Below are 72,089 nucleotides of genomic sequence, written 5' to 3' on the forward strand. Positions count from 1 at the left end.
GCAAATGCTTACAGATGCCATTAATTTTTATGTGGTAAACACCATTAGATGAGGAGTGGGGTGACACGGCGTATACGAATGCGCCGTCTCCATCGGAGCCTGGAGGTGCGGAGCCTCCGCCGAGCGTGTCCAGGCACATGGAGACCCCAGGCTGGGATGACACCAGGTAGGAACTAATGACATGAGGACGTGAAGAAGACGCCATCTTCTGCTTCATAATCAAATCCTTATTCCCGCCTGGATGAGCCTCCTGCTTTAGGGCGTATTCACACAAAAGCAACAACATTCGGCTTTACTGTGTTCTTTGTCTGTTGTCTTCATTTGATGCTTTCTTTCCCCATTTTAATCATTCAAAGCATCGTGTTGGCAATTTTTTCAATTTACTGAGATCTATGGAGAGTTATTTAGTGGTCGTTATACAGGGAGGGGGAGGAGATAAGCATCTTGTCAGTAGTGATGTAATGATGGGTCAGTGTTATCTCTATAGAGGTCATTGTACAGGGGGGGGGGGATAAGCTATGACATCATCTATTGTCAGTAGTGATGTAATGATGGGTCAGTGTTATCTATATAGAGGTCATTATACAGGGAGGGGGAGGAGATAAGCTGTGACATCATCTATTGTCAGTAGTGATGTAATGATGGGTCAGTGTTATCTATATAGAGGTCATTGTACAGGGAGGGGGAGGAGATAAGCTGTGACATCATCTATTGTCAGTAGTGATGTAATGATGGGTCAGTGTTATCTATATAGAGGTCATTGTACACGGAGGAGGGGGAGATAAGCTGTGACATCATCTATTGTCAGTAGTGATGTAATGATGGGTCAGTGTTATCTATATAGAGGTCATTGTACAGGGAGGGGAGGAGATAAGCTGTGACATCATCTATTGTCAGTAGTTATGTAATGATGGGTCAGTGTTATCTATATAGAGGTCATTGTACAGGAGGGGAAGGAGATAAGCTGTGACATCATCTATTGTCAGTAGTGATGTAATGATGGGTCAGTGTTATCTGTATAGAGGTCATTGTACAGAGAGGGGGAGGAGATAAGCTGTGACATCATCTATTGTCAGTAGTGATGTAATGATGGGTCAGTGTTATCTATATAGAGGTCATTGTACAGGGAGGGGGAGGAGATAAGCTGTGACATCATCTATTGTCAGTAGTGATGTAATGATGGGTCAGTGTTATCTGTATAGAGGTCATTGTACAGAGAGGGGGAGGAGATAAGCTGAGACATCATCTATTGTCAGTAGTGATGTAATGATGGATCAGTATTATCTATATACAGGACATTGTACAGGGAGGGGGAGGAGATAAGCTGTGACATCTATTGTCAGTAGTGATGTAATGATGGGTCAGTGTTATCTATATAGAGGACATTGTACAGGGAGGGGGAGGAGATAAGCTGTGACATCATCTATTGTCAGTAGTGATGTAATGATGGGTCAGTGTTATCTATATAGAGGTCATTGTACAGGGAGGAGGAGGATATAAGCTGTGACATCATCTATTGTCAGTAGTGATGCAATGATGGGTCAGTGTTATCTCTATAGAGGTCATTGTACAGGGGGGGGGGGATAAGCTATGACATCATCTATTGTCAGTAGTGATGTAATGATGGGTCAGTGTTATCTATATAGAGGTCATTGTACAGGGGGGGGGGAGGAGATAAGCTGTGACATCATCTATTGTCAGTAGTGATGTAATGATGGGTCAGTGTTATCTATATAGAGGTCAGTGTACACGGAGGAGGGGGAGATAAGCTGTGACATCATCTATTGTCAGTAGTGATGTAATGATGGGTCAGTGTTATCTATATAGAGGTCATTGTACAGGGAGGGGAGGAGATAAGCTGTGACATCATCTATTGTCAGTAGTTATGTAATGATGGGTCAGTGTTATCTATATAGAGGTCATTGTACAGGAGGGGAAGGAGATAAGCTGTGACATCATCTATTGTCAGTAGTGATGTAATGATGGGTCAGTGTTATCTGTATAGAGGTCATTGTACAGAGAGGGGGAGGAGATAAGCTGTGACATCATCTATTGTCAGTAGTGATGTAATGATGGGTCAGTGTTATCTATATAGAGGTCATTGTACAGGGAGGGGGAGGAGATAAGCTGTGACATCATCTATTGTCAGTAGTGATGTAATGATGGGTCAGTGTTATCTGTATAGAGGTCATTGTACAGAGAGGGGGAGGAGATAAGCTGAGACATCATCTATTGTTAGTAGTGATGTAATGATGGATCAGTATTATCTATATACAGGACATTGTACAGGGAGGGGGAGGAGATAAGCTGTGACATCATCTATTGTCAGTAGTGATGTAATGATGGGTCAGTGTTATCTATATAGAGGTCATTGTACAGAGAGGGGGAGGAGATAAGCTGTGATATCATCTATTGTCAGTAGTGATGCAATGATGGGTCAGTGTTATCTATATAGAGGTCATTGTACAGGGAGGAGGAGGATATAAGCTGTGACATCATCTATTGTCAGTAGTGATGCAATGATGGGTCAGTGTTATCTATATAGAGGACATTGTACAGGGAGGGGGAGGAGATAAGCTGTGACATCATCTATTGTCAGTAGTGATGTAATGATGGGTCAGTGTTATCTATATATAGAGGTCTTTGTACAGGGAGGGGGAGGAGATAAGCTGTGACATCATCTATTATCAGTAGTGATGTAATGATGGGTCAGTGTTATCTATATATAGAGGTCATTGTACAGGGAGGGGGAGGAGATAAGCTGTGACATCATCTCTTGTCAGTAGTGATGTAATGATGGGTCAGTGTTATCTATATAGAGGTCATTGTACAGGGAGGGGGAGGAGATAAGCTGTGACATCATCTATTGTCAGTAGTGATGTAATGATGGGTCAGTATTATCTATATAGAGGATATTGTACAGGGAGGAGGAGGAGATAAGCTGTGACATCATCTATTGTCATTAGTGATGTAATGATGGGTCAGTGTTATCTATGTAGAGGTCATTGTACAAGGAGGGGGAGGAGATAAGCTGTGACATCTATTGTCAGTAGTGATGTAATGATGGGTCAGTGTTATGTATATAGAGGTCATTGTACAGGGAGGGGGAGGAGATAAGCTATGACATCATCTATTGTCAGTAGTGATGTAATGATGGGTCACTGCTATCTGTAAAGAGGTCTTTGTACAGGGAGGGGGAGGAGATAAGCTGTGACATCATCTATTGTCAGTGGTGATGTAATGATGGATCAGTGTTATCTATATACAGGTCATTGTACAGGGAGGGGAGGAGATAAGCTGTGACATCATCTATTGTCAGTAGTGATGTAATGATGGGTCAGTGTTATCTTTATAGAGGTCATTGTACAGGGAGGGGGAGGAGAAAAGCTGTGACATCATCTATTGTCAGTAGTGATGTAATGATGGGTCAGTGTTATCTATATAGAGATCATTGTACAGGGAGGGGGAGGAGATAAGCTGTGACATCATCTATTGTCAGTAGTGATGTAATGATGGGTCACTGCTATCTGTATAGAGGTCTTTGTACAGGGAGGGGGTGGAGATGAGCTGTGACATCATCTATTGTCAGTAGTGATGTAATGATGGGTCAGTACTATCTATATAGAGGTCATTGTACAGGGAGGGGGAGGAGATAAGCTGTGACATCATCTATTGTCAGTAGTGATGTAATGATGGGTCAGTGTTATCTATATAGAGATCATTGTACAGGGAGGGGGAGGAGATAAGCTGTGACATCATCTATTGTCAGTAGTGATGTAATGATGGGTCAGTACTATCTATATAGAGGTCATTGTACAGGGAGGGGGAGGAGATAAGCTGTGACATCATCTATTGTCAGTAGTGATGTAATGATGGGTCAGTGTTATCTATATAGAGGACATTGTACGGGGAGGGGGAGGAGATAAGCTGTGACATCATCTATTGTCAGTAGTGATGTAATGATGGGTCAGTGTTATCTGTATAGAGGTCATTGTACAGGGAGGGGGAGGAGATAAGCTGTGATATCATCTATTGTCAGTAGTGATGTAATGATGGGTCAGTGTTATCCATATAGAGGTCATTGTACAGGGAGGGGGAGGAGATAAGCTGTGACATCATCTATTGTCAGTAGTGATGTAATGATGGGTCAGTGTTATCTATATAGAGGTCATTATACAGGGAGGGGGAGGAGATAAGCTGTGACCTCATCTATTGTCAGTAGTGATGTAATGATGGGTCAGTGTTATCTATATAGAGGTCATTGTACAGGGAGGAGGAGGGGATAAGCTGTGACTTCATCTATTGTCAGTAGTGATGTAATGATGGGTCAGTGTTATCTATATAGAGGTCATTGTACAGGGAGGGGAGGGGATAAGCTGTGACATCATCTATTGTCAGCAGTGATGTAATGATGGGTCAGTGTTATCTATATAGAGGTCATTGTACAGGGAGGGGGAGGAGATTAGCTGTGACATCATCTATTGTCAGTAGTGATGTAATGATGGGTCAGTGTTATTTATATACAGGTCATTGTACAGGGAGGGGAGGAGATAAGCTGTGACATCATCTATTGTCAGCAGTGATGTAATGATGGGTCAGTGTTATCTATATAGAGGTCATTGTACAGGGAGGGGAGGAGATAAGCTGTGACATCATCTATTGTCAGTAGTGATGTAATGATGGGTCAGTGTTATCTATATAGTGCTCATTGTACAGGGAGGGGGAGGAGATAAGCTGTGACATCATCTATTGTCAGTAGTGATGTAATGATGGGTCAGTGTTATCTATATAGAGGTCATTGTACAGGGAGGGGGAGGAGATAAGCTGTGACATCATCTATTGTCAGTAGTGATGTAATGATGGGTCAGTGGTATCTCTATAGAGGTCTTTGTAATTTAAATTCCGTATTGCGGATTTGATTTACTTAGAGACCCTTCAGCGACTTCAGATTTATTTTTGACATTGAAGTAAAAGGAAGAACCGTAAAACCGTATTTAAAGGTAATGAAGACTTGTGTGATGTAGAGGCCGAGAGGCGACAAGGATTTCTGACACTCAGAAGTTTCTAGAAAAACACCACAAGGAATATTGATTTATTAATGATAGAAAAATAACAGTGTGATGTCTCCCTGGTAACAATAATTACAATAAAATATTACATTAATGAGCGATTACTGGCAGGGATATAAGTGACAACTCCAGGAATGATAAGAAAGGTCACTGCGGGTCACGGGCTGTCAGCACAGGGCAAGCCCCAGGAATGTTCTTAAAGGGAAATTTCAGCTAAAAACTTAGAATCATGAGCTGATTATATATGTATTGGCTTCTGTGTTGTAGTTTGTACATTCTATCATCTCCTTGACAAATATTTTCCCATTTTGGTAGAACTGATATTCTCCTAATTAGACTATAATTGGCTTAAACCCATTAAACACCAGGATCTTTAACACTTGTTGCATTGGCTTGTATACATTTTCTAAATATAGAGCCCTAATATATGCACATGTACATTAGCCGAACACTGCACGGCTACTCCACGTCCCAGTAGCCTCTTTGATCCTCCTACCCAGACATCTTCAGCGGACAGCTGCAAGGAGCTGCGCGCACTCGTCCGCGAAGCCTTAGGTCTGCGCATGCACAGAACACAGGCCAGTGGCTGCACGATCTCGGCATGCGCAGAACTCCGGCTTCATGGATGAGTGCGCACAGGTCCTTGTAGTTGCAAAAAGGCTACTGGGGTGTGGTTTAGCAGCACCGTGTAGCCTCCAGCTCCTCCACGCCCAAGTAGCCTCTTTAGAAAATTTGCATATTTCCCTGATTAAAGATTAGAAAGGATAGAGAGGAGTAATGGATTAGCCCTAAAAAGGAGATTCACCTAACACCGGATCTACCTTCATAGGCAGATGCGTAGTGGTAGGTTTCCTTTAAGACCGATATTATATATGTCTTCCACAGTTAGGGAAATGGGAATGAGACTTCAGTCCGAGTGTTTCTCTAATTTCCTCTTAAGATTTTGATAGAAAGGGAACCTGTCATCAGAAATTGATCTAATAAACAACTACCAATATGATGTCAATCAGCTGCACACATTCCAGATCATGGTTCTTTCATGTCCTAGTCTGGTGGTATCATTTAGAAAATCAACTTTGGAGTGAGATGTAAGTTGGTTGTATATAGTCAAGGAGGTGGAGATTTTCAGAGCTCCTCACCTTGACATTAGTGTTAACTCTCCGCCTCCTTGACCAATTTACATCTCACTTCAAAGCTAATTTACTGGATACTGCCATCACACTGGACCATGAAAGAAGCAAAAACTAGAACATCTTACGCTGCTTGAAAATATAATAGTAGGGGTTTATTAGGGCAATTGCTGATGACAGGTTCCCTTTAAACTAATGCAACAGTGTTTTCATCACCAAATGCATATGGGTCACATATTTCTGATATTCGTGATGATATAATATATATGTGTCCTATTTACAATGATATATTGTATTCAAAGAATATGTGACTGCTTTTGCCAAAGGAGTGTGCTGAAGCTGACTACGACTACATTTTTTCTCTCTACCAAGTGCCCCAGAAAGAAAGCTTAAAGGAAACCTACCACCACGATTCTACCTATAAAGGTGGATGTATAGGACATGAGGATAGCCCTTTTTAGAGCTAATCCTTAGGTCCCCACTATCATTTTAAAATCTTTATTGTCCTAATATGTAAATTTTGGAAAGAGGCTACTGGGGTGTGGAGTAGCCGGACATGAGGCTACACATTTCGGCTACTCCACGCCCCAGTAGCCTCTGCTCATCCTACCCCGACTTCTCCGGTGCGCAGCTCCTCGTAGCTGCACGCCCTCGTCCGAGAAGCCAGCTTTCTGCACATGCGCAGAACGCAGGCCCTCTTCCACTCGGCCACTGCTCCAAAGCAGGAGCTCCTGCGCATGCGCAGAACTCCAGCTTCTTGGACGAGGGGGCGCACAGCTACGAGTAGCTGCTCGCCGAAGATGTCATGGTAGGAGGAGCGAAGAGGCTACTCCACGCCCCAGTAACCGCTTTACAAAATTTACATATTAGGGCAATAAAGGTTTAAAAAAGATAGCGGGGATGTGAGGATCAGCTCCAAAAAGAGCTATTCTCATGTCCCATACATGCACCTACCACCCAATCTACCTTTATAGGTAGATTCGTGGTGGTAGGTTCCCTTTAAATCCTCCAGGGTACAGTGTATACATGTGGTTTATACACTTAATTTCAGCATTGTATCTGAGTGTGTTTGTTACTACCATGACGCTACGTTCCCACCATTATACTGCATATAATCAGATAGGCGTCAAGAGTTAGAAACATTTGATTATTTTACAGAGTCTTTCTTATTTTTACCCCAGAATTATAATCAAGGATAATATACACAGTGGACGGATGATGGGAGTTGTAGCTCTGAGACAACACAAAACCCCAGATGACTACTCAATAGATACAGAATATACTGCAGAGCACTAATGCCTATACCCTGCCCAGCATCCGGGCCACCCACCAGTTACAGGGCATAATTATCCTGCAGATCACACGCCCTGAGCCGTAACAGTAGGGATAGGGGTAGTATCCCAGCAGGGGCTCACACACTCGCCGGCAATATCTCTGTCCACGGCGGCAGTGAGTGCAGCAGTAACCTCTGTGATCCCACATGGGATGGAAGTCCAGACCAACTTCTCTCTGCAAGACAAAAGAAAACCAGAAGGATGTAGTGACATATTCTTGTACATAGGGGGCAGTGTTATAGTAATTATATTCTTGTACATAGGGAGCAGTATTATAGTAGTTATATTCTTGTACATAGGAGGCAGTATTATAGTAATTATATTCTTGTACATAGGGAGCAGTATTATAGTAGTTATATTCCTGTACATAGGGGCAGTATTATAGTAGTTATATTCCTGTACATAGGGGGCAGTATTATAGTAGTTATATTCTTGTAAATAGGGGGCAGTATTATAGTAGTTATATTCTTGTACATAGGGGGTAGTATTATAGTAGTTATATTCCTGTACATAGGGGGCAGTATTATAGTAGTTATATTCTTGTACATAGGGGGCAGTATTATAGTAGTTATATTCTTGTACATAGGGGGCAGTATTATAGTAGTTATATTCTTGTACATAGGGAGCAGTATTATAGTGGTTATATTCTTGTACATAGGGGACAGTATTATAGTAGTTATATTCTTGTACATAGGGAGCAGTATTATAGTAGTTATATTCCTGTACATAGGGGCAGTATTATAGTAGTTATATTCCTGTACATAGGGGCAGTATTATAGTAGTTATATTCCTGTACATAGGGGGCAGTATTATAGTAGTTATATTCTTGTACATAGGGGGCAGTATTATAGTAGTTATATTCTTGTACATAGGGGGTAGTATTATAGTAGATATATTCCTGTACATAGGGGGCAGTATTTTAGTAGTTATATTCTTGTACATAGGGGGCAGTATTATAGTAGTTATATTCTTGTACATAGGGGGCAGTATTATAGTGGTTATATTCTTGTACATAGGGGGCAGTATTATAGTAGTTATATTCTTGTACATAGGGGGCAGTATTATAGTAGTTATATTCCTGTACATTGGGGGACAGTATTATAGTAGTTATATTCTTGTACATAGGGGGCAGTATTATAGTAGTTATATTCTTGTACATAGGGGGCAGTATTATAGTAGTTATATTCTTGTACATAGGGGCAGTATTATAATAGTTATATTCTTGAACATAGGGGACAGTATTATAGTAGTTATATTCTTGTACATAGGAGGCAGTATTATAGTAGTTATATTCCTGTACATTGGGGGACAGTATTATAGTATTTTTTTTTGTACATAGGGGGCAGTATTATAGTAGTTATATTCTTGTACATAGGGGGGCAGCTTTATAGTAGTTATATTCTTGTACCTAGGGGGCAGTATTATAGTAGTTATATTCCTGTACATAGGGAGCAGTATTATAGTAGTTATATTTCTGTACATAGGGGGCAGTATTATAGTAGTTATATTCTTGTACATAGGGGGCAGTATTATAGTAGTTATATTCTTGTACATAGGGGGGAGTATTATAGTAGTTATATTCTTGTACAAAGGAGCAGTATTATAGTAGTTATATTCTTGTACATAGGGGGCAGTATTATAGTAGTTATATTCTTGTACAAAGGAGCAGTATTATAGTAGTTATATTCCTGTACATAGGGGGCAGTATTATAGTAGTTATATTCTTGTACATAGGGGGCAGTATTATAGTAGTTATATTCTTGTACATAGGGGGCAGTATTATAGTAGTTATATTCTTGTACATAGGGGGCAGTATTATAGTAGTTATATTCTTGTACATAGGGGGCAGTATTATAGTAGTTATATTCTTGTACATAGGGGGCAGTATTATAGTAGTTATATTCTTGTACAAAGGAGCAGTATTATAGTAGTTATATTCTTGTACATAGGGGGCAGTATTATAGCAGTTATATTCTTGTACATAGGGGGCAGTATTATAGCAGTTATATTCTTGTACATAGGGGGCAGTATTATAGTAGTTATATTCTTGTACATAGGGGGAAGTATTATAGTAGTTATATTCTTGTACATAGGAGGCAGTATTATAGTAGTTATATTCCTGTACATAGGAGGCAGTATTATAGTAGTTATATTCCTGTACATAGGGGGCAGTATTATAGTAGTTATATTCCTGTACATAGGGGGCAGTATTATAGTAGTTATATTCCTGTACATAGAGGGCAGTATTATAGTAGTTATATTCCTGTACATAGGGGGCAGTATTATAGTAGTTATATTCTTGTACATAGGGGGCAGTATTATAGTAGTTATATTCCTGTACATAGGGGGCAGTATTATAATAGTTATATTCTTGTACATAGGGGGCAGTATTATAATAGTTATATTCTTGTACATAGGGACAGTATTATAGTAGTTATATTCCTGTACATAGGGGGCAGTATTATAGTAGTTATATTCTTGTACATAGGGGCAGTATTATAGTAGTTATATTCTTGTACATAGGGGGCAGTATTATAGTAGTTATAGTCTTGTACATAGGGGGCAGTGTTATAGTAGTTATATTCCTGTACATAGGGGGCAGTATTATAGTAGTTATATTCTTGTACATAGAGGGCAGTATTATAGTAGTTATATTCTTGTACATAGGGGGCAGTATTATAGTAGTTATATTCTTGTACATAGGGGGCAGTATTATAGTAGTTATATTCTTGTACATAGGGGGCAGTATTATAGTAGTTATATTCTTGTACATAGGGGGCAGTATTATAGTAGTTATATTCCTGTACATAGGGGGCAGTATTATAGTAGTTATATTCCTGTACATAGAGGGCAGTATTATAGTAGTTATATTCCTGTACATAGGGGGCAGTATTATAGTAGTTATATTCCTGTACATAGGGGGCAGTATTATAGTAGTTATATTCCTGTACATAGAGGGCAGTATTATAGTAGTTATATTCCTGTACATAGGGGGCAGTATTATAGTAGTTATATTCTTGTACATAGGGGGCAGTATTATAGTAGTTATATTCCTGTACATAGGGGGCAGTATTATAATAGTTATATTCTTGTACATAGGGGGCAGTATTATAATAGTTATATTCTTGTACATAGGGACAGTATTATAGTAGTTATATTCCTGTACATAGGGGGCAGTATTATAGTAGTTATATTCTTGTACATAGGGGCAGTATTATAGTAGTTATATTCTTGTACATAGGGGGCAGTATTATAGTAGTTATAGTCTTGTACATAGGGGGCAGTGTTATAGTAGTTATATTCCTGTACATAGGGGGCAGTATTATAGTAGTTATATTCTTGTACATAGAGGGCAGTATTATAGTAGTTATATTCTTGTACATAGGGGGCAGTATTATAGTAGTTATATTCTTGTACATAGGGGGCAGTATTATAGTAGTTATATTCTTGTACATAGGGGGCAGTATTATAGTAGTTATATTCTTGTACATAGGGGGCAGTATTATAATAGTTATATTCTTGTACATAGGGACAGTATTATAGTAGTTATATTCCTGTACATAGGGGGCAGTATTATAGTAGTTATATTCCTGTACATAGGGGGCAGTATTATAGTAGTTATATTCTTGTACATAGGGGGCAGTATTATAGTAGTTATATTCTTGTACATAGGGGGCAGTATTATAGTAGTTATATTCTTGTACATAGGGGGCAGTATTATAGTAGTTATATTCTTGTACATAGGGGGCAGTATTATAGTAGTTATATTCCTGTACATAGGGGGCAGTATTATAGTAGTTATATTCTTGTACATAGGGGGCAGTATTATAGTAGTTATATTCTTGTACATAGGGGGCAGTATTATAGTAGTTATATTCCTGTACATAGGGGGCAGTATTATAGTAGTTATATTCTTGTACATAGGAGCATGTATTACTCTTATAAATAGGGGCAGTATTATATCTGTTATTTTTTTGAGTGTTATTATTAGAAGGATATGACATGTAATCTTATGGCTACTCAGTTAGAGAACATTGAAGTACACTAAAACATTGGTCCCTTTACATTTATATAGATATACATTTATTGCTGAGCTTTTCTTTCATCTTCTTTTTCTTGTAGGGTTGATGATTATTTATTTACAATATAAACTTTTTTCTAATTCCCAGTCTATGAGTCTAGGGGGCAGTATTATAATAGTTATATTCTTGTACATAGGGACAGTATTATAGTAGTTATATTCCTGTACATAGGGGGCAGTATTATAGTAGTTATATTCCTGTACATAGGGGGCAGTATTATAGTAGTTATATTCTTGTACATAGGGGGCAGTATTATAGTAGTTATATTCTTGTACATAGGGGGCAGTATTATAGTAGTTATATTCTTGTACATAGGGGGCAGTATTATAGTAGTTATATTCTTGTACATAGGGGGCAGTATTATAGTAGTTATATTCCTGTACATAGGGGGCAGTATTATAGTAGTTATATTCTTGTACATAGGGGGCAGTATTATAGTAGTTATATTCTTGTACATAGGGGGCAGTATTATAGTAGTTATATTCCTGTACATAGGGGGCAGTATTATAGTAGTTATATTCTTGTACATAGGAGCATGTATTACTCTTATAAATAGGGGCAGTATTATATCTGTTATTTTTTTGAGTGTTATTATTAGAAGGATATGACATGTAATCTTATGGCTACTCAGTTAGAGAACATTGAAGTACACTAAAACATTGGTCCCTTTACATTTATATAGATATACATTTATTGCTGAGCTTTTCTTTCATCTTCTTTTTCTTGTAGGGTTGATGATTATTTATTTACAATATAAACTTTTTTCTAATTCCCAGTCTATGAGTCCTTGATGCTGATAGTAAGGATTGGATATAATGTGGGTCAGGGCCATTGTGGGAATTGTCTTCCTTGCAGCCAGTCCTGATATCATTAACCTTCCCCGCTCTATAGTAAATACCATCTGTGCCGGTCGGAGGCTCGGCCCATTCATCATAACCATCATAATATATGGAATATATCCCGGTCCGGTAATGAATTGTCTGGGAATAATCAGTCTCATCTCAAGCTTTAATATTTATTGTAATTTTTTTTTTGTGTGTGTGAAATCTCCGGGATCAGAAAGAAGATTATTTAAATAAAAATGATGGATTTGGGAAGATGTGGATGTGGCAGGTTATGCCTTCAGGTACAGTTACAATCGTCTCATTTGCATGTGTAATTGGCAACCCATTAACTCCTCATTAGAGTCTCAGAGAGGGAAAGACCTGACAGCGGGAGGGGCGTGGGGCGCGATCTGACATTAACGCCCTGAGTGGAGACTCTGTACCACAAACTTTTGTTGCAAAAAATAACAACAAAAATGTCACCACCATAAATAAGAGTCTGTGTAGGGAGGACACGGCACTTACTGCCCGATTATTCAGGCTCTGGCCCTATGTGTGTATATGGCCCCATTTCCACCAGTTTCTGTGGAAAGTTGCACCGACCTCTTAGTAGATCCCGAAACCCTTCTCTGTCGTGTTGGACTTGTTTATGCCAGGTCTGACGTGGTGGAGATTGTAGCTATAGTAGTGTCCACCAGTTTTCTGGCAGAGACTGTAGAATATATAGTGGCCTGAGATGTACATGCCAGCCCAGCGCCCCCTCCGCCTGCCCTGCTCTCCACCCCCCGCCTGCCACCCCCCACTTGCCATACTCTCTGCCCCCCACCTGCCCTGCCATTTGCCCATGACTGCCCTGCTCTCCACCCCCCATCTGCCCAACTCTCTGCCCCCACCTGCCCTGCTCTTTGCCCCCCACCTGCCCCCAACCAGCCCTGCTCTCCACCCCCTACCAGCCCCCACCTGCCCTTCTCTCCACCCCCCCCCCCCCGCCTGTCCCACACCTGACCATCCATAATACTATATATATTATCTATAGACTCCATGATACAATGTATCCCCCCGACCATCCATAATACTATATACCATCTATATACTCCATAATATCCAATGCATCAGATGTATCAACTCCCCGCAAATTCGTTGACGGTCTCCCGCTGCTTTAAAATACTGTCTCACATTTTCCACATTTCCCCATGAAAATCTGCCAACAATTAATTTGTGACCGAATATAAATAAATTGCAGATTGATTAAATACTTTGTGTTTTTGCATCTTGCCCATTAAATACATAATTAATCCTTAACATATTTTCCTATATAATACACACTATGGGAGTCATTTACTAAGGGCCCGATTCGCGTTTTCCCGACGTGTTACCCGAATATTTCCGATTTGCGCCGATTGTACCTGATTTGCCCCGGGATTTTGGCGCACGCGATCGGATTGTGGCGCATCGGCACTGGCATGCACGCGACGGAAATCGGGGGGCGTGGCCGAACGAAAACCCGACGGATTCGGAAAAACCGCCGCATTTAAGAAAAAAAATGTGTTGCGAAAATTACACTTACCTTCACCAGGTATAGGCCGGCGAATTTCAGGGCATTCCAGCGCGCCTCCGGGAACTTCAGCGCAGCAGCGCCACCTGGTGGACGGCGGAGGAACTGCCTTAGTGAATCCCGGCCGGACCCGAATCCACCGCAGAGAACGCGCCGCTGGATCGCGAACGGACCGGGTAAGTAAATCTGCCCCAATGGGTGTTGTAGTCCTTCATGGTGCAGCATGTCCTCACTTGCCTATATGAACCTTTATACAACAAGTCTGGAGCTGACTGGACATTGCACTGGACATAGTGGGAGGGTAAGACTGACATTAGGGATCTGAATTCATATAGGACTAGTCCAGGGTCTGTGTTATTTGTGAAGATATCTATAGAGGATTGTTACAGAAGCGAGAGTCTAAAGATGTCTTAGAAGGAAATCCTGTATTGATCAGATGAAGATATCACAGAGAACTGGGCTGGATGGAGAAGAAAAAGAAAGGTGAGAGTCTAACTCAATGAATTGTCATCTCACTAGATATATCTGTATTTCTTCCTATTCCATAGAATGTCCTGCTGTAGTTTAGGACCAGTTAGGATAACTGGATTTTACTATCATCTTGTCAATGATCCCTATACAACCTGATACACAGCCCTGCGACAGTGGAGCAAAGCTTAAGCCTAACCAGAAACAAAGGTGACGTTAAAATTTGCATGAATGATCAGTACAAGTGCCTAAAAGAAACTGTGTAGCTCCTTAATTCTTCGCTTAGTTCTGCTCTTCTCATCCTCCCTCCTTCTAGGAACAAGACAGAAGCTCTCTAGAGAGGGGAGAGGCAAACTGAGGCACAGGAGCCAAAAGTTTAGGAAGCCACCCAAAAGAGTTGTAAAACAATTATTTGTATTGTAGCATAATAGCTTCTCCACGTGCAACACTTAGGTGCTCTTACTGTAATGCCAAACAGTTAAGTTCTTACTGATGTGGCCCCTTTAGGACTGTAGGACTGACCAACATAACTCATCTTTCTATGGTTCAGATACAGTAGCAATCCTCCTATTAGGCTGCATTGTATTGTAGTATGCAATGTCATTCAGCCTACTAGGATAGTTATACATTTCTGCGTGTTACTCCCAAAGAGTTAAAGTTTCATTTATGTTAGAAGTTTTCCTGAGGTAGTGGTAGTCTGCTGATTGGTTAGCTCCCGAGAACCTTCCAGAGCTGGGGCAAAATCTATAAATACAGGTTCAGTTCTGGGATTCATGGTGTCTGATTTTAGATTTCTGTGTAAACTGACAGATTTCTGATATTGTGCTGATGAACCGTTTCGGCTCTGTACAGATTGATTCCATTCATTGCTTTCTCTCAGAGGGAGAAATTCTGTACGGCATGTCACCTGCTACTGATTTCTTCTTATAAAGGAACTGCACGTTTTTCATCTTTTCCATTTCCAGGGTGAGTCTCTGGCTAAAGCCACCTACCGTTACCGTCAGCCAGGACCTGTCACCTACACTGGGAGTGCCCCAGGGGGAACCTTATTCTCAATTGCCCCCCTTCTTCTTACTTCACACTGGGCCTCACTATTGTGATATCTGTGGCTAGGCCACAACAAGCCGCACACTCAATTCCTAGTTTACAGCTTGCACTCTGCACACAACTGCAGCACAGCCTCTCCCCAGGGGCATAACTACAGCGATAGCAGCCACTATGGGGCCCGCAGTGTCAGGGGGCCCGAACACCAAACCTAAGACAAAATAATTTAGGAAGTGCACCATTATATACATAATGGGGCAGATTTACTTACCCGGTCCATTCGCGATCCAGCGGCGCGTTCTCTGCGCTGGATTCAGGTCCGGCCGGGATTCATTAAGGTAATTCCTCCGCCATCCACCAGGTGGCACTGCTGCGCTAAAAAGCATCGGAACGCACTGGAGTTCACCGAGCCGGGCTGAGTGAAGGCTAGCGCAAGCTCCGCGACAGTTTTTTTTTTTTTTTTAAATGCGGCGGTTTTTCTGAATCCCTCCGGTTTTCATTCGGCCACACCCCTGAGTTCCGTCGCGTGCATGCCAGCGCCGATGCACCACGATCCGATCGCGTGCACCAAAATCCCGGGGCAATTCAGGGGAAATCGGCGCAAATCGGAAATATTCGGGTAACACATAGGGAAAACGCGAATCGGGCCCTTAGTAAATGACCCCCATTATGCTGCACACTGTCAAGTGATGTACGGTATATATGGTGTATATGTGTGTGTATCAGTATATACATGTATAAGTGTAATGCATATATTTTTAAGCTGGAAGGGGGCCCCACTCAGAAGTCTTCTAAGGGGCCCTGCCTCTCCTGGTTACCTCCTGCCTCTCCCGATTATCCCGAGTGATCGCTGTAGTCTCCAAACAGAAGTCTGCTATAAAAGGAGGGACTAATGCATAAATTCAAAAAGGTAAGAGCACAGCAGTGTGAGGAAATACCTTGCGTTGTCACAAATCTCTAGTGTAAATCCATTTTTTCACAATTTTTCATGAAAGTTGCTGACAGATTCCCTTTATACATGTGGACTGAAGACTTTATGTAGTGACAGTGGGGAACAGCCCCGGCCTATGATCTACATAATCCGCTACAGACCATTCCCCAATGATCCTTAGTACTTTTACACTGTGACCCCTTCAGTACCAGGGAGCAGAGTGACGTCTCGCGAAGCATCTGCCGGAATGCCGTTCCCTAAAGCGGTGCCAAGACGTATGTATGATATAGGCATCGGAGGTATCTGAATGTGTCATATGATGAATATTGATGACCCATCTGTCGCGCGGGCGCTTGATGTACAGCGGCGGGCGGAGAATGAAAGACGGGCACAGGACTTTATTATCATTCCTCTGTTTTTATCTATAACTTTCTCTTTTAACACCTTGTGTTTTATCAAGTGAAGACATAAAGGGATCATCAAAGCGGAACGCGCTGACGGTTACTTATCGCAACATTAAAGGCTCTTCCCTTTGTCATGTATCTGTTACGCCGCGCAGTCTGGATACATCAATCCATTATTCCGCGCTCCCTTTTTAATTCATTTAGGGGCCGTCACTGTTCCTCTAATTATCCTGGTTGCAAATCAGTCCTGTTAGCGTTTTTTTTTTCTAGATGTTCCAACTCAAAGGCGTCAGATCTTCTCCATAACATTATTACAGGAGAACACATTCATTATTTACATTGATGTTCACAAAAACGTCTGTTACTCACAGCTGGACCCGGTTCATAGGGGCAGAACAGCGCCATAGCCGGACCAACACGAGATTTACTGTTTATTTATAGGAAACTTAAATAACTTAAATAATAATAATAACTTAAATAAATAATAATAATACAGCAGTAATAGCTAGTGGGTGACCCCCCCCCTTATGATTACAGTGGTGGGGGCCCTGGGGTGTGTGCCCCTAGAACCCTCCCTATAAGTCAGCCCTGTAATGTGAGACCCGGCTCCTCCATCAGGCTATACATGGTAAATACATTGCATACTATGGTCGCACTCACATAGTCATTGACAGGCAGGTCCTCCTCAGTCAGGGATCTGGACTGACGTTTCTGCTTTTCGACTCTTTGATCTTTAGTCAAAAGTAACTTTTTTTCTGCCACAGCCTCCACGTCCTCTCCGTCATCAAAATCCTGAAATTCTGGTACTAGGAGGAAAAACACCAACAGAAAAGAGAAATGACAAAAGAAGAAGACACATGATTCTATCTACATATTTGTATCTATTGCATATCTATCTATCTATCTATCTATCTCCTATCAATCAATCAATCTATCTATCTATCTATCTCATATCTATCTATCTATCTATCTATCTCATATCTATCTATCTCATATCTATCTATCTATCTATCTCATATCTATCATCTATCTATCTCATATCTATCTATCTCATATCTATCTATCTCATATCTATCTATCTCATATCTATCTCATATCTATCTATCTATCTCATATCTATCTCATATCTATCTATCTATCTCATATCTATCTCATATCTATCTATCTATCTATCTATCTATCTATCTCATGTCTATCTATTTCATATCTATCTATCTATCTATCTATCTATCTATCTATCTCATATATATCCCTCTATCTATCTATCTATCTATCTATCTCATATCTATCTCTCTAATATTACGTTTATTCTATTATTCTATCCGATCCTATGAGTAATTCCCCATGCGCCGTGTCCCCTGTGATTAGATAATAGTGAAATTAGTCACTGACTGTAATAAACAATAACTTATATTTTTCCATAAATGAGCTATAATTGGATTGTCTGCATCAGCAGAATGTGCGCGGCTTTGAAGATTTATTAATTAGCTGTAATTAGCGATTCCTTCTCTGTTATTACCTGACGCCGGGGCTTTAATCAGCGCTGCCAGGTATTACAGTATATATTCTGTGTAATGGAACTGGTTTCATGTAAAGATCATGAAATAAGGAAAAGTTCTGGAACCTTTTGAAATACTTTAAATATTAAACTTTCAATAAATCTGCTTCCTGTCACTGAATGGAAAAGAAATCTATTTTGTAAGGGTATGAAAGTAGATTGTCTCCATTTACTGCAGATTTGTTAAAAGTTTTCTAAATACAGTAGAATACACCGAGAACTATAGAATACAGGGGGGATTTCTAACCATGAGAGGCTACATGCAGGGAGCTCAGTGCACAGCAGTGTGAGGACATACCTCTAGTGCACTTAGAGAGGAGCTGGTGACATGTAGGCTGATAACAAGATTTGCTGTGCTAGAATTAAAGGGAATTTAATCAGAAACTTTGAAAGAGCCGAAATGGAGCACAACTTTCTTAGATGAAGATGTCATAGAGGATCAATGTGGATCTGTATCTTACGTTCTCCTGTCTCCCCCACTTCTCTCACCTGATGCAGACGCAGGGTAGATCCAGTGCACAGACTTGTTGTGACACAGCTCCAGGATCCTGGAATTCTTCAGGAAATCTGTGTCCTCTATGGGAGTCTCCGAGGGAACCCAGAACATGGACTGCTCATAGACGGTGCTGGTGATGTCCCCCTCCTGCGGAGAAGAGGGGAGACATGATTCTTATCTCAGTCTGGAATGGGATGTATTTCTTACAGTTTTGTACAGTACAGCTCCGAGCCTTCCTTCCTTTCTTTCTTTGTTCCTTCCTTCCTTCATACTTCCTCTCCTTTCAACATCTCCGCCTTCATCTTTCCTTCCTGCACTCTCTCCATTACCCGCTTCCTTTCTTTCTTTGTTCCTTCCTTTCTTCCTTCATACCTCCTCTCCTTTCATCATCTCCACCTTCTTTCTTTCCTGCACTCCCTCCATTACCCCCTTCCTTCCTTTCTTCCTTCTTACCTCCTTTCCTTTCATCATCTCCACTTTCTTTCCTTCCTGCACTCCCTCCATTACCCTCTTCCTTCCTTTCTTCTTTACTTCACTCTCCTTTACATTATTACTTTCCGTAACTTCTCGCTTTCTTCTCATCTATTCCTTTCTTTCTTTCACTTCTTTCTACCTTTATTCCTTCCTTATTTCCCCCTTCCATTCTGTTTGTTTATTTTCTTTACCTTTATCCTTCTTCCCTCTATCCTCCTGTGTTGCTCCCTCCGTTTCTTCTTTCATATTCATTATATTCTTTCTTCCTTTTACGCTCTTCACTCTCAATATCCTTTCTTCTCTTCCTCTTTAAATCCCCTATTCCTGCTCCTTTATGTTATCTCCCTGCCTCTTTTTTTCATTCATTCCTTTCATTCTTTATTCTGTCATCATTTCATTCTTTCTATTTTCTTCCTTCCATTTTCATTTCTCAGTCCTTTATCTCTTCATCCCTTTCTCTGTCCATGCTCCTTACATCCCTCTTCCTCTTGTGTTTCCTTCCCTCCATCTTTCTCCTTCCTTCCTATTTCCCTCCCTCTCTCTTCCTTTCTAATTTCCTTTCTTCCTGTCCTTTCCCCATAATCATCCTGTAAATGTTCCATTCCTTCTGGATATTTCCGGGTGACTATTTTAGTCTCTGGCTTCTCCTCTCTTTACAGAAGTTAAATTATTTTCCTGTTTGACAATAAAATATAATAAAACAATTGGAAAGTTTCTCATAAATCCAGTGGGAGGAGAGGTAATGACCCCCAGATGTGAGCGGACCCCCGCACTGATGTCTCACACATGATGGATGTTTTCAGTCTCTTGCTTTGTTGTTTGGGAGTCGGTAGAAATTTGTGAAATTGATTTATTGTTGTCGTCATGGAACTTAAAGTGAAACAATGTATCTTCTGTCCGTCATTAAGAAACATCTGTGGATCAGGGAGCACTCTACACCCAGGATTCAGAATACTGTGAGCCATTTCTATTCTCATGCCTCTCACTTTACCACTGATCCAGGGACACGGGGGCTCAATGGTCAATATTGTTACTTTGTTATTTCTTTGTGTTTTTTATATGTATATTTTCTTATATTTCTATGCAAAAACAAATAAATGTCACCTGTGAAGTTCAGCTGTGTGTTGGGATATGAAAGTTAGACTGTGAATGAATTACATAAGGGGGTGTCTACAGTTATGCCCCTTCACACAGCCTTCCACTACAGACTTTTAGGTGCAGAAGCTACTGTCCTCTTTGTATGTCTCTTATTCCAATAAGCACCCTAGGGCCATAGCTTTTTGAGTGTAGACAAAGCACCCAGGTTCCAGTGCTTGAGGGGGCTAAAAGACCCCCTGCACGTAAGAAGAAAACAGACGTTGAAGGGAACCTGTCACCAGGAGACCCATTTGTAGCACTCCCCCAGTCCCCACAGAACATAGTACATACTCTGCCAAAGTGACTAGGCACTCGTCCCCTGGGAGTGGCTGGAAAGGAGCAGTTCCCCCCACCCTTGGGAAACTGCTCCTCCATGTGACCTTTTCAAATATATGAATACACCCATCACTTGGCTTAGCGATGCCCCCTGCTCCTCTACAGCCAATCCCGAGTGTGGGGAGTTATTCATATATTTGAAAAGGACACATGGAGGAGCAGTTTCCCAAGGGTGGGGGGGAACTGCTCCTTTCCAGCCCCTCCCTATTGGCAACTGCCTAGTCACACAGCAGATGCTAATGAAAGGTACACTATAACATATCTTTTTTTTTCTGTACAACCTATTTTTCATACAAAAACACTTTGGCAGTGTATGTCCTATGCTCTGTGGGGACTGGGGGAGTGCTAAAAATGGGTCTCCTGGTGACAGGTTCCCTTTAAAGGGGTTTCCCAGTAAGTACACCTATGTCCTGTCCACGGTATGGCCTAATCACTGGGCGTCCAATCACTGAAATCCAACTTATATGGGTCTACAGAAGATACCTATCTCTGAGCAGGGAGGGAAGCGCTGTTTTCTCATGTGCACCACTTCTCCATTCATACAGTGAACTCTTATGATAATCAGGGTCTCCTGATTCTCCTGATAAGTCACCCCCTCCTTTTTCACCCTTTAACCTCTATTCAAGTATCTGGACTTTGCTGGAGGGAGACCACCAGGGCGGTACCTATCAAAGTCATCACAGTGTAGGTGACATCAGAGTAGAGTCGTTATGTGTAGGTCTTACAAATATTACGGGCCTGTTCTGATCCCCTATCCAGTCCCATATTTATCATCCTTGCTGCAGTCTTTGCGATCAGTCAGTTAATATTAAAGACTTTGGTCCCTTCCACTGCCATGGGCCCCCACATTGCTGACATAGACCCCACATAGCGCCACACCTCCACCTCCAGCAGCTCCGTCTCCTCCATAATTGGGATTTCTTTACTCTGACTTCTGATGAAGCATTTTTCCAGTCCAGCGAAGTAAATGCCAGTAAATCCCTAAAAATAGAAGGATGAGAAGATGAAGTCATCTGGTGCCAGGCACATTCCCCAAAATATCACTCATCACCCCAAACCTACAGCCAACACTGGAGTGGGTGAGATGTGTCACTGGAGATGAAGCCTCCTACCTGTCATACTGGAGGATCTTAAAAGAGAAGTTCGAGGACACAACGATTATTCAGTAAATATCAGAAGGTTATTATTATTAATATTAAGGTAAAACATCTAAGAATGAATTGAAGTTTATCCTCTCAGTCACATAAATTCAAGAAAGGACACAGAGGCTGCATCCTTTCTCGTTTTGGGCCAATGAGTCTGCATTCTCATATTCCATTTAGATTGTATTAGATTGTATTTCGGGAATCGCTCTGGAGATTGTGTCGCACGTGATCAGATTTTGGCTCATTGGCGCCGGCTTTCATGCAACAGAAATCAGGGTTGGGGTCATTAGATGTGATCTGACGGATTCAGACTAAGCGCGGGATTAAACATTTAAATTTGTGTCGCATCCAATGCACTGACATGCACTGGGAGGAAGATGGTGAACTCTGGCGGACCTGAGCGGGGAAGTGACACAAGCAGGAAATCGGGCGCACGATTTTCTTGAATCGCGGCAGATGTGCCTCCCGGCGGACATTCCGTATCAGGGATCGCGCAGGACCGGGTAAGTAAATGTGCCCCAATGGGTATGTGAGTGCATGTCTTGCAACATAATTAGAATTTTAAATCCCGCGCTTAGTCTGAATCAGTCTGGTTGTCCGACGGCCACCGATTTGTATCAAATGAAAGTCGGCCAAAATCTGATCGCATGCGCCAAAATCCTCTGCTAAATGTGGCACGGATCTGAAATTGTCGGACTATCCAACCAAAGTACGGCCGCAGGACCCTTAGTAAATGAGCCCCAATGTATCAATAGACTATGGCCCACGTATTACACAGCAGCAATTATTACACGTCGCACTCATTCTTTAGCGGATCTATATTTCTCGCTCCGTTGTTTGGAAATATCGCTGTTTATCAATGTGAAAACTGTTCTCCATCAATAAAAACAGGAAAAACAGAATGAGAAATCCAATCATAACTGATGTCGTTAGCGCGTTTGGTTCGCAGAGTGTTCTGCATCGACGCCTCATTTTCCTCATCCACAGATTTTATTACAGGCAGAGAAAATCTATAGGAAGAGGCTGAGCTGGGAAGTTTGTCCAGGACTCACGTGGTTAAAGTCGTGGATCTCCACCGCATTATCCGTGCCGTTCTCAGTCCGAAAAGTTTCAATTTTGTTGCGTGGATCGATCTCCATCAGGACCGTTGTCTTCTCACCCTCGCTGTAGAATTTGTATTCCACATCATAGACCTGCGGGAGACAAGGGGGAGAGACACGGAATCATCATGGAGGACAAGATTGTTTTATGGAGCCATTTTAAAATGCAATTTCAGCCGCGGTAATAAAAGCTGCAAGGACTTTATATAACAAATCAAAGGTTTTCTGCTGCTTCACCGAGTCATTAGAAACGAGAGATATTAATGGTAAAGGTACCGGCTGCCTGGTGTGTAGTAATCTATGGAAACTGCACCATTATACTGATAGGGGCGCATAGAGGTAGGAGCAGGGGGCCGTAGAGATAGCGAACCTGGGGCCATGACCAGTCCCAACCCCTGCACCATTATACTAATAGGCACCTATAGAGGTAGGATCAGGGGCCCATAGAGGTAGGAGCAGGGGCCCATTGAGATAGTGAACCTGGGGGTATGACCAGTCCCAACGCCTGCACCATTCTACTAATAGCCACCCATGGAGGTAGGATCAGGGGCCCATAGAGGTAGAGGACCTGGGGGCATGACTAGTCCCACCCCCTACACCATTTTACTAATAGGCACCTATAGAGGTAGGATCAGGGGCCCATAGAGGTAGGAGCAGGGGCCCATAGAGATAGCGAACCTGGGGGCATGACCAGTCCGTACCCCTGCACCATTCTACTAATAGGCACCCATGGAGGTAGGATCAGGGGCCCATAGAGGTAGCAAACCTGGGGGCATGACTAGTCCCACCCCCTACACCATTATACTAATAGGCACCCATAGAGGTAGGATCAGGGGCCCATAGAGGTAGTGAACCTGGGGGCATGACCAGTCCCACCCCTGCACTATAATACTAATAGGCGCCCTTAGAGGTAGGACCAGGTGCCCAAAAAGGTAGAGGACCTGGGCTATGACTGATCACACCCCTTGCACCACTATACAAATAGGCACCCATAGAGATTTGGGGGCCTGACCGGTCCCACCCGCTGCCCCATTATATAGTAATAGGGGCCCATGGAGGTAGAATACAGGACCCATAAAGGACCTAGGGACATGGCTGGAGCCACCCCTACTAATAGGGGCCCATATTGGTCTCCACTTTTTGAATCCTCAACGCAACATAATAACAATATCTGGAACCTGAAAAAATTGGGAATGTGTCATGTGACCACGGGAATGTGTCACAGGACTCGTCTCTCATAATCCCATTTAATACTCTAACAGCGGAAGAAACATGAAGAAAAACATCAGAAGATAAAACAAGAGACCACAAAGCTCCGAGATCTCTGCTGAATCAGCGCTGTAGCTGTGTACATAAAGCTTTATTGCCTTAAGGATGCAGCCACACGTCGCGGCTACTCCACGCCCCAGTAGCCTCTTTTCTCCACCTTTCTATCATTGCATCTACGGCGCGCAGCTCTTCGTTGCTGTGCACCCTTATCCGAATACCCGGCTTTCTGCGGGTGCGCAGCCACAACTCTGAGGCCGGGGCTACCGTGCTTGCGCAGATGCCGGGTACTCGGACGAGGACGCGCAGCTACGAAGATGCAATGGTAGGTGGAGAAAAGAGGTTACTGGGGCGTGGAGTTGCCGCGATGTGTAGCCTCATATATACATATATGCTGTGCTCATATATACAGGATAGGAGTAGTAGTACTGTGCTGTGTCCATATATACAGGATAGGAGTAGTAGTACTGTGCTGTGTCCATATATATAGGATAGGAGTAGTAGTACTGTGCTGTGCCCATATATACAGGATAGGAGTAGTAATACTGTGCTGTGCTCATATATACAGGATAGGAGGAGTAGTAGTACTGTGCTGTGCCCATATATACAGGATAGGAGTAGTAGTACTGTGCTGTGCTCATATATACAGGATAGGAGTAGTAGTATTGTGCTGTGCCCATATATACAGGATAGGAGTAGTAGTAGTACTGTGCTGTGCCCATATATACAGGATAGGAGGAGTAGTAGTACTGTGCTGTGCCCATATATACAGGATAGGAGGAGTAGTACTGTGCTGAGCTCATATATACAGGATAGGAGTAGTAGTATTGTGCTGTGCTGATATATACAGGATAGGAGTAGTAGTGCTGTGCTGTGCTCATATATACAGGATAGGGGTAGTAGTACTGTGCTGTGCCCATATATACAGGATAGTAGTAGTACTGTGCTCTGCTCATATATACAGGATAGGAGTAGTAGTACTGTGCTGTGCTCATATATACAGGATAGGAGTAGTAGTACTGTGATGTGCTCATATATACAGGATAGGAGTAGTAGTACTGTGCTGTGCCTATATATACAGGATAGGAGTATTAGTACTGTTCTGTATCCATTTATACAGGATAGAAGTAGTAGTACTGTGCTGTATCCATATATACAGGATAGGAGTAGTAGTACTGTGCTGTACCCATATATACAGCATAGGACTAGTAGTACTGTGCTGTGCTCATATATACAGGATAGGAGTATTAGTACTGTGCTGTGCTCATATATACAGGATTGGAGTATTAGTACTGTGCTGTGCTCATATATACAGGATACGAGTAGCAGTACTGTGCTGTACCCATATATACAGCATAGGACTAGTAGTACTGTGCTGTGCTCATATATACAGGATTGGAGTATTAGTACTGTGCTGTATCCATATATACAGGATAGGAGTAGTAGTACTGTGCTGTACCCATATATACAGCATAGGACTAGTAGTACTGTGCTGTGCTCATATATACAGGATAGGAGTATTAGTACTGTGCTCATATATACAGGATAGGAGTAGCAGTACTGTGCTGTGCCTATATATAGGATAGGAGTATTAGTACTGTGCTGTGCCTATATATAGGATAGGAGTAGTAGTAGTACTGTACTGTGTCCATATATACAGGATAGGAGTAGTAGTACTCTGCTGTGCCCATATATACAGGATAGGAGTAGTAGTACTGTGCTGTGCTCATATATACAGGATAGGAGTAGCAGTACTGTGCTGTGCCTATATATAGGATAGGAGTATTAGTACTGTGCTGTGCCTATATATAGGATAGGAGTAGTAGTAGTAGTACTGTGCTGTGCTCATATATACAGGATTGGAGTATTAGTACTCTGCTGTGCCCATATATACAGGATAGGAGTAGTAGTACTGTGCTGTGCCCATATATACAGGATAGGAGTAGTAGTACTGTGCTGTGCCCATATATACAGGATAGGAGTAGTAGTACTGTGCTGTGCCCATATATACAGGATAGGAGTAGTAGTACTGTGCTGTGCCCATATATACAGAATAGGAGTAGTAGTACTGTGCTGTGCCTACATATACAGAATATGAGTAGTAGTACTGTGCTGTACCCATATATACAGGATATGAGTAGTAGTACTGTGCTGTGCCCATATATACAGAATATGATTAGTAATACTTTGTTGGCATATATATGCAGGATAGGAGTAGGACTACTGTGTTGTTCTTATATACATATACAGAATAAGAGTAGTAGTACTGTGCTGTACCACATATGCAGGATAGGAGTAGTAGTAAAGTGCTGTGTCTAAATATATAGGATAGTAGTAGTACTGTGCTGTGTCCATATATACAGGATAGGAGTAGTAGTACTGTAATGTGCTTATATATGCAGGATAGGAGTAGCAGTACAGTGCTGTGTCCATATACATACACAGAATAGGAGCAGTAGTATTATGCTGTACCATATATACACGATAGGAGTAGTAGTACCGTGCTGTGCCTATATACATATACAGAATAGGAGCAGTAGTATTATGCTGTACCATATACAGGATAGGAGTAGTAGTATTGTTTCTCTGTGACTAGTTGCTCTCTCATGTGTTATCTTGTGTTGATGCCGAGTTCTTCCTAGACTATTGGTAGTAAACCCATTAACACTTAATAACTATGAAAGTGCACTTTTGGCCATCATAATAACCAAACTACCACGGAGGCAGTAATAACGGAGGCAGAGGCTTATTGTTGGGTGTAAAACGGTCACAGCATATTTTAATGGCACATCCTTGTGCATCGTTGCAATGCCACAGCCTACCTGAGTATTGTTGCTGCCCATGTCCATCCCTTTATGAGCACAATGTACCCTGTAACATCTGATGGCTACTTTCAGCAGGATAATGCGCCATGTCATAAAGCTGGAATCATCTCAGACTGGTTTCTTGAACATGACAATGAGGTCACTGGACTCAAATGGCCTCCACAGTCACCAGATCTCAATCCAATAGAGCATCTTTGGGATGTTGTGGAACGGGAGATTCGCATCATGGATGTGCAGCCGACAAATCTGCGGCAACTGTGTGATGCCATCATGTCAATATGGACCAAAATCTCTGAGGAGCTTCCAGCACCTTGTTGTATCTATGCCACGAAGAATTGAGGCAGTTCTGAAGGCAAAAGGGGGTCCAACCCGTTACTAGCATGGTGTACCTAATAAAGTGGCCGGTGAGTGTATATAAGTATATTAAATCCAACATAACATAGCAGCAACAGAGAACAATACAATTGAATATAAACACTCAAAAATAAAAAAAAAGGGAGGGAAGCTTGAGATGAAGTTCAAAGAGGCCGAACCCTAGACCACTTCCCCCTTTTATACCCTAAAGCAGTGATGGCGAACCTTTTAGTGGCCAAGTGCCCAAATTGCAACCCAAAACCCCCCTTATTTATTGTCTGGTACCAACCAAAAGCAATAACTTATTGCTGCCTGTTCTTCAACAACTTTCAATCATATTGGCCTCCAGAGGACAAGATGGAAAATTTGGATCATTTTAGCTTCTTTCCAGTGTCCCTCTGTACACAGACAATTGTGGGGCCAGCAGAAGCTCCTCCAAAGATATTTCAGCCCCGTCTACTCATTATCCTTCTTCCTGCAGTGGTGTGCTGGGGCAATGGCTCGGGTGCCCACAAAAAGGGCTCTGAGTGCCACCCGTGCCATAGGTTCGCCACCACTGCCCTAAAGTGACTGCTGGGAGGGTTAAGGAGAAAACTCTGAATCATGGGAAACAGAACACCCCACCCCTTCCTAAAGTACATAATTAACCCCTTTTATACCTGAGAAAAACTATGGACACCAACAGTCTGTGTGCACCCTTCTTATTCAGTCGGGAGTACACTTCATGTATGGCAGTGATCCATGTTTGCTTCGTGGTGCAGGTGCCGTCTATTCTGCACCGGATGATTGACAGTCGTCATGGTAGTTGTACATCTGTTCTCCATGATTGCCGGGGGCCTGCTCGTCCGTTCTGGATCTCTGGTTATAGACAGTGTGTACCCTGGATGAATTGGGAGTTTGCACCCCTCCTCTGCCTCCTGATGCAATTACAGTCTCTAAACAGGTTCTGGTTCTGTGATGTGACTTCATTAGAAGGAGATTACAAATTAATTCGACAAATAAAAACAGCTTGTTCTGCGCCTCGGGTGATGGCTGATGGATACGAATCACATGCATCTCCATGTCTGACAATCTCCTTATCAGACGCTCAGAGACGTCCCGCCGACCCCCCACCACATTGTAAGTACATAACCCAGCGCTCCAGAGAGACGGGGGCTATCCCCACACAGCTGTCCCGGATGCAGGTATCATCCCCCCAGCACCGGTTATTAATTGTCAGGATGAGATAGGATGGAGACAGGAAAGTGTTTCTGAAGGCGATGGTCATGGAGTGTGCGTATAGATGTAGCAGAGCCGAATCTGTCACATGTAACATGTGTTTAGTGGCCTGACTATATAGGTACCCTGGTATTGTTTGCTCTAGTGTCCCCAGAATTTTTGAGTCTACTCTATAGACACAGGAGCTCATTTACTAAGGGTCTCCGGACGCACTTTCGTCGGACTTCCCAATGTTTTTGGGTTTTGTGCGTCTTGAACAGGTATTTAACTGGGTATTGTGTCGCACGCGATTGGATTGCGGCACAGCTGCGCTGCTTCCATATGACAGAAGTCAGGGGGGCGTGGCCGTTGGATGATCCAACTGACTCTGGTCTGAGCGCGGGATTTAACTTTCAAATTGTGTCACAAGACAATGCACTTACATGCACCAGGCAGAAGAAGGTGAACTCTGTTGGACCTGAGCGGGGAAGCGACACATGCAGGATATCAGGCACACGATCTTAGTGAATTGCGGCACAGTGCATGATCTTCGGACAATGGGGCACATTTACTAAGGGTCTGATCAGCGCATTTTCGTTGGGTTTCCAGACTTTTTACCGTTTCGCACTGAATTGCCCTGGGTTTTTTGGCGCACGGGATCGGATTATGGCGCATTGGCGCCGGCTTGCATGTAACACAAATTGGGGGGCGTTGACGTTGGACAACCCGACTGATTCGGACAAACCGCGGAATTCAAAAACCAAATTGTGTGGCAAGATCAGCACTTGCATACACCGAGAAGAAGAAGGTGAACTCCGGCGGACCTCAGTGGGGAGGCGACACATGCAGGAAATTGGACGCATGATCTTAGTGAATCGCGGCAGACTTGAATCCTCGTCGGACAACGCACCGCGGGAATCGCAACGGGACAGGTAAGTAAATGTGCCCCATTGACTTTTGATTATCTAGCACGTGCAGGGTAATTTCTGCAACCGCACAACCCCTTCAGTTGCATTAATTATTATCACAGTAATGAAGAACACAAGACTTTAGTGTTAAAAATACAAAAATATTGTAACTATAAAAAAAAAATTTGAAACAATAAAAATGATGAAAGTGTAAAATACTCAAAATGGAAAGAAAAGTTAACATGATTAATGATTTAAAAATATAAAAAACTAAATTCTCCAAAACTATTCCAAGTTATCCAATGGTAAAAACACGAATAAACATTGAAATGGCCAAGGTGAAAAACAAAAATTCACTACACTGGCGGAGACAACAATGTGCAGGACTCCTTCGGCTTCTCCTCTGTGAGGACCATCTATGGTACAATGTTTTCGGCCTATAGACGGCCGTTGATGGCTTCGCAGAGGAGACTTGTGTGTGATTTACTTCATCTTCTGAAGCTCTTAGTGAAATTATCCGCTAATCACTTTCCATTTCTCGGCTCCTTCCGTCTCTTTTGAAGGCCGTTCCCGGTGCGGCAGACATTGTAATATCCGTGACCTTGCCGCTGACCTCCTGCTCCATGCAGATCTCTGATATACACTTGGCAGAAAAGCCATTATATCTCTACAATCAGCGCGGCGGAGGTGAGCGCCAATTACAGGACAAAGACACCGAGTGGCAAGAACTTCTAAATGGCCAAATTGTGCAGCTACAGCAAGAAGGACGCCATAATTACCGGAAACGTACCACTTCTTACTATTATTTTCGTTTTTGAGGAGAAGGTAAATTTAGGGAATAATGTGACAATCAGATTTCATTTTCTTAACCAGTGAGAAGCGTAAACTGAATAGAATCGCTTTAGTAGATGGCGACATCAGTGCTCGGGCTTCAAGGTTACGGATGTTACGATTCTGCGACATTAACCTCTTAAATATCCTCATTTAGTTCCATGTCCTCATTTAGGAAGTTAAGTCACATACCACATGTTATCCATCACCTGCTCAGGATAATTTGCAGTTATGCTAAATTCTGTAAAAACCAGGGTCATAGGAGGCAACTGGGCGCAGAAGATAAAAGGGCAACAAGAAGTGACGCAAATCCTCAGGCACCTGCTCCGTACCTCCAGCTGTTGTTACATCTGTGTCCTTGTCTAAAGGTTGTGGATTTAGTTAGGGATATTCCTGGTGTGGGGAGTGAGGGGTAAAGGGACATTAGTATTGGAGATGACGAAGATGAGAAATTTCTCCCAAAAAAAATTCTTTAACTGAGTCACCAATTTTTTTTTTATTGATTGTTCTGAACTAGGAAATTCTGGAAGCCCTACCGGACCTTCTGGAGTCCTTACTCATGCATTGCCCTGTTTTCCCAAAACAAGAAAGCTTTTAAAAAGTAGTGCCCCTTCCCTCCCATTGCCTTGACTAGTCTAGGGACCTGGAACCTCCTGATCCCAGACTTCAAGGACGACGAGGATGAAGTATCAGATCCAGGAGGTCCGACAAGGCTTCCACGACCTCCTGGTCTCAGAACGTTGCTAAAAAAGTTGGATTGAGATTCTTACGGCATCAAATTTTTTAGAAAATTTGGTTCAAATTCTATTTGATCCAATTGGATTTTTCCTCTCTTATTGCTACTATAGCCAGGTTCATAGTGGGAATATTACTATTATATGGAGGTATTTTACTACTAATGGGGGCTCAGGGGGGCAAAAAACGTGGCACATTTCATGTGCGTTATGGTAACTGCGCATACAAATACACATGGAAGGTTTTAGGAGGACGTCCTGCGCCTTACAGCAAACAATGAGTGAATTGTCCTCACATAACAGTAAGAATAACATAAGGGATGAGAAACACTAATTAGCTGTGTATTCGCTCGCGATGGTCGCGCTGTTCACCCCCAATGATATCAGTAGTTATTTTTGGCTAAAATGAGATTGTAAGAATAGTGGAGACTGTGACTGTCTCTCACCTGCTACAATCTGTGATCAGCGTGAAATGTGTTACAATCCGCCGTAAACTCCGCTAGGTGCGTCGTAGTCATAGAGTGTGGACAGCTGGGTGACAACCAATACAGGAGATGTCACAAATCATCAGAAATGTGTTGTATCACCGCACAGTGGAGGCTTCCTGGAGTTGTAACCCAGCTTTCCCAGAAGACTGAGATGCTAATTGTTCCTTTCATTCTAAACTGTTATTCAGGAGTCTAAGAAAGTTATGTTTTTATCAGGATTGCAGATTCTCCAACTACACTAGGGACATGTCCTCACACTGCTGTGCTCTGTGCTTTCTACAGCTGGTGATATTGGGGCACATTTACTAAGGGTCCGAACGCTGCACTTTCGTCGGGTTTCCTGAATATTCACTTTTTGCACCAAATTGCCCCGGGATTTTGGCGTACGCGATCGGATTTTGGCACAACAGCTCCGGCTTTCACGCGACAGAAATCGGGGGGCGTGGCCGTCGGACAACCCGACTGATTCGGAAAAAACGCGGAATTTAAAAAACTATTTGAGTCGCAAGATCAGCACTCATATACACCGGGAAGAAGAAAGTGAACTCCGGCGGACCTCAGCACAGCAGTGACACTTGCAGGATATCGGACCGTAGTCCGTAGTAGACTACGGACCGTAGTCAATCCCAGCAGACCCGAATCCTCGTTGGACAATGCTCCGCGGGATCGCTACTGGAACGGGTAAGTAAATGTGCCCCATTGTCTCTGGAGAGATGTGTAATCAAACATTTGTGTGTGTTGTTAGTAGCAGCAGGACTGTGAAATATGGACTAATATTATAGGATTGTACCTCTCCAAGAGCACTGGGCGTGTCCTCACACTGCTGTGCTCTGTGCTTTCTGCAGACAGTGTAAGATATTGTCCTTGGAGAGATTTATAATCAGACCTTCTATTACAGTATTTGCTATTTTTCTGGAATTAAGAAAACTGAGTCAGAACCCACAAATCCCTTAGTACTGTAACATTGGAGGTACCCAGCTTTACCCTCCCCTGGTTTTGCAGTATACAGGATGCCATTCAGGAGTGTGGGAAAGTTTGGTGTCTCCTCTGCATCTGACGTCTTATATAATGGTAAATCCCTTATTTCGCCATCTGTCCTTCAAACATTTTTTACACATATATTTTTTTGTATTTTAATCTTTTTGTTTTTCCCAATTCCACCTAAAACATATAAATAAGTAACATTTTCTAGGAGAGATATTTCCGTTGCTGTCAGTGATCAGCTCCGTCTGTGGTTGTGCACAGCTTCATCACTGACCCCGAGACGAATATTTGAAGAAACTGGCGCAATCCAAGCAGATAATGGATACAATCTGCAGGACGCAATGCGAAACTCAGAGACACTGGGCCAGTGCAGTCTGTACTCAGTGCAGTGTCATGTGGAGTGTGCAGGGGGCGCCAGAGTCATCAGAACTGGTGCCAGGTCTTCATGTTTCTGGCGCCCCCTGCTGCTTGGTGAGTGGGCAACTTTTTTTTAAATTCACTTTGTTTAAGCTCCAGAATTGTGCCACATGCCAGTAATAAATATGGCGCGGGCTCGGACTCAGCAGTAACAGATGCTTTTGGTCCACATTTTTTCTGTCTTGTCAGACACGGAGCTTCACTCTGAATAGTAAAGCATTGAGTATATTTCTTGCATCTCTGCCATAGCTCTGCACAGCCAGGAAGAACCTGCTGTACTCAACACTGTGTGGGGCCCCTTGATCTGTGGGGCTCCTTGCAGTTGCATGGATTGCATAATGGGCAGGACAGCCACGGAGGTGACCCGGTTGTAGGGACACAAAGGCTGCGCTCACCTATAACAAGACATAAGAGAGTACCACATGATAGGTGGAGGCAGGACCTTACAGGCTAATGATCCAGGACCTTACATCCTAATCACCCAGGACCTTACATCCTAATCACCCAGGACCTTACATCCTAATCACCCAGGACCTTACATCCTAACCATCCAGGACCTTACATCCTAACCATCCAGGACCTTACATCCTAACCATCCAGGACCATGCATCCTAATCATATCAGGACCTTACATCCTAACCATCCATTTAGGACCTTACATCCTAACCATCCAGGACCTTAGATCTTAACCATCCAGGACCATACATCCTAATCATATCAGGACCTTACATCCTAACCATCTAGGTTCTGACATCCTAATCATCCAGGACCTTACATCCTAGGCATCCAGGACCTTACATACTAATTATCCAGGACCTTACATCCCAACCATCAAGGTCCTTATGTCCTAACCATCCAGGGCCTGACATTGCAACAATCTAGACCATACATCCTAACCATCCATGACCAAACATCCTAACCACACAGGACCTGACATCCTAACCATCAAGGTCCTTACATCCTAACCATCCTGGACCTTACATCCTAACAATCAAGGACCTTACATCCTAACCATCCAGGACCTTACACCCTAACCATCCAGGACCTGACATCCTAACCATCCAGGACCTTACATCCTAACCATCCAGGACCTTACATCCTAACCATCCAGGACCTTACACCCTAACCATCCAGGACCTGACATCCTAACCATCCAGGACCTTACACCCTAACCATCCAGGACCTTACATCCTAACCATCCAGGACCTTACATCCTAACCATCCAGGACCTTACATCCTAACCATCCAGGACCTTACATCCTAACCATCCAGGACCTTACACCCTAACCACCCAGGACCTGAAATCCTAACCATCCAGGACCTGACATCTTCACCATCCAGGACCTGACATCCTAACCATCCAGGACCTTATATCCTAACCATCCATGACCTTACACCCTAACCATCCAGGACCTTACACCCTAACCATCCAGGACCTGACATCTTCACGATCCAGGACCTGACATCTTCACCATCCAGGACCTTACATCCATGGTATTGCAGTATTTTTAATAATTCCGCCCCTAAAGGAGGAAAATATAACAAATTTTACTGACCTTGAAATATCCAATAAATCCTTTCTATAGAACCCAGCACTTCCTATAGAATCCTCCGCTGTAAGGGACGTCTAGACTGGTATATAAATATATAGGATTATTCTGCCAACCCGGAACCTTCACCCACAGATGGTTTTATTAAATACAGAATTAGGAGACCGGGCTGAACATTTGGAGAAATACTTGGAGTCTGAGAAAATCCCACAAATGTTCTCAGGTCCCTCAGTCTTGGCACAAAGTAGATTTTATATATTTCCAGTGTGTCCCTGGCTACACCCTGCCGGGCACCACATCTGCCCACAGGGACATACACAGGGGCATCAGCTGCAGACCATGTGCTACTAGTGACATCCCAGAATATTCTATAAGGCTGTGACATCACTGTGTGTATTATCCCTGTACTGTGACATCACTGTGTGTACTATCCCTGTACTGTGACATCACTGTGTGTATTAATCCCTGTACTGTGACATCACTGTGTGTATTGCCCCTATACTGTGACATCACTTTGTGTATTATCTCTGTACTGTGACATCACTGTGTGTATTATCCCTGTACTGTGACATCACTGTGTGTATTATCCCCTGTACTGTGATATCCCTGTGTGTATTATCCCTGTACTGTGACATCACTGTGTGTATTATCCCTGTACTGTGACATCACTGTGTGTATTATCCCTGTACTGTGACATCACTGTGTGTATTATCTCTGTACTGTGACATCACTGTGTGTATTGCCCCTATACTGTGACATCACTTTGTGTATTATCTCTGTACTGTGACATCACTGTGTGTATTATCCCTGTACTGTGACATCACTGTGTGTATTATCCCCTGTACTGTGATATCCCTGTGTGTATTATCCTTGTACTGTGACATCACTGTGTGTATTTTCCCTGTACGGTGACATCACTGTGTGTATTATCTCTGTACTGTGACATCACTGTGTGTATTATCCTTGTACTGTGACATCACTGTGTGTATTTTCCCTGTACAGTGACATCACTGTGTATATTATCTCTATACTGTGACATCACTGTGTATTATCCCTGTACTGTGACATCACTGTGTGTATTATCTCTATACTGTGACATCACTGTGTGTATTATCCCTGTACTGTGACATCACTGTGTGTATTATCCCTGTCCTGTGACATCACTGTGTATTATCCCTGTACTGTGACATCACTGTGTGTATTATCTCTGTACTGTGACATCACTGTGTGTATTATCCTTGTACTGTGACATCACTGTGTGTAATACCCCTGTACTGTGACATCACTGTGTATATTATCTCTGTACTGTGACATCACTGTGTGTATTATCCCTGTACTGTGACATCACTGTGTGTATTATCCCTGTACTGTGACATCACTGTGTGTATTATCCCTGTACTGTGACATCACTGTGTGTATTATCTCTGTACTGTGACATCACTGTGTGTATTATCCCTGTACTGTGACATCACTGTGTGTATTATCTCTGTACTGTGACATCACTGTGTGTATTATCCCTGTACTGTGACATCACTGTGTGTATTATTTAAGTTCTGTGACATCACTGTGTGTATTATCCCTGTACTGTGACATCACTGTGTGTATTATTTATGTTCTGTGACATCGCTGTGTGTATTATTTATGTTCTGTGACATTGCTGTGTGTATTATCCCTGTACTGTGACATCACTGTGTGTATTATCCCTGTACTGTGACATCACTGTGTGTATTATCCCTGTACTGTGACATCACTGTGTGTATTATCTCTGTACTGTGACATCACTGTGTGTATTATCCCTGTACTGTGACATCACTGTGTGTATTATCTCTGTACTGTGACATCACTGTGTGTATTATCCCTGTACTGTGACATCACTGTGTGTATTATTTAAGTTCTGTGACATCACTGTGTGTATTATCCCTGTACTGTGACATCACTGTGTGTATTATTTATGTTCTGTGACATCGCTGTGTGTATTATTTATGTTCTGTGACATTGCTGTGTGTATTATCCCTGTACTGTGACATCACTCTGTGTATTATCCCTGTACTGTGACATCACTGTGTGTATTATCCCTGTACTGAGACATCACTGTGTGTATGATACCTGTACTGTGACATCACTGTGTGTATTATCACTGTACTGTGATATCACTGTGTGTACTATCCCTGTACTGTGACATCACTGTGTGTATTACCCCTGTACTGTGACATCACTGTGTGTATTATCCCTGTACTGTGACATCACTGTGTGTATTATCTCTGTACTGTGACATCACTGTGTGTATTATCCCTGTACTGAGACATCACTGTGTGTATGATACCTGTACTGTGACATCACTGTGTGTATTATACATTATGTACAGGATATGCTGATTATTCTGTCCTCGCTCACATCATTACGTTATTGTCAGGATTTCTTGTGGCTCAGGGTAAATATTCTGGATGGTTACAGGAGAATTTTCTGTTCCTGCAGTTTCCATCAGCGGTGGAGAAAAATGTCAGCAGAGAATTTGCTTTGCTTGGAATTTGTAGAATCCAAATTTGTCAGTGATTTCCAGCGGTTCCCATCCTCCTCCTCCGTCTCCTCCCACTACGGATCCAGATTGTGTGTAAATAACAGACCCCGACCTGAGGAGTCAGCATGCACATTACCCAACATGCACTGCACAAGCCGAAATGTTTTGTCCTGCTGTTTCCTTTTTTGGTTCATTAAGGGGCTCTGGTAGTTCTGACATTTCCTCTATCTATAGGATAATTGTAGAAGTTCCACAACTGAAAACTCCCCCCCACCGCCCGACCCACCGAATACAAGGTGAAGGGTCCAACGTGCACCATATGAATGGATCAGTGTACAGAACACAGATATTACACCTACTCCTATATAACTGGATGGAGAGGCACAGGGCACACAAATGTCTACCACATGATGAGTGGGGGTCCGAGAGATGGACCCCACTGATCAGACAGCTGTCCCCTATACACATTATAGTAGTCAGACCCCAATGATCACGAGAATCCTGTCTGTGCCCTGTATGAATGGAGCAGCAGAAGACGAGGCCATCTGTAGCACAATGGAATAAAGTGCTAATGCTGTGAATATGGAGCACTTGGGACTCCCAACCCCAAAAATCAGACCCTATCAACTCAAAACCTGGAGTAGCTGGACTTCCCCTTTAAACATATCCACTGTAAAGCTGTTCATGGACATGTGACTGCTGTGACCCCATTACATTATGTATTGGGGGACCCAAGATGTTGGATTTGATGTATATATATATATATATATATATATATATATATATATATATATATATATATATATATATATATATATGTTCCCAAACCTCCTAGATTATAGAGGAAGGACTACAGGCCAAGTTGTGTTACTGCACCTTTAACTCACTTGAGCGGGAGCTGAGCTGCAGTGACACAACTTGACCACTATACAGAGAGTGGGGCTGTACCTCAGGCCATATACTCTATGATGATCCCCGTAGCTATGCTCATCTAACTTTTGGGAATGCCAGGGAGAAGGTTATCAATATCAAGAGACTGGACATCCCCTTTAACAAGTATAATCCTACAATCTCAGGTAATCTGTGTGCTGGTCCTACGTGGCACCGCACACTCTATTTTCCATGAGATTCTGGCAGGAGGATAGAAACTTCTGGAAAAGCCATTGGTCCCCCTGGAGGCAGCAGGTAATGTGAAGCGCGTCGGGGAGCAGATATTTCCGCGTGTGCACGTTCTGCCATAAAACTTTATGGAGTCGTTTTACTGGAACATTTCTCATAGGTTTCAACTTCTCTCCCGTTTACTAGACATTTGGAGAATTTTAAATATCGGCTCAGTAATTGCTGAAATATTTCAGGTACAAAAAAAAGGAAGAAAATATGTAATTTATTCTTGTGTCGTCTTCAACCGCAGAGGTAGAAGATGCACTGGGGCCCCGGTACCTGCAGGGGCCACTATTACCTCTGCCACATAAGAAGATGCCAGGATTATATATGATACATTGTATCCTGCTGCTGGGAAAGCCATAAGACATATCACACAGCTGTAGAGGTAGAAGATGCACTGGGGCCCCAGTACCTGCAGGGGCCACTATTACCTCTACCACATAAGAAGATGCCAGGATTGTACATGATACATTGTATCCTGCTACAGGGAAATCCATAAGACTTCTCACATAACTGCAGAGGAAGAAGATGCACTGGGGCCCCGGTACCTGCAGGGGCCACCATTACCCCTACCACATAAGAAGATGCCAGGATTATACATGATACATTGTATCCTGCTGCTGGGGAAGACATAAGACATCTCACACAGCTGTAGAGGAAGAAGATGCACTGGGGCCCCAGTACCTGCAGGGGCCACCATTACCTCTGCCACATAAGAAGATGCCAGGATTATACATGATACATTGTATCCTGCTGCTGGGGAAGCCATAAGACATCTCACACAGCTGCAGAGGAAGTAGATGCACTGGGGCCCCGGTACCTGCAGGGGCCACTATTACCTCTGCCACATAAGAAGATGCCAGGATTATACAGGATACATCGTATCCTGCTGCTGGGGAAGGCCATAAGACTTCTCACATAGCTACAGAGGGGACCAGGGGGTGCAGGTTTACCTGGATTGGGATGAAAACCTGCGCCCTCTCTGTCTCACCCAGTGGGTGCAAGTCCAATTCCCAATCTCTTCCGCTCTGCTCACAGTAGGAGAAGGAAGAGGTGACACCTGGAGGATGAGGAGAGTGGGGCCCGGGCATTACCAAGGGGTAGAGTCAGATATTGGGGGGGAGACAAAACTTGAGTTCCACAACACCCATTGTGTGAATGAAGTCAAACCATCAGTATTTGGCCCATAAATATATCAAAAGGTAACTAGTAAAGCCAAAAAAAGCTATTTAATAAATATAGCTTAGAACAATGTACAAAAACTAGAAAAACCCCACTAATACCTCATTGCTCCATTGGGTTCCAGCTTTACCTGGGTCCCCCGCTGGTCTCTACTGAGAAGACCAAAGGTGACATCACTGCAGGAGCCAGAGCTGGACCACCCCTTTAATACCCCTTTAAATTAGGATTATTAATAATTACTGTGATAGTTGCACACTGCAGCATCCAGAGCCCCTATGGCTACATACAGGGCAGGGGGCACTCAGTGGTGCCATATGGTGCCCATGTGAGGAGCTGAGATATGTCATTAGTTGGAACCCAAAAACTTAATTGGGCATCATACAACTTAAATAAAAAGTGCAATTGGGTTCGACAACAAATTCTGGATAAATAATATTAAGGATTTTTATTATTAGGAGCCCCCCTCCTAATAATAAAAATCCTTAATATTAAGGGGGGGTTTAGATAATAATATAAAGCCCCAATAAAAAAGGTCAATAATATTCCAAAAAATAACAAAATTGAAATACTGGTAAGAATAATGTTATGATGATGATGATGACAATAATAATAATAAAAAATATTATTATATAGTAAAATATTACATTTTAAATTTTGTATAAAATTTTCCTATAGTAAAACCCTTTAAATAATCTCTCACCTTTTCTGGCGTCTGTTTCCAAAAGTCCTTCACAAAAAACAGCAGCAGGAGAAGTGTCAGGATCAGGAGTAAACTCACAGACAGAGCCAGGATTGCACATTTTTTGAAATTCCTTTTTTTTGGTTTTGATAATTCTCCCTTAAAAAATAAAAAAATAAAATAAAACACATCTCTGCTTTATGTAAATATTTGGCCACTTTGCAACAATTTATTCTATCAAGGAAACAATGTATCAAATTATAACTTATTACATTTAAAAATATATTGAAATAAATAAAGAGAAGTAAAAAATTACATTTTGTGTGCGGTTCTCCTCCAGATTTTCATCCTTCTTCATATTTGCTATGGAGACAGTGTGCAGGGCAGGGATAGATGGGGAGCAGTAGCTCGTATTGTGAAATTTCAACTGAGCGGCTGGTCCAGGACCACGGGAGGGGAATTGTATTTCACTGGCTTAATGATCTGCCATTCCTGACTTTTTTTTTTCTTTTTACTACTTTTTTTTTTTGTTGCCAGGGGTGTAATTTTCTCCAGCATTAGGAAATTTCTTCATTTTTAACACATGTATTTACTAGGGTTAGGAAATAAATACAGTATAGAGATAGTTGAACAGTCTAAAAAACATTCTTTATAATTTACATAAATATTTTTTAATTAAATTTTTTCTTTATAAATTCTGCTAGAAGCAGCATACGATTCATTTAGATTAGGTCTTTGGAGCCGTTGGAGAAGGGGAAGGCTGGGGATAACCCATGGATGATCCTTTTCCATCACTACTTGGTAGGCAGATGCATTGCTTCCCTTCTACTGTTAGCAATATTGGGGTTAAACACAGCACCTGTGTCCTGGGTGACTCCAGACATCCATAATATATATATATATATATATATATATAAATAAAGTAAAAAGCGGGCAGCACTCCATGGTTCAAAATTTCAAAATAAAAGGTGAACTTTATTGAACAAGTGGCGACGTTTCGGTGTGTAACACCTTCATCAAAGGTTTGATGAAGGTGTTACACACCGAAACGTCGCCACTTGTTCAATAAAGTTCACCTTTTATTTTGAAATTTTGAACCATGGAGTGCTGCCCGCTTTTTACTTTATTTATCTACAAGAGGATCAAGCCAGAACCTTTGTGGGCGCTGCACCCCTCCTTATTAGGAGTCCATAAGATTGTGCTGACTTGGATTTTACTTCTTCTATATATATATATATATATATATATATATATATATATATATGGGTTTTACATTCAGTAACCAGGGGATCAAGTGACCCTCTAGTAACACTGTAATCTCCCCTGATGTCTGGCAGCATAAGTATCATAAATCCTCCCCCTGCTCTGTTAGTGTAGCAGAAGTTACTGTTAAGAAGTAGCAGCCGGTCAGTATATAGTCCAGTAATGGAAGCTATGGAGAACAATGTGGCAGATACAGTGTTCTCCTACTACACGTCTGTATCACCGAGACTAAGGAGAGATACAGGAGATTTACTCCATTCCCAGCTCTACAATCAAGGAAAATGTCACTGGATGTAACTGTAATCACTTCTTACTATGTATCACTTGTATCTAATCCAGATAGTACAGAGAGCTTGGGGCTAATTTACTAAGGGTCCAAAGGCCGCACTTTTGTCGGGTTCCCTGAATATTCCCGTTTTGTGCCGAATTGCCCCGGGATTTTGGCGCACCGGCTCCGGCTTGCACATGACAGAAATCGGGGGACGTGGCTGTTGGACAACCAGACTGATTCGGACAAACCGCAGAATTTAAAAAAGGTTTTGTGTCGCAAGATCAAACACTTACATGCACCAGGAAGAAGCAGGTGAACTCCAGCGGACCTCGGCGCAGCAGCGACACAGGAAGGAACTCGGACGCACGATGTTAGTGAATTGCGCCCGACCCGAATCCACGTCGGACAACGCACTGCGGGATCGCGACGGGATCGGGTAAGTAAATCTGCCCCCTTGTGTATCTAGGATACTATACATAGTTGAGCTGCTGTATGTAAGCTGCTATTACAGATTATAAAACCCATACATAGATCTTCTATTATTAAGATCTCATTATAATATATAGATCTGAGCTGCTGTATCTAAGCTGCCATTACACAGCCGTCCATATTATATAGAGCCGAGTTGGTGTATCTAAGCTGTGATTATATAGGCATCCACCAAACATAGAACTGGGCTGCTGTATCTAAGCTGCCTTTATATGATCCATAATCATAATTTGTGTTTCTAATAAATTTCATATATTTTCCTGTAACTTGAATTTACTTTTTTATCCCAGGATGATATTTGGCTCTTTGCTCTGTGCTGTGACCTGGTGGATGTGTAAAGTGACATGATCCTGGAAACCGTCTCCAATCTGTTAATCCTGGCAGGATCCGGATTCTGTCGCACTTTGGATGCCAAAATATAAATATACCAAATGTTTTTAGACTTTAATTATAAGTTTGTATGAGGCCACGATGCACAGGAGTCCTGGAGAGTCAACAAGTCCCCTGTAAAAGTTAATATAAATAATAATATTAGTTATTATCAGCAACTTACTAGCCTGACAGCACACAAGGTGTAACAATACAAGTATTTCCCCAAATGATGCCCTGAATATGAGCCCCAAGATACAGCTGGCGCCATACAGGGAATGTTTCCTCTTAGGAGGCAACTCATTGTAGGACTGTTGTCTATTTTATATAACTAAAGTATAAACATGCACCGGTGGAAATTTCTAAGTTTCTTAGTGCCCGACACTGTGACGCCCAACACTGTAACACTCGACACTGTAATGCCCGACACTGTAACGCCCGACACTGTAACGTCCGACACTGTAACGTCCGACACTGTGCTGCCCAACACTGTAAGGTCCGACACTGTAACGCCCGACACTGTGATGCCCAACACTGTAACGCCCGACACTGTGCTGCCCAACAATGTAACGTCCGACACTGTGCTGCCCAACACTGTAACACCCGACACTGTGCTGCCCAACAATGTAATGCCCAACACTGTAACGTCCAACAATGCGCTGCCGAACAATGTAATGCCCAACACTGTAACGTCCAACACTTCGCTGCCCAACACTGTAACACCGAACACTGTGCTGCCCAACACTGTGTGCCCGACATTGTAATGCCTGACACTGTGCTGCCCAACAATGTAACGCACTACACTTTGCTGCTCAACACTGTAATGCCTGACACTGTAATGTCCAACATGGTACTGCCCAACACTGTGCTGCTCAATACTGTAATGCCCGACATTGTGTTGTGCCACCCACCACTGTCCTGACCAACACTGTACTATTTAATACCGCGCTGACCGACACAGTGCTGTCTGAGACTATGCCATCTGACAATGTGCTGCATGACACTGCACTGTAGCTGTGCCTACTAAAATTGTGTTGCCTGATGTTGTACTACCTAACACTGTGCTGCTTTACACTGTACTGCCTAACAGTGTGCTGCACAACACTTAACTACCAACCACTATGCTGCCTGACGCTGTGCTGCCTGACACTTTGCTACCAAACACTATGCTGCCTGACGCTGTGCTGCCTGACACTTTGCTGCCTGATGCTGTGCTGCCTGACACTGTGCTGACTGACACTTTGCTGCCTGACGCTGTGCTGCCTGACTCTCTGCTGCCTGACACTTTGCTGCCTGACACTGTGCTGCCTGACGCTGTGCTGCCTGACACTTTGCTGCCTGACGCTGTGCTGCCTGACACTGTGCTGACTGACACTGTGCTGCGTGACAAGTATGCTGCACAACACTTTGCTACCAAACACTATGCTGCCTGACACTGTGCTGCCTGACACTGTGACCTGACACTGTGACCTGACGCTGTGCTGCCTGAAACTGATCCACCTGACACTGTGCTGACTGACACTATGCTGACTGACACTGTGCTGCCTGACACTGTGACCTGACGCTGTGCTGCCTGAAACTTATCCGCCTGACACTGTGCTGCCTGACGCTGTGCTGCCTAACGCTGTGCTGCCTGCCACTGTGCTGCCTGAAACTGATCCACCTGACACTGTTCTGCCTGACACTGTGCTGCCTGACACTTTGCTGACTGACACTGTGACCTGACACTGTGACCTGACGCTGTGCTGCCTGAAACTGATCCACCTGACACTGTGCTGCCTGACACTGTGCTGCCTGACGCTGTGCTGCCTGACACTTTGCTACCAAACACTATGCTGCCTGACGCTGTGCTGCCTGACATTGTGCTGCCTGACACTTTGCTGCCTGACGCTGTGCTGCCTGACACTGTGCTGCCTGACACTTTGCTGCCTGACGCTGTGCTGCCTGACGCTCTGCTGCCTGACACTTTGCTGCCTGACACTGTGCTGCCTGAGGCTGTGCTGCCTGACACTTTGCTGCCTGACGCTGTGCTGCCTGACACTGTGCTGACTGAAACTGTGCTGCGTGACAAGTATGCTGCACAACACTTTGCTACCAAACACTATGCTGCCTGACGCTGTGCTGCCTGACACTGTGCTGCCTGACACTGTGACCTGACACTGTGCTGCCTAAAACTGATCCACCTGACACTGTGCTGACAGACACTGTGCTGCGTGACACTGTGCTGCCTGACACTGTGACCTGTCGCTGTGCTGCCTGAAACTGATCTGCCTGACACTGTGCTGCCTGACACTGTGCTGCCTAACGCTGTGCTGCCTGCCACTGTGCTGCCTGAAACTGATCCACCTGACACTGTTCTGCCTGACACTGTGCTGCCTGACACTGTGCTGACTGACACTGTGACCTGACGCTGTGCTGCCTGAAACTGATCCAACTGACACTGTGCTGCCTGACACTGTGCTACCTGACGCTGTGCTGCCTGACACTGTGCTGCCTGACACTGTGCTGACTGACACTGTACTGACACTGTGACCTGACACTGTGACCTGACGCTGTGCTGCCTGACACTGTGACCTGACGCTGTTCTGCCTGAAACTGATCCACCTGGCACTGTGCCGCCTGACACTGTGGTGTCTTATACTGTGACCTGACACTGTGCTGCCTGACACTGTGACCTGACGCTGTGCTGCCTGACACTGTGCTGCCTGACGCTGTGCTGCGTGAAACTGATCCACCTGACACTGTGATGACTGACGCTGTGCTGCCTGACGCTCTGCTGCCTGACACTTTGCTGCCTGACACTGTGCTGCCTGACACTTTGCTGCCTGACGCTGTGCTGCCTGACACTGTGCTGACTGAAACTGTGCTGCGTGACAAGTATGCTGCACAACACTTTGCTACCAAACACTATGCTGCCTGACGCTGTGCTGCCTGACACTGTGACCTGACGCTGTGCTGCCAGAAACTGATCCACCTGACACTGTGCTGACTGACACTGTGCTGACTGACACTGTGCTGACTGACACTGTGACCTGTCGCTGTGCTGCCTGAAACTGATCTGCCTGACACTGTGCTGCCTGACACTGTGCTGCCTAACGCTGTGCTGCCTGCCACTGTGCTGCCTGAAACTGATCCACCTGACACTGTTCTGCCTGACACTGTGCTGCCTGACACTGTGCTGACTGACACTGTGACCTGACACTGTGACCTGACGCTGTGCTGCCTGAAACTGATCCACCTGACACTGTGCTGCCTGACACTGTGCTGCCTGACGCTGTGCTGCCTGACACTGTGCTGCCTGACACTGTACTGACACTGTGACCTGACACTGTGATCTGACGCTGTGCTGCCTGACACTGTGACCTGACGCTGTCCTGCCTGAAACTGATCCATCTGGCACTGTGCCGCCTGACACTGTGGTGTCTTATACTGTGACCTGACGCTGTGCTGCCTGACTCTGTGACCTGACACTGTGCTGCCTGACACTGTGACCTGACACTGTGCTGCCTGACACTGTGCTGCCTGACACTGTGCTGCCTGACACTGTGCTGCCTGACACTGTGCTGACACTGTGACCTGACACTGTGACCTGACACTGTGCTGCCTGAAACTAATCCACCTGACGCTGTGCTGCCTGACACTGTGCTGCCTGACACTGCTGACTGACACTGTACTGAAACTGTGACCTGACACTGTGACCTGACGCTGTGCTGCCTGACACTGTGACCTGATGCTGTTCTACCTGAAACTGATCCACCTGGCACTGTGCCGCCTGACACTGTGGTGTCTTATACTGTGACCTGACGCTGTGCTGCCTGACACTGTGACCTAACACTGTGCCGCCTGACACTGTGGTGTCTTATACTGTGACCTGACGCTGTGCTGCCTGACACTGTGACCTAACACTGTGCTGCCTGACACTGTGCTGCCTGACACTGTGCTGACACTGTGACCTGACACTGTGACCTGAAGCTGTGCTGCCTGAAACTAATCCACCTGACACTGTGCTGCCTGACGCTGTGCTGCCTGACACTGTGCTGCCTGACACTGTGCTGACTGACACTGTACTGACACTGTGACCTGACACTGTGACCTGACGCTGTGCTGCCTGACACTGTGACCTGATGCTGTTCTACCTGAAACTGATCCACCTGGCACTGTGCCGCCTGACACTGTGGTGTCTTATACTGTGACCTGACGCTGTGCTGCTTGACACTGTGACCTGACACTGTGCTGCCTGACACTGTGACCTGACACTGTGCTGCCTGACACTGTGACCTGACACTGTGCTGCCTGACACTGTGCTAGCTGACACTGTGCTGCCTGACACTGTGCTGACTGACACTGTGACCTGACACTGTGACCTGACACTGTGACCTGACGCTGTGCTGCCTGAAACAGATCCACCTGACACTGTGCTGCCTGACATTGTGCTGCCTGACACTGTGCTGCCTGACACTGTGCTGCCTGACACTGTGCTGCCTGAAACTGATCCACCTGACACTGTGCTGCCTGACATTGTGCTGCCTGACGTTGTGCTGCCTGACACTGTGCTGCCTGAAACTGATCCACCTGACACTGTGCTGCCAGGGAAACATGGTATGATTTTTTAGATATAGGCATGAAAATTTGGAGGAAACGTGCCAATCTTTTAACAAAAATGTAATATATAATGAAATCCCCAAAATCTATTGTACATACATGACATTACTTATCCTGTACTGATCCTGTATTAACAAGCTAATTTTTATAATTCCTCTCTTGATAAATGCCGGCGTGGAGCTGTCAGCAGTGTCAGTGGCTGCGCTGTGCGTGGTAGCTGGTACAATGTGTCAGCAGACGCCTTTCATTTGTGTTATGTGCAGCGATGATCCTCTTGGCTCTGATCCGATCCTTCTCCCGTTTCTCTTGGCAGTTTCTTATTTTCCATTCATTGAGATTGAGAATCTCTGGGATAAAAAGCCTCAAGTAAAATTCCACCAAAATATTTTAATTTGTTTCATCTGAGCATTTAAAATTTGTTTTCCATTCAGAAAAACAATGTAATATTCTGTGTAGTCTTTACTTTGTGTCTGATGATGGGGCCAGACATTGTCACTGCCCTTTCCCCCATGACGCCATAGTATTAGGGGGGGTTCAGGTGGCACCAAGCAAAACTAATCCCTGCCCCCTTTTGTCTGGCTCCGCCTTTTGCCATGATGTAGCAAGAGCCCTGCCTATTTTGTCTGGCTCCGCCCATTACCATGATGTAGTAAGAGTCCTGCCCCCTTTTGTCTGGCTCCACCCATTACCATGATGTAGTAAGAGCCCTGCCCTCTTTTGTCTGGCTCCGCCCAATACCATGATGTTGCAAGAGCACAGGATGGGTGGAGAAAAGACAAAAATGAGCCTCTTTTAAGGCACTACCATAAAATGTGGCTTCCAAAATATCCTGTAGGTACCAAGACAGTAACCGGTACCGCTTGCTCTGTTTCTTCTTCAAAACTAAACATTACATTCTCTTCCAGCTAGCAGAGCCCTTAGAATAGTGATTACACTGTAGCTCAGGGGTCAGGAACCTATGGCTCGCATGCCAGATGTGGCTATTTTGATGGCTGCATCTAGCTCGCCGACAAGGGTCATGGTCCTGCCAGCCGTTCGGACTGCAACAAGTAGCGGAGCTGTGAGGCAGCGTCGGAAAGGTGAGTACATGGTTTGTTATTTGTATGTACTGGGGTGGGGGACTGGCTGTATATAGGGGGGGCTGGGAGGGGTTGGCTGTATGCAAGGGAGGGGCTGGTGGTATACGAGGGGATAGCTGGCTGTATACAGGGGGCGGGCTGACTGTATACAATGGAGGGGCTGGCTGTATACAACAGAGAGGCTGGCTGTATACAGGGAAAGGGCTGGCTGTATATAAAGGAAGGGCTGGCTGTATGAAGGGGGTGGCTGTCTGTATACAGGGGGTGACTGTCTGTAGACAGGGGGCCGGTTGGCTGTATACAGGGGGGGTGATTGGCTGTATACAGGGGGGGCTGGCTGTATACAAGGGAAGGGCTGTCTGTATACAGGGGGTGGATGTCTGTATACAGGGGGGTGACTGGCTGTATACAGGGGGCCTGCTGGCTGTATACAAGGGAGAGACTGGCTGTATACAAGGGAGGGGCTAGCTGTATACATGGGAAGAGCTGGCTGTATAAAGGGGGTGGCTGGCTGTATACAGGTGGGAGGCTGGTTATATACAGGGGGGCTGGCTATATAGTGGAGGGGGGGCTGTCTAGCTATATATAGGGGGCTGGTTATATACTGAGCTGACTGACTATATACTGCGGGGCTGGCTGTATACTAGGGGGACTGGCTGGCTGTATACTGGAGGACTGGCTGGCTGTATACTGGGGGCAGGCTATATACAGGGGGACTGTTTGTATACTGGTAGAGCTGTTGGCTATATACAGGGGGCTTCCTGTATACTGGGGGGCTGTCTGGCTACATACATGGGGGTCAGGCTGGCTGTATACTAGGGGGACTGACTGGCTGTATACTGGGAGGCGGGCTGACTATATACTGGGAGGCTGACTGCATACTGGGGGGCTGGATGGCTATATACTGGGGGTCTGGCTGGCTATATATCGGGGTGCTGGCTATATACTGTATAAACATATTGATACAGAATCAACCCTCTCACCCCACCATTTGCACTTCTACCTCTATTAACCCTTTTATTAATCATCAGATTTATAAATATAGATCCCTTTTACCATTTTATTGACATTTATTGGACCCCTCTTTATCAGTTATGAACAGAGATGCCCCCACAGCACTAACCTAGCGGCATCTCCAATAAATGACCCCTAGTTGTATCCTAAGGGGAGAGGGTTGTAGAAGCTCCCACCCCGCTGTAGCCCCAGGCTCTGCCTGCACCTAGTAATTTCATCACCTGTCTGGAGTCTGATGAGATGTTCCGGTTTATTGGATTTTCTACATAATTAGACCTTAGACTTCCAAGGTGATGACTTCCTCTACTACTATGGCACCACAATGTAAGTGCATGAATACATTACATATAAGCGGATCACATGACTTATTGGGTCACATTTATTAAATTGTTTCAATAGTTTGAACATGGAAACTGCTTGTACATGTTTTTATAAAGTGTCTGCGCCAGTTTTGCGTCGCGGCTGCTCTGTGTCTGCTGTGCTACAAAATTCTCACTCTTCCGGTGCAGACCGTGCACCACATTTATTACTGCGACGCAACAGAATTGTCTGTGGGGCTTATTTACTAAGGGTCCGCACTTTCATAGGATTTCGGGTTTTGCACGGCTGTGACAGATACTTAACAGGGAATTGTGTTGCACGCGATCAGATTTTGACGCAGTTACACAGCAGAAATCGGAATGATTCAGACTGAGCGCGGGATTTCATTTACAAATTGTGTCGCAAGACAATGCACTTACATGCACCAGGAGGAAGAAGGTGAACTCCGGTGGACCTGAGCGGGGAAACAACACATGCAGGATATCGGATGCACGATCTTAGTGAATCGCGGCACAGGGCGTTATACACGGACAATGCACCCTCGGTGATCTCCTCCGGAAGGTTAGGTGAATGTTCCCCTCTATGTTAAAGCTTCAACAAAACAAAAGTTGGAGCCACTTCTCGAGCAGCGCAGGTGGCACCAGATAATTTGCCGCACCGGCACAGGAGGGACTGCACATGGTACAGACTGCACTACTACTGATACATGGGGCTCAATGTCTCTCCATGTGTCAGTCCTTACTGTCTTCCTGGAATTCTATTCATGCTTTGATATAAGTTGTGACGTGCAGGGAATTGTAAAGTGATGCGTAAAGAATAGAGATGGAGAGAAGGAGAAGCTGTGATTGTCATCAGTGAGTGCTGCAGCATCTGTAACCTGTGTGTATAAGACTGACATCTCCCCTTCCTGAGATCCAGATGTTGTGTATTAAGAGGTACCTGAAGAAAGATCAACGTCTCAGCGCAAATCTGCATCTCAAGAAAAGCGTAAGACTGAAATGTCTGGAATTTATATTAGAATGTGACATCAGGCGCGGATGGAGCTGAGCGGTCCCCCAGGTTCACAAGACACTGGAGCAGAGTGAGAGGCTCTGCAGGCTGGGGCATGATGGGAAGTGTGTGACTACGGGGGGAGAAGCCGAGGACGACGGATTGGTCTCATTACTCCCATAGGGTGTGGAGACTTATGCAATCACTTCTTATAGCTCCACCGCAGCTACTATAAAATATTCTGCATAATTGTTTCATTATAAAACATACCACCATAATGGGGCACATTTACTAAGGGTCCGAATCGCGTTTTTAAGCCGGGTTTCCCGAATTTTTCAGATTTGCGCCGAATTCCCTCGTGATTTTGGCGCGCGGTCGGATTTTGGTGCATCTGCGCCGGGTTTCACGTGACAGAAATCAGGGGACGGGGCCGTCGGAAAACCCGATGGATTCGGAAAAACCGCGGAATTTAAAAAAAAATTGTGTTGCAAAAATAGCACTCACATACACCGAGACGGAGGACGTGAAGTCCAGCGGACTTCAGCGCAGCAGCAACACCTAGTGGACATCGGGCGCACGACCTTAGTGAATCCTGGCAGAACCCGAATCAGCGTCGGAGAACGCGCCACGGGATCGCGAATGGACTGGGTAAGTAATTCTGCCCCATTGTGTATACAGCCACCAGGTAGAACTATGTGTCCCCATGGTTACAGACTACAAACAAACCCAGTGTAGTCTGCTGTCTGAAAATTGTAGAAGAAGACAAACCCTTAAAGGGAACCTACCACCACAAATCTACCTATAAAGGTAGATTGGGTGGTAGGTGGATCATTGGGACGTGAGGATAGCCCTTTTAAGGGCTAATCCTCACGTCCCTGCACTTTTTTGAGAACTTTAATTTGATATTTATTCAAATGTACTTATGTGGCTACCGGGGCGTGGAGTAGCCGCTTATGAGATTACACGAGGCGGCTACTCCACGCCCCGGTAGCCACTTTACTCCTCCTACTCACCCATCTTCGGCGCGCAGCTCCGCGTAGCTGCGCGCCCTCGTCCGGCGCCTGTTTCGGAGTTGTGACCGCGCAGGCGCGGGCCTGCTCTTCTGCGCATGCGCAGACGGCAGGCTCGCCGGACGAGGGCGCGCAGCTACGCGGAGCTGCGCGCCGAAGATGGGTGAGTAGGAGGAGTAAAGTGGCTACCGGGGCGTGGAGTAGCCGCCTCGTGTAATCTCATAAGCGGCTACTCCACGCCCCGGTAGCCACATAAGTACATTTGAATAAATATCAAATTAAAGTTCTCAAAAAAGTGCAGGGACGTGAGGATTAGCCCTTAAAAGGGCTATCCTCACGTCCCAATGATCCACCTACCACCCAATCTACCTTTATAGGTAGATTTGTGGTGGTAGGTGCCCTTTAAGCGATAAGACCAGTGAATGCACCAGGCGCCTATTAATCAGAATGGGATCTGATGTAACACATTTAAAGGGATCGCACAGTGGGGAGGCATGTTTGGCGTCTAAAATGCTTTAAAAGGGTTAACAAATTAACCTGCTAAGATTCAGCACCATATTGAAGTCAGATTTTATTTTTGCTTTTATATTATTTAATATTACTTTCTACATTTTGTTATACATTATTGTATGTTACTTGTGATTATGTTTTACATATTGTAGACAGTTCTATTATATGTAATTCTGTCATTATATATTCTTTCCATTTTAGCTATTATCATATTAATACCATATTGATATATATATATATATATATATATATATATATATATTTTCAGCATCAGCTTATATTTTATACAATTATTTTTTACTAAATTGTATGTTTCGATAAACCTCTTTCAGTATTACATTATATTTTACATTGTATTATGTTGTTATAAATGATAGAATACTGCATTGTTTTATATCTTATTCTCCGTTTTATATTATTTACTTCTATTTTACCCAGTTAACCCTTTTCCAAATCCTGCTGAATGACCCCTTTAATTGCAATGTAATAACACATACCCTGTGTGTAGGTGGTGTTTACTTATAGATGTATGAGTTCCTGGAACAGAAGAGAATCGCAATATGAAGACAAAGGGGCTCATTTACAAAGGGTCGAGCACACTTTTGTTGGACTGTGCACCGTTTTCGGGCTAAAACATCTTGCACAGGTATTTAAGAAGTGACCCTTTTTGTGGCCTCCATTTGACATAAATTAGGGGGTTGGCTGTCGGACGATCCAACGGATTTGGACTGAGCGCAGGATTTAACTTTGAAATTGTGTTGCAAGACAATGCACTTACATGCACCGCGAAGAAGGTGAACTCCGGCGGACCTGAGCAGGGAAGCGACACACGCAGGATATCGGGCGCACGATCTTAGTGAATCACGGCACAGTGCATTATACACGGACATTGGGGATCATTTACTAAGGGCCCGATTCACGGTTTCCCGACGTGTTACCCGAATATTTCCGATTTGCTTCGATTGTACCTGAATTCCGCCGGGATTTTGGCGCACGTGATCGGATTGTGGCGCATCGGCACCGGCATGCACGCGACGGAAATCGGGGGCGTGGCCGAACGCAAACCCGACGGATTCGGAAAAACCGCCGCATTTAAAAAAGGAAATTGTGTCGCGGAGCTTGCACTCACCTTCATCCAGGATAGGATCGTGAACTTTAGTGCATTTCAGGGAACTTCAGCGCAGCAGCGCCACCTGGTGGACGTCGGAGGAACTGTCTTGATGAATCCCGGCCGGACCCGAATCCACCGCAGAGAACGCGCCGCTGGATCGCGAACGGACCAGGTAAGTAAATCTGCTCCATTCTGTGAACTCCGGTGACCCTGTAAGTAAATGTGCCCCATAGTCTATTATAGAAGTAAAAAAACTTGTATCTGAGATTAATAGGGATTGTCTGTAACTTGTAAAATTAAAGGACTGCAGCGGTTCATGAACATTGTGATCTATTCCCTTATTCAATTGAATAGGACTGATCTGCACACGGGTCATGTGTCTCCTTTATGTGTTGTCTTGTGTTCATGTAGGGGTAGGTATTACATGTTCTTTAAAACTGGACACAGAAGGAACAGAGAAATTGTATGGTTGTTTTATTATACACACAGCAGGTGAAATAAATAAAGACCACATCACAAATACATTTCTAAAGCTCTCATAGACAGGACATTTTCACCAGAAACAACCCTTGCGATCCACACTGTCAAAAAAATCACCAAAGATGCCCATAACTTATCCGAAATAATAGGAAATGACAGAGAAAAGTATTGGAGAAAGAGAGGTGCAAAGAGCCATAGAAAGTTATGACACCATCTGAAATCTATGAGTAATTAGGAAGCAATCCTGATACTTAGTGAAACATAATGGGGCTCATTTACCAAGGGTCCACATTTTCGTCGGGTTTCCCGGCGTTTTGCATGTTGCGCCGCATTTAACAGGGTTTTTTGGCGCACGCAATCGGATTTTGGCGCCGACTTTCATGCAACGCAAATCGCGGGGCGTGGCCGTCGGACAACCCAACGGATTCGGACTACGCGCAGGATTTAAAATTCCAATTGTGTCGCAAGACATGCACTTACAAGCACCGGGAAGAAGAAGGTGAACTTTGGCGGACTTCATTGGGGAAGCGACAGATGCAGGAAATTGGGCGCACAAGCTACGTGAATCGTGCCAGACTTCATCTTCGTTGGACCATCCGGATCGGGGATCGCGACAGGACATGTGCCCCAGTATCTGCTGCTTCACCTGATGAACTGTAAAAAGGTTTCATTACCAAGGAGTCTCACAAAAAACATCTCATGATGGGTAACACAAGCAAGATGTTGTATGTTGTCGAACAAACTGATGGCTTTGCTGAAGAATTTCCATCAACTTTTGAAGGTTCCAGTGATCTCTGCTGGGGCCATAATCCAGAAGTTTAAAGAACATGATTTCATCATAAATCGGCCACAACCAGATTCCACCTGCACTATTTCAGACATAGAAGTGAAAACTGTTACCAGAAGAGTTTCCCAAGAGCCAAGGACCATGTGTGGAGATCTACAGAAAGACCTGGAACCAGCAGCTACAATATAATCCAGTCACCCTCCATGGCCCATAGGCACAATCCCCACACCAAGACTCCAGGGCTGAACCAAAGCCTATGAGATAGCAGGAGATACAGGGACACATTTGCTAAGGGTCCATGGAGCGCGATTCCGTCAGGTTTTCCTAAATATTTCCGTTTTGCAATGGCTTGCATGCGACACAAATTGGGGGGCATGGCCATCGGACAACCCAACAGATTCAGAAAAACCGCGGAATTGAAAAGAACAAATGCGTCACAAGATCAGCACTCACATGCACCAGGAAGAAGAAGGTGAACTCCGGCGGACCTCAGCGCGATCTTAGTAAATTACGCCGTACCCGAATCCTCGTCGGACAATGCACCGCGGGATCGTGACAGGACCGGGTAAGTTAATGTGCCCCACAGAGACCAGACCTGCACTCCCTGGAGGCCATAATACACATCATGGCTGGAGACTAAAAGGTTCCACATATCACCCCAAAAACACAAGTGAAACAGTGAAGTGTGGAGGTGGGAACATGGTGTTATCCAGAATATGGCACTGAGAGAGTTCATTAGTGGACGTAGGAGTGGAGAAATGTTGAGGCACATTGGTGTAAATTCCTGGATGCAAGTGCAACATCCCCCACCGGGGCCGAGCATTTTCTTGGGGCCTGGAGGCAGACGGGGCCCAGAATACAGGAGTGGCTGGCGGTTGCGGCCTTGGGAAAGCTATGGCAGGTCTCCAGCAGATGGCGTGTGCAAGAAATATGGAGGGAGAGGCTGATGCAGTAGTTTCTCCCTGGGGTAACCCTGGAGTTGTTTTTAGGATGAATCCCTGGGTGATGGATGGGGAAGCCCATGGTGATAAGCTGCCTGCATCCAAGGATTAGATGGAGGCAATCAACTTACAGTTTTTTATTGAACAGCAGGCAATGGCCAAACGATAACGGCAGATTTAGCAACAGAATCGGCAAGCTGGAAGAGTCACGGAGAGCTGGTCCACAGTAAAGTTACACGCAGCCTTGTAGTAGTTCTTGGCTGGGCTGGTAGAAATGGAGTTGAGTCCGGGTGGTGGATCTCAGCTCTGGGGCTGAGGTCTCCTGACTTGCCCTGGTGCTAGGCAGGGGCCTGAGGCACCTGCGGTTCCTGGTATTAGGACACTGGCTGTTGCAGCGCTGATACGTGCTCCAAGATGGAGTCTCTCACTCTTCTTCTCAGACAGACTCAGCAGACTCAGATCATGTGCTCCTGCCCACCAGGAGATTATATACTCACTTGATCAGGTGGTAGCCTTCTCCAATCAGCTTCCAGCTTGTTTTACATGAACATCATTGGACAATAACATTTGGTATTGTTAACTCTTCCCTTACCAGGCAGTGGCTACAGCTGCAATTACTAAGTTCTCTGGTACTTAGAGACCTCCTAGAGAGGTGATTAGTCTCCCTAACATCTCATGACCGGAGAGGGTGCTATTCGCAAGTACCACCTTGACTATGCATTGGCAGGGGTGTTGCACAAGCAATGGCACAATCCTACGCCAGGTCAAATAGAACTGTCCTGCCGATGTGTGGCACCAGAGCCTTCTGATTAATCCCCATGTGGGGAAACCATCATTCACTGACGGACTTATGTGCCTCAAGGCAAACACCGGACCTGAATCTATAGGAAATCTATTGAAGGAACTAAGCTCCATGGAAGGAGCCCACAGAACCTTCCAGGATGGGAAGAGTGGACCAGAACCTCCCCCCCCATCCCTGGTCAGTGCAGGACACTAGTACCTCCATACAGGAGGTGTCTTATACACAGTATTACATACATGTCAGTAACATGTCCTCTCCCTGTGTAACTTCTCATTATTACACATCAGTCAGGACTTCTATTTCTTCTCCAGGGGAAAGTTATAATCAACATCTGGGGAGAATTTCATGTCAGTCGCAGCTTTACACACAGAAACCTGGCGACCTGTTCAATACGCATTTCATCCAATGTATAGCGGGAGTGATGTATATGGGGGGGGGGCAATGTATAGCGGGGGAGATGTATATAAGGGAGGTGGCGATGTATAGCGGGGGTGATATATATCGGGGGTTGATGTATAGTGGAGGGTGATATATGTAAGGGAGGGGAGCAATGTATAGCAGGGGTGATATATATAATGGAGAGGGGCAGTGTATGGTGGGGTGATGTTTATCTGGTGGGGGACGATGTATAGAAGGGAGGAGGGCAATGAATAGCAGAGGTGTATATATAAGGGAGAGGGGCAATGTATAGCAGGTGTGATGTATACCAGGTGGGGGGCAATGTATAGCGGGGGTGATGTATATAAGGGAGAGGGGCAATGTATGGTGGGGTAATGTTTATCTGGTGGGGGACGATGTATAGCGGGGGTGATATAAAAGGGAGAGAGACGATGTATACCAGGTGGGGGGCAATGTCTAGCGTGGGTGATGTATATCAGGGCCGGGAGCAATGTATAGCAGGGGTGATGTATAGCAGGTGGGGGGCAATGTATAGCGGGGGTGATGTATATCAGGGAGGAGGGCAATGAATAGCTGGGGTGTATATATAAGGGAGAGGGGCAATGTATAGCGGGGGTGATGTATATCAGGATGGGGGCAATGTATGGCTGGGTGATGTTTATCTGGTGGGGGACGATGTATAGCAGGGATGATGTATATCAGGGAGGAAGGCAATGGATAGCTGGGGTGTATATATAAGGGAGAGGGGCAATGTATAGCAGGTGTGATGTATACCAGGTGGGGGGCAATGTATAGCAGGTGTGATGTATACCAGGTGGGGGGCAATGTATATAGGGGGTGATTTATATCAGTTTGGGGACAATGTATAGCGTGGGTGATGTAAATCAGGGCCGGGAGCAATGTATAGCAGGGGTGATGTATAACAGGTGGGGGGCAATGTATAGCGGGGGAGATGTATATCAGGTGGGAGGCAATGTATAGCGGATGTGATATATAACAGGTGGGGGGCAATGTATAGCGGGGGTGATGTATATCAGGGAGGGGGCAATGTATAGTGGGGGGTGACGAACATAAGGTGGGGGCGAAATATAACGCGGGTTATGTATATCAGGTGGGGGACAATGTATATCAGGGGATGATATATAAGGGCAGGGGCAATGTATAGCGGTGGTGATGTATATCAGGGCCGGGGGCAATGTACAGCGGGGGAGATGTATAACAGGTGGGGGCAATGTAAAGCGGGTGTGATGTATATCAGTGAGGGGGCGATGTATAGTGGGGGATGATGAATATCAGGTGGGGGACGATATATAACGGGGGGGAATATAACGCAGGGTTATGTATATCAGGAGGGGGCGATGTATATCATGTGATGATATATAAGGGCAACGTATAGCAGGGGTGATGTATAGCAGGTGGGGGGAAATGTACAGCAGGGGTATGTATATCAGGAAGAGGGGCAATGTATAGCGGGGATGATGTATAATGGGGGATGATGTGTATTAAGGAGGGGACAATCTATACTGAGGGTGATGTAAATCAGGTGGGGGGTGATGTATAGTGGGGGTGATGTATATCAGGTGGGGGATGATGTATAGTGGGGGTGATGTATATCAGGTGGGGGATGATGTATAGTGGGGGTGATGTATATCAGGTGGGGGATGATGTATAGTGGGGGTGATGTATATCAGGTGGGGGATGATGTATAGTGGGGGTGATGTATATCAGGTGTGGGATGATGTATAGTGGGGGTGATGTATATCAGGTGGGGGATGATGTATAGTGGGGGTGATGTATATCAGGTGGGGGCAATGTACAGCGGGGGTGATGTATAGCAGGTGGGGGGCAATGAATGGCGGGGGTTATGTATATCAGGGAGGAGGCCAATGTATAGCGGAGGGTGATGTAAAGCGGGGGTGATGTATATCTGTTTGAAGGCAATGCATAGGTGCAATTTGGGGATAGGTGTACATAGGTCTTTTGGGGGTCCCCTGGCTTTTGCAGTGGGGCCCCATGATTTCTATGTAAAATGAGGAAGGCATTAGGGGGGCAGAATCCTCTAATCCGGGGGCACATTCCTTCTGTCTTCTTCCCTCTGACACCTGACTCCTTCTTGAGACGATTATCGTATAACTCTGGGACGCGTTTGATGTCGGGCAGGGATCTGTGATAAACTCGTTCCGGCGCTCGCAGGTATTTACCAGCTGACATTTTGTACTGACATGAAGGAACCATAAAACGTGTGGAAATATTTCAGGTTTCTCTTAAAGATAACATTTGGCGCGTCTGATCCCGTGTGGAGAGTAAACACGTTACACGACAAGTTACGAGACAGGATCTTGTGTGTTTTGGATAAAAAGTTTAGTTTCTCGTTCAGGAAAACACATTGTTACGAGTGCTCAGCTTTGATCTGCTGCAGCGGCCTGACTCGTGTGTGATCTGTCATCACCCAAAAATAACAATGTATCACCGAAGAAAACCGGACAATTGTAACTTCTCCTGAAGTCATGTGATCCGAAGATTTATTCTGTGGTGAACATCTTCACTGCTGAACTGTCAGTGTGATTCATGTCACAGTAACTGTGATATATTAATATTCCAGGACTGTTTCTTCTCCAAGTGTCCTCACACTGCTGTGCTCTGTACTCTCTGCAGTCAGTGTTTGGTATAGTCCCTGCAGAGATGTGGAATCATACTTTGGTGTATGTTGGTAGTAGATGCAGGACCATATAGCTCTAAATACAGCTTATAAAGCCACCACTAGGGGGAGCTCACTACATAAAGAATATACACCACCACTAGGAGGAGCTCACTACATACAGATTATACATTCACCACTAGGGGGAGCTCACTACATACAGATTATACAGCACCACTAGGGGGAGATCACTACATACAGATTATACACCACCACTAGGAGGAACTCAATACATACAGATTATACACCACCACTAGGGGGCGCTCACTACATACATATTGTACAGCCACCACTAGGGGGAGCTCACTACATACAGATTATACACCACCACTAGGGGGAGATCACTACATACAGATTATACAGCCACCACTAGGGGGAGCTCACTACATACAGATTATACACCACCACTAGGAGGAGCTCACTACATAGAGATTATACACCACCACTGGGGGGGGCTCACTACATACACATTATACACCACCACTAGGAGGAGCTCACTACATACAGATTATACACCACCACTAGGGGGAGCTCACTACATACAGATTATACACCACCACTAGGGGGAGATCACTACATACAAATTATACACCACCACTAGGGGGAGATCACTACATACAGATTATACACCACCACTAGGGGGAGATCACTACATACAGATTATACACCACCATTAGGAGGAGCTCACTACATACAGATTATACACCATCGCTAGGGGGAGCTCACTACATACAGATTATACAGTCACCACTAGGGGGAGCTCACTACATGCAGATTATACAGCACCAATAGGGGGAGATCACTACATACATATCATAAACCACCACTAGGGGAGCTCACTACATACACATTATACACCACCACTAGGGGGGGCTCACTACATACAGATTATACACCGCCACTAGGAGGAGCTCACTACATACAGATTATAAACCACAACTAGGGGGAGCTCACTACATACAGATTATACACCACCACTAGGAGGAGCTCAGTACATACAGATTATACACCACCACTAGGGGGAAGATCACTACATACAGATTATACACCACCACTAGGGGGAGCTCACTACATACATATCATAAATCACCACTAGGAGGAGATCACTACATACATATTATACACCACCACTAGGAGGAACTCAATACATACAGATTATACACCACCACTAGGGGGCGCTCACTACATACATATTGTACAGCCACCACTAGGGTGAGATCACTACATACAGATTATACACCATCACTAGGGGGAGCTCACTTCATACATATGATAAACCAACTCTAGGGGGAGCTCACTATATACAGATTATACACAACCACTAGGGGGAGCTCACTACATACAGATTATACACCACCACTAGGGGGAGCTCACTACATACAGATTATACAGCACCACTAGGGGGAGATTACTACATACAGATTATACACCACCACTGGGGGGAGCTCACTACATACAGATTATACACCCCCACTTGGAGGAGCTCACTACATACAGATTATACACCACCACTAGGAGGAGCTCACTACATACATATTATACACCACCACTAGTGGGAGCTCACTACTTGCAGATTATACATCACCACTAGAGGGAGCTCACTACATACAGATTATACACCACCACTAGGGGGAGCTCACTACATACATATTATACACCACCACTAGTGGGAGCTCACTACTTGCAGATTATACATCACCACTAGGGGGAGCTCACTACATACAGATTATACACCACCACTAGGGGGAGCTCACTACATACAGATTATACACCACCACTAGGGGGAGCTCACTACATACAGATTATACAGCACCACTAGGGGGAGCTCACTGCATGCACATTATACACCACCACTAGGGGGAGCTCACTACATACAGATTATACACCACCACTAGGGGGAGCTCCCTGCATACATACCATACAGCCTCCACTAGGGGGAGCTCACTACATACACATTATACAGCCCATAGAGCATACAGCAGTTGGTGCTGCCTTGTAGGGATTTGCATCATCTGGAATGACCATTGTAACTTTAGTTTTGGGATTATAAAGTTTCTTACGTAAAACTTGTAATTTTGAGAATGAAATATTCAAGTTTCCATCTCACTGACTATATGACTATTGTCACCTCATTCTTTTTTAGCTAAATACAATTACAAGCTGTAGGTAAGTGTCAGTGGCGGCGGTGCTGTTGGTGCTGGCGGCCTGGCGTCACCCTCCTGGCGTCACCCTGTGCGCTTCTATTTCAGAAGTGGCAGCGTTTTCTTCTGGTTTCTGCACTTGCCGCCCACATAGATCCTGCACTTCACTAAGAATGTGACAATGAAACACTAAACGCAGGCAGCGGCGGCAGCGAGGACAGGCTGTTCCCAGTCAATAGCCGCCGCATTGTATTGTAATATTGTTTTTTACGAGTCATTATCAATCATACGCCTGCCTGACATCGCACCCCTCACTGCTGCACATTTTGGGGAAAGTATAAAAGGTTTATTTTAAATTATTGTTATTGTTATCATTATTGTAACTGCTTCAGATTTAAAGGGAAATCGTAATATTCCAAGGATTCTTTGAAGGGGTCGGCCAAAGTTTAACTATCATCTCCCATCTGCAGGATAAGGAATAGCAATTTAATTGGTAGGTGTTTGACCCCTGGTGTGAGGCCTGCCATCAGGGGGGTTTACTGTGACTGCAGTCAGGGGCCCGGACAGGCAGGGGGCTCAGAGTCACAGAACTCCCTCCCCCTCCTGAATGGAAATGACAAAATACATCACAGTGCACAGGAGAGAGGACTAGGGCTATGACAGGATTCAGGGTCGGTGGACCCTCTGGACCACCGCGGGAGATGGTACTAGCCGACACCTGGGACCGGAATCTAAGTGGCACCTGGTCTTCACCAGAGCCCACCGCAAAGCGGGATGGACTTGCTGCGGTGGGGTGCCACCAGGACGTTCCACAGGTGCGACTAGCCCCGCGGTGGCTGCCAAGGTTGAGGTACAGATACAGCTGGCAGTCTCGTAGTAGGATAAAGGCATGTAGTTAGGGCAGGCGGCAGAGATGCAAGGTCAAAGTTCAAGTCCGAGGTCAGCAACGGGCGATCAGCAGAAACGGGAACAAGGAACAGGATAGGAACAAACGCAGGGCAAAGGAAGCTTTCTCGTCTCACAATAGTTCAAAGATCCGGCAGGGAATCCTGGAAAAAGCCGGCCTTTAAGGAAACCCGGAAGTGCTAGCAGCAATCAGTGGTGCGCTGGCCCTTTAAATCTTCGAGTGCAGGCGCACAGGCCAGATGGGAGCGGGAGCGTGGAGAAGTGACTTTGATGTAGGGGCCGGGGCAGCGCCACAGAGAGGGGAATGGCTGTGGACCTTGAAATGGATCGCGGGGCACCTGTCTCCATAGCAGGAACCAAGGTCATTGGAGAAGTACCATGATCTGTTCTTTTATGGTATTTATGCTTCTCTGAGGGCTCCCCAAACACATGGGCTTTAAATTATTTAAAGCGTACCTGTAAAGCCTTGTCCTTTTCTTTCCAAAGTTATGGCATTTTCTGTTCTGAAAGTGTTTGACAAAATTTTTCACCAGAGGTGAAGTGGGCGGAGACTAATATATGTCAGTCTGGGACCTCAAGCTGAGGCCAATTAGCTTGCCCACAGATTTCATGATGCCTTGTATTCTCTCTCAAAGTCATTTAGCATTAAATCCATTTAGCTTCCCACAAGTCAATCCAGTGGACGCTGCACAGAGCACATACAGGATGTATATGGTGACAGCCTGGCAGCTTCCATCACGTGGAGAAGCAGGGAACATGTAATAAGTGGTAGAAATCATAAGTAAATCAGTTACATGCAGTCTATAGCCTGTGCTGTGTGAGCACTAAGGGTTACTAGCTTATCTGCACAGAGCTGAAACTTCTGATGACAAGATGGGGGAGGGGAGCAGCAAGAAGAGCAGAGACAGACAGAGAAACTTCTGTAGAATCACAGACTGGAGGGACTGATAGGGAACAGAGAGATCTTGTACCTCACTATTCTGTGAAGGCGAAATCTGCATTCACTGTTCTGTACACTTCCAGCTCTGCTACATTCACTGTCACATGACTTCCTCCTCTCCTATGCAACGGTCTGAGAAACTTAGTGTAAACAGCATACAGAATTATAAGGCTTATCAGCACATGGAGGGGAGGCAGCCATTGCAGCAATGAGATAATCTGAGAGCTATAGCAAAGAAACTACTGATTATAGAAAACAAAGAGAACAGGCTATTAATTTGTGAAAAAAAACCCTTTACAGTTACTCTTTTATGTTACCCAATTAAAGGAATACTCCTGTAACAGCGGATTCATTAAATTATACCTGAAGGGAGGAAGATAGGGCGGTTCTAGGAATACAATTAAAATGACTGGAGTGTTCCTTTAATTTGCTTTTGACAGGATAACAATACAATAGAATTACAGTGATGTGTATCACTATCCTGTACACTCAGCTGGTATCACTGTAAAAATTGTATCTAAGAGCTTCACTAGATCTTCTATAGAGTTACCCAAGCTCCATGCACTGGTATATAGAGAAGAATCTTCTAAGATATATATTATATATATAATATCTTTTTTTAAACCTTGTAATGAATGTAATTAAATTTAAGTAATAGAAATGTTTAAAAACATGACACAAAATAAGTTATACATTTTATGCTGAAGGAAATCTACCATCTGGATACTAGTATTTTTAGTAGATTCCGATTATTGCCTTATATGTTTTTTTAGTTAATGGAAAGCTGCCTATCTGTTTTTAAACTTTATTTTCTGTATATGCAAATTACGTAATTGCGGGGATCTAGGACTTCTGGGTAATGGGATGGGGTTCTGACAGTAACCCCCTCTGGGGGTGAGGAGGACGGACTCTGTGGTCTGCATTATCTTGGATCCTTGATCCTATTTCCTAACATGAAGGTCAGCTTTTTCCTTTAACTTTTATAGAATGAATCCCCAAATTTTCAGGTTCTTCTTTCTATCTGCAGCGTTCTGATTGTTATAACTTGTTCTTACTCTTTCCTTGATATGAGGACTCGTCTTTTGGGTTCTGGTATGTTTTTGACATTGTTCATCCTATAAGACTGTTATCTTTATGTCACTATACATTATGGGGCTCATGGGGCTCATCCGACTGAAAACCAGACGGATTCGGAAAAAACACGGAATTTAAAAAAGAATTTGTGTCGCAAGAATAGCACTCACATACACTGAGACGGAGGAGGTGAACACCGGTGAACTCCGCCGGACTTCAGCGCAGCAGCGACACCTGGTTGACATCGGGCGCACGACCTTAGTGAATCGCCGGAAGACCTGAATCCTCTACGGAGAACGCGCCGCTGGATCACGACAGGACCGGGTAAGTAAATGTGCCCCTATATGTGTCTTTACATTTTTAAAACTTTCTTAGCAAATTTTTATGGAAAAATGTTTTAATTAAAATCTGAAGAATGTAAATTTGTTTTTTTTAAGGCGGGGCAATCGTCTGATCTCTTCTATAATGAATGCCAAGGAGGAGCAAAATGTATTCTACATTCACCTTTCATTAACATCAAACAGAAGCCATCGTGAGGTGACTTATTTCTCATTCTAGGGGAAATCTGCCATTAATGAAAAGGAAATTTATGCCTTTAAGGGACATCTACCACCAGGATGAAGGATTGTAAACCAAGCACACTGACATACTGGTGTATGCCCCCTCTTTCAGGATCTGCTCTTCTTTTAGCTTCCTATGCCCTTGTTTTTAGAAAAAAGGGCTTTCAAAATTTTGCAAATTACCCTGAGGGGCTCCAGGCGCCATTAACTCCTATTAAGCCTAGAGCCCCTCAGGCTCATTTGCATAATTTTAAAGGCCTTTTTATGGAAAAACCAGGGCATATAAAGCTAAAAGAAGAGCAGATCCTGTCATAGGGGGCGCACACCAGTATGTCAGTGTGCTGGGTGTACAATCTTTCATCCTGGTGATAGATGTCCTTTAACAAACCACTCTTTAAAGGACACCTGTCATCAGGTCTGTGTCACTTGTCTTGTCACCTCTACCTGTTGGAGCAGCTCACAAGGATCCCATCCCAGCCTTTATCTAGTTATTTCATACATTAATCATTATAAAATCATCTTTTCTTTATTATGTAAATGAGGCTGGTCACATGGTCAGAGGCAGTGATGTCACCCCTGTTACCCCTCCCCTCTCCTCCCCCTGCTCATATCTGTGTGTAATGTATAGTAAAGCATGGCTAGTGTGTGTGCTGCATCTGCTGACATGCTGCATCCTCCTAATACACAGAGACACAGACATCAGCTACACATGAATCTGACATGTCCTGCTGTAACATGGCTGCCTGGAGCTGCTGTATCTCTCCTATACACACACACACAGGCACACACAGGCTGCAGGGGGCGTGGCCACCAGCACCAGGAAGCACATCATTATACAGCCTCATACCATTATACAGGCTGTCAGTCATGCACTGGGGGTGTGGCTGTGCCTCCCACTCATGAATAGAGTGGACAGCTTGAATATGCTAATGCTTCATTGGACATTTCACAGGTCATTTGCATACAGCTTTAGGACCTCATTGCTTAGGTTTACAGGCATGTAGAGGGACAATGAAGGGATAGAGGCAATGCTCTCTAATTGCAGTTTATGAAAATATATTTAGTTTAGGGGGGTTATTTTGCATGACGGGTTCTCTTTAAGATTCAAGAGATTTTGGGACACTAATCCCTATAGTCTGTGTTGAGAGATCAGGTCACATTCTTCCCATATCAGTCAATATAAAGAGGAGGAGTCAGAGCAGGGTAGGTGAAAGGCTTATTGTTGTGGAATTAACCCTTAAAATGGCTTTACTTTAGACTTCTAGGAATCTTTTAGTTCTGAGTAAACTTTAGCGACTTGAAATAAGAAGGGAGGCTGCAGTGTAAAGCATGGCGGCTTCACAGAAGAGGATGGAAAGCAGCGGCTGCAGACTTGGATGTAATAGAAATAAGGGAATAGCGGGTCTCTGAGTGGAGCCAGAGCACCTACCTGAGCAGTTACACACAGGGTAATGAGGAGCAGGCAATCTTCCATTATTTGCAGAGCACACGGTGAAAAACACATAAAAATTCACTGATTGTTATGTTTTTGTTATAAATATTTATACATTTCAAGTTTTTTTTTCTAAACAGAACTTCATAAAATACATAGGAAGTCAGATCGGGCCTAGAATATCCCGGCATAAATTGCAGCCTGCGCTCGGTGTAATTTCAGCCGTCAGTGTACAGCAGCAATTCATCTGTTCTACTGCAAAGATTTCACCGACATAAATCTAAGGAAACACAAAGCAAATAAGTTCATTCTTAGGAGAATGTGAATAATGCAAAGGATTCTGGATGACTCCCATCAGCCGGGTCACAGGCAGCCAATGATTGACGCCTAGCGCCCCCTGCTGGACGCTTGTATACTGCAGTCTGCACTTCCTCCTGTTCTACTGTAGAAATCCGCACCAGGAAATTGAGCAATTCTACTTAAAATGTGTGAAAATAACAAAATGCAACGTAATCTGTTTATTTATTTCACCTTTTTCAATGATTACTTATCTGTTCTTTTTTTGTGAATACATTTTCGGATCCAGCAGATAAGTTATTCTTTGTGCTACAAGAGCTGATACCATCATCAACTACAGTTTTTGTATAAATCTTTCAGAATTTTCCAGATCTCTGCTTTTATTCGATGTAATCAGAGGCATCAATTGTTACTTACAGGAGGTGAAATCACAGGTGCGGGTTTGTTACAGTGTGGTATCGCCTCTGTATTGTTATATGTGCTCCCATCACAAGCAATAATATTTACTATATGAGACATTGGGGCACATTTACTTTCCTGGTCCAGTCGCGATCCCGCGGTGCGTTGTCAGACATGGATTTGGGTCTGCTGGGATTCACTAAGGTCGTGCGCCCGATATCCAGCAGGTGTCGCTGCTGCGCCGGAGTTCACCTTCTTCTTCCTGGTGCATGTGAGTGCTTGATCTTGCGACACATAACGTTTTTAAAATTCCGTGGTTTTTCCAAATCTGTCGGATTGTCCGACGGCCACGTCCCCCTGATTTCTGTTGCGTGAAAGCCTGCACCGATGTGCCACAATCCAATCGCATGCGCAAATCGGAATAATTTGGGAAACCCGACAAAAGTGCAGCGTTCGGACCCTTAGTAAATGAGCCCCATTGTATCTTTTTCGGTTGTACATTTGGCTGAATAATATTTTTAAGAAGGTTCCTTATTTTTAGAGAGGTTTTCACTTGCAGACAATCTCATAAAGTCAATAATGGGTCCAATTAATGAAGAACCAACTCCAACCACCAATGATCAGCCTTCATTGGTGCAGCAGTCCTCTTCATACCATAGAAAAGATCATGAAAGGACAGATATGGAGCTCAATGTCCAGATCCACTTTTGCAGCTCTACTTTCTGGCTATTAATGTGAAAGTCTTAAAGTGTTAAGGTTAAATATTTTTTTACTATTTCCAAGAATGGGAATAACAGCCAGTTGTCTTACAGACAAACAAAGGACAGTGAGGACGAAGAGTAGATGATCCTACAGCAGCCAGTTGTCTTACAGACAAAGGACAGTGAGGATGAGGAGGAGATGATCCTGCCGCAGCCAGTTGTCTTGTAGACAAACAAAGGACAGTGAGGATGAGGAGGAGATGATCCTGCTGCAGCCAGTTGTCTTGTAGACAAACAAAGGACAGTGAGGATGAGGAGGAGATGATCCTGCCGCAGCCAGTTGTCTTACAGACAAAGGACAGTGAGGATGAGGAGGAGATGATCCTGCCGCAGCCAGTTGTCTTACAGACAAAGGACAGTGAGGATGAGGAGGAGATGATCCTGCCGCAGCCAGTTGTCTTACAGACAAAGGACAGTGAGGATGAGGAGGAGATGATCCCGCTGCAGCCAGTTGTCTTACAGACAAACAAAGGACAGTGAGGATGAAGAGGAGGAGATGATCCTGCTGCAGCCAGTTGTCTTACAGACAAACAAAGGACAGTGAGGATGAAGAGGAGATGATCCCGCTGCAGCCAGTTGTCTCATTGTGCAGCTGGTTGTCTTACAACACATTGATAAGGAGGATGAGGAGACAGAGGCTTCCACTGCAGTCAATTATCTGACAGCATAGTACAGTAAGGGTGCATTCACACAAATGTGTGATTTCTCCAGTCCCGTATTTCCATGCTGTATGAATCTGTATATACATGACAATTTTTACCATATCGGCAACGCCCCTGTATAAAATACGTCGGGCTTGCACACGATGGCTGGCTGGCTATTGGCTGGATGACTGCACCTCCCACTGGTTCTGGATACTGCGCGTATATACGACAACATACGATACACAACCATATACAGAGTGTATGCAACCCGTATTTTATACATTCCCATAGACTTCTATTGGGAACTGAAATACATGAGAAAATAGGACATATTGAAATGAATGGGGCCACATGCTACCCATAGTCTTCATACGTTCGTGTGATTGCAGCCTCAAATGGAGAAACTCTTGCTGCAGCCAGTTGTCTTACATTTTTATTGAATTTTTAAAAAGCTAAATACCGTATCATTTAATTTTTTATTTTTATAAAATATTTAGAAAGTAGAAAAATAGCAATATAAAATATGTCACCTATCAATCAAACCTTAAATGGATCTGTCCAGTCTCACACTAGGAAGGAGCCACTTGTTGCCTGAAGTAATATTCTGCTTCCATAGGGATTTGCGGATATCAATAATGCAGCAGGCGGCTCCTGCGCCCCCGGAGCACTGGGAGCAAAACTGTTTTCTTTCCAGAATTACGGATACAGATTAATAAATGCAAGTCCCTGTCACAGAGATGACAAGACACTGAGCAAATATAGTGAAGAACTATAAGGTAATAATGGAACAATCCAGATACAAGGACATCATACATGTCAAGAAGAAAGAGCTAAAAATATCCCATTAAAGTGCAGACCTCGGGAGGGGGTGTTCATCTGGGGGAAGACCCCGCCCCCTGTCAGCTCCTATACAAAATAATATACTGACCCCTTACCCAAAATATCCACCCAATACCAATAAGTCAATCAAATGACAAAATTATACGGTAAAAAAGTTATTTTAAGGCTTTATTTCTTTATAGTCCCTGGGGGTCTAGAGCAGTGACTGGATTGATTTTATATTTGAAGAGATTCCAGTTCTCTGCTGGATAAGGAGAATCCATAGATTTAATGTTCTCTAGTGGTCAAGGGCAATGATGAGTTTTTTCTATATTTTTATGTGGAATAGGGCAATGCAGTTGTTTTTTATTTATTCCCTGGTGGTCTAGGGCCATTACCATTATGGCTTTTCCATTACCTGGAAGCAGTAATGGGGTTATTATCCATTTCCTTGTGTCTTGAAAAATAAAAAAATTCTATAATTATATTGCACACACAGATTACGCAGCGCTACACTGAGCTTGACAAATCGGTCCCTGTTCCCAAGGGGCTTACAATCTAATCAACCTACCAGTATGTTTTGGAGTGTGAGAGGAAACCAGTGGACCTGAAGGAAACCCACGCAAACATGGAGAGAACATACAAAAACTTTGCAGATGTTGACCTGGATGGGACTTGAACCCAGAACCCCAGTGCTGCAATGCTGTAGTGCTAACCACTGAGCCCCTGTGCATAATAAAAGTGTCAGTAGAAATCAGCTCTGCTTTTTTCCTTAGCTCTCTGATGAACACTCTGGCTTGACTATATTAATGTATCTGGACATCTGTATATAATCAGTAATTTGAATAAATCTGGTGAGGAGAGATCTTGGGAACCAGCCCTCTTGATCCTCCTTGGTCCTTCTTAACCCCCGCTTGATTTTCCTTATTGCCACCCTTGTGGTTTCCCTAGGCTTCCATTGGTCGTCCTTGGCCTTGTTTGCTCTCCCTTAGTCCTTCTTGGCCCCCCTTGATGCTCCTTGGTCCTTCTTAGCCCTCCTTAATCCACTATGGTCCTTCTTGGCCCTCTATGATCATCTTTGGTCCCTCTTGGTCTCCATGGATGCTCCTTGGTTCATCCACCTCCCCCAAGGTCCTTCTTGGCTTCAATTTGTCCTCCTTGGCTTCCCTTGGTTCTCCTTGGCCTTTGTTGGCCCTCCTTGATTATCCCTAGTTCTTTTCATCCTCCCTTGATGCTGCTAGGTCCTTCTTAGCCCTCCTTGGCCTACTGTGATCCTATTTGGCTTACCTTGGACCTCCTTGGGCTTCTTTGATCCCTTTTGTCCTCCTTGGCCCCCATGATCCTCTTTAGTCTCCATTGGTCTTCCTTGGCCCTCTTTGCCTCCCCCTTAATCCTACTTGTTCTTCCTTGCCCCCCTTGGCTCTCTTTGGTCGGCTTTAACCCTCTTTGGTCCACCTTGGATCTTGTCAGCTCTTGTGAAGGAAAGTTAACTTCGATATTTCAGAGATCTTAAAATCTGTAAATTTCCATTTTCTCGGCCACTTTCATTTGTCGCCTTTTAAGTGAAAAGTAGCTTTTATTTTCATGTCCCCTCTTTGTTCTGATACACGATTAACGAGTGACTGTAGTTTTTTTTTTATTTTTTGCCAGTAATAAAACTGGAGTTTATTTGAAGATTCCGTCTCCACAAGTTCAAAGTCGGCTCTTGGCTCCTTAATATAAGTTGAGCCTCTTAGTTTATAAAGTACATTTTCTATTTTTACATTGGAAGCTCTGGATTTTTTTTTACATTTTTTTATTTTATTTTTTGCCTTCACCCATATGGAGCATTTCTATACCTGAACCTAAAGGCAATAAAAAAAAATGAAATTGGACAAGGCTTTCAGATAGATCACAGCAAATCATTCTCTCTCTATGCTAACTGCATTGGCTCACTGTCAAGCCGGGCATTGATTTTTAAATTGAACTGATGCGTTTCACGGCTTGAGAGGATTTTGAACCTATCAGTATCTGACTGACTGCTGACTCTATCTGTGCCAGACTCCCAACTATTTAGGAAAGAAACAACTTAATCCAATAAAACACATTCAATAAAATAAATTTAGGAATTTACAAAAAAAAAATAAATGGGTAAAAATCAATTTCTGTAAGCGTATTTTGACCCAATGTTGGGGTCTCTTTACATCCCTTTAATTACATTACATCTCAGACTCTCTCTGGTGTAATGAGTCCCCTTAATTCTGTTAAGATTCCTGCATCTCATTAATTAGCTATTTTTTTTTACACAAACTGCTGCTCTCTCTCCCCTCTCACAGCGCAGTCTCACAGCACACACATAGACAATAGTGACAACTGCACCTCCCTCCTCCTCTACCTTGGTGTCTTCTGCTTCTATTGAACTGAAATGGTTTATTATAAACAAAAAACAAACAATAAAATAAACAATAATAACAAAAAATGTATGAATTTAGAAACTTTCATCTCAATGGGGCTCATTTACTAAGGGTCCGAACGCCGCACTTTTGTCAGGTTTCCCGAATATTTCCGATTTGTGCCGAATTGCCCCAGGTTTTTGGCGCACGCGATCGGATTGTGGCGCTTCGGCGTCGGCTTGCAGAAATCGGGGGCGTGGTCTTCAGACAACCCGACGGATTCGGAAAAATCACGGAATGTAAAAAACCAACTGTGTTGCAAGATCAAGCACTCACATGCACCAGGAAGAAGAAGGTGAACTCCGGCGGACCTCGGCGCAGCAGCGGCACCTGCTGGAACTCGGGCGCACGATCTTAGTGAATT

The 72,089-nt window shown here is 44.1% G+C and overlaps 1 protein-coding gene across 1 annotated transcript; it reads right to left on the minus strand.

Moving 5' to 3' along the window:
• Nucleotides 1-7,267: 7,267 nt before the first annotated feature.
• Nucleotides 7,268-40,638, minus strand: TNMD (tenomodulin). The gene is made up of 7 exons (XM_072123496.1): nt 40,501-40,638; nt 40,206-40,343; nt 23,040-23,180; nt 21,722-21,823; nt 18,889-19,042; nt 17,502-17,647; nt 7,268-7,708 (listed from the first exon to the last, which is right to left on the minus strand). Exons 1-7 carry the CDS (start codon nt 40,540-40,542, stop codon nt 7,499-7,501), a joined length of 933 nt encoding a protein of 310 aa, XP_071979597.1. The 5' UTR covers nt 40,543-40,638; the 3' UTR covers nt 7,268-7,498.
• Between the last annotated feature and the right edge of the window lie 31,451 nt (nt 40,639-72,089).

The sequence above is a fragment of the Engystomops pustulosus genome, chromosome 9 (assembly GCF_040894005.1).
Source record: "Engystomops pustulosus chromosome 9, aEngPut4.maternal, whole genome shotgun sequence".
NCBI classification, from domain to species: domain Eukaryota; kingdom Metazoa; phylum Chordata; class Amphibia; order Anura; family Leptodactylidae; genus Engystomops; species Engystomops pustulosus.

Excerpts from the sequence above, each read along its gene's own strand:
- TNMD (XM_072123496.1), bottom strand. The coding sequence starts at position 40,542 with ATGAAGAAGGATGAAAATCTGGAGGAGAACCGCACACAAAAT. Across the intron at positions 40,344-40,500 it reads AGGAGAACCGCACACAAAAT|GGAGAATTATCAAAACCAAA; the intron begins GTAATTTTTTAC and ends TTATTTTTTAAG. Across the intron at positions 7,709-17,501 it reads ACCTGCCTGTCAATGACTAT|AGAGAAGTTGGTCTGGACTT; the intron begins GTGAGTGCGACC and ends TTTGTCTTGCAG.